A 72,089-nucleotide genomic window follows, 5' to 3' on the forward strand; every position below is an offset into this window, starting at 1 on the left:
CAAAAATGACGGTAACTTTAAAACTACCCACAGACATTCTTGAGTACATCCAGGGTGTCATCCGCGAATAATAGAGGACCGCAAAATAAAAATCTATGAATTATCCAGGCGTAGTGAATTATAATTACTATAACTATAAAACAAAAGAAAGTAAGAATATAATTGATGTATTAAATCAATGCCCAGGTTATTATTTTCCTAATTATATTTTACTTTAATATTTGCAGGATAATTCTCCCGTCCACACAGCCAGAATCGTCAGACATAAAACTTCTGGAGTGGCTGAGCAAAGGGTGCGTATGGGTAGTCATCGTTAGGTTGTGGGAGACGGACAATAACCAAACACCACAACAACTCCAACACACGAAGGAGTGGGGTCGTTTTCGCATACCAGTAAATCGGCAACAAATTCTGTATAATAGTGTAGCCTCTTTCCCAAACAGATTGCGAAAGGTAATTGCTAAGAATGGTGGATGGACAAAGCACAGTCTCTCCTCGACTTACGACGGGGTTCCGTCCCGAAGACCAGGTCATAAGTCGATTTGGTCGTAAGTCGAAAAGGCTAAAATAATACATAGAAATTCTAAAATGAGTGTCTCTTTTTCTTCTCAGCACCACGAGAACTCTCACTTTTACGCTTGCCAGCAACTTTAAAGGGAATTACAAAAAAAATTTTGTCAGTACACAGCGCGATCACTAATGTCGGAACTCGAAAATACTTAATGTGAAAAATATTTTATACGACCATGGCCGTCGTATGTCCAGGTTGTCGTAAGTCGGACATGCCATAAGTCAAGGAGAGACTGTACTAACGTTGTAACTGGCTGTTCAACCACCCACCTCCCTCACGCACCCAAGATTCATGTAAGACGGTACTTCGCTCCTTCCACTTATGACCTGGTTAGTATTGTGACACTAAATAAAGCATAACATAAATAATTGTTGTCTTTTGTAATTTATTTTATCCTATTACATCTTAATAGATTAATTTATTTAAGTATTAACTATAAAACCTGAAATGTTTAATATATGAACTTGATAAATCTAATAAAATCGACACGATACAGTATTACCCCGCTTTACGCGGTTTCACTTTCCGCGTTTTCTCATTTACGCGGTGCCTCGCCAGAACCGAACTTTCACTTTCCGCGGCTCATCTACCCATATACTCGCAGAGTGTCCGGCTCGACGCTATTTTTAGATTCGCCCCACCCGCCTGCTCCCGCCTCCTCCCTCCTACGCCTCCGCCTGGCGAAGCCGCGCGGTAAGGTTGCGCAGTGCATGTCTCTGTTGCGTTATCACTGACGTCATATGACGTATCGGACTGTGATTGGCCATGCATCCCTACCTCCCTCCGCTGCTAGCTATAATTGGTTTAAAGTAATATGACGTGTCCACCTGGAGGAGGGAGGGAGGGAGGGAGGGAGGGAGGGAGGGAGGAAATACAACGCTTGACCTAGCCGCGGCAGTTTCATCCCTCCAGGCCACATCGTGTATACGTGCATCCATTGTTCTGTGAAATGGCTTCCGCCGGACCACCGCCACCAGAGAGAAACCTTTCCTTACCTGGACCCAGGCGCCCTAAGCCAAAGAAGATACGACGTTCCCTAAGCTACGAAGTGAAATACCAGATAATTCAAGATTTGGAGAAAGGAACACGTCAAGCTGATCTCGCACGCAAGCATGGAGTCAACGAATCTATGATTCGTACTATTAAGAAGGATGCAGCCAAGATCAAAGCGCACATGAGAATCACAAAGTCTGCAGGTGCTTCAATGATCAAGTATTGCCAGAACAAGGTGCTGCTAAAGGTGGAAAATTTGCTGGTGAGTTATTTGATTCGTCAGGCGCGACGCAACATGGCGGTGGACACGCGATCCGTTCAAAAGTACGCACGTGAACTGTACGCAGCAGTGTCACGTAAGATGGGAATTGCAGAGCCCAAACCCTTCAATGCTTCCTCTGGTTGACTGCATAGGTTTAAGATGAGGAACAATATCACCAACATCAACATTGGTGGTGAAGAAGCGAGTGCTGACCGTGTGGCGGCAAGAGATTTTCCTCCGTTCTTAAGTGAGGTTATGGAGGAAGGGCAGTACACTGACGACCAGGTGTTCAACATGGACGAATCCGGCCTATTTTGGAAAAAGCTGCCTACCAAGACCTTTGTTGTCCAGTCTGCCAGCAAGGTTCGGGGTCGGAAGTTGCAGAAGGAGCGCATCACCGTCCTCTTTACCACCAATGCCTCCGGTACCTGTAAACCAAAGTTATCGGTGATTCACACAGCCCGCAAGCCGCACGCCTACAAGAACGTGGACATGAGCAAGATTAATGTCCACTGGCTGACCGCACGCAAGGCGTGGATGTTCTCTGCTCTGTCACTCTCCTGGTTTGATGACTGTTTCATTCCTGACGTGAAGAAATTCTGCGAGCAAAAAAATGTTCCATTCAAGATTTTGTTGCTCCTTGACAACGCACCAGGACACTCGCCCCAACTTATGGATCATCACCCCAACGTAAAAGTGGTCTTCCTTCCTCCCAACACTGCGTCATTAATCCAGCCCATGGACCAGGAGTTGATCTGCAATGTTAAAGCTGCATACTCGGCAAAGAAATTCAAGATCCTGAAAGACTGTACCAACACCAAGGATGAGTTGCGTAAGCTGGGTGACACCGACAGCGAGAGTAAAAGCGACGAGGACAAGGAACAAGAGGTGGTGACTCAAGAAGTTCTCGTCAAACAGTTTTGGAAGAAATTTAACGTCAAACAAGCTGTAGACTTCTTGGTGGAGGCATGGGATCAGCTGTCTATAGCTACGATTTGTCACGCATGGAGGCATGTGTTGCATGGCATACCAGGTGAGAGGCGGAGTCAACCTGTGACTGGTTTGGTTCAGTCTGTGACAGTGGCATTGGACCTTGCAAGAGAAGCTGCGCACAGTATTACAGCTGAAGGCTTCTCCGAGACCACCAACGAAGACATCCTGGAGGTGATCAGAGATCCTGAAATGACTGCCGACGAGATGTTGGAAGATGATAATGTCAGTGAAGAGGAAGGTGGTGCGTCAATCCCAGAAGAACACAAATTAACGCATAGTAATATTAAGGGTGCCATCGAGTGTGCAGATAAATTACAGCTCTTCCTTTCCAACGACTATGACGATGACCGCTACGAAGTCTTCCATACCCGGCTGGTGCAGGCTATGGAGCCGTACATCACGGTGTATCAAGATAACATCAACACTAGCCGTCAAAAAAGCATTACCGAGATCTTCGCCCGCAACCCACCACAGCCAGCCAGAGCCAGTGATAGTGACATTGAAGGTGAAGGTGACTTTGAGGGATTTGTCAGGGAGGCCCTGACAACTATAACGGATAGTGATGGTGATTCACCTGGTGATGGTGATTCACCTGAGGGCCAGTAATCTGCCCTCTGTCTCAGAACCAGCCTCCATCCCCGTACGCCGACCCATCTCTTCTACTAACGTAAGTGTTCAACCTAACTTTTAGTTTTCCTAACCTAACCTTTATTTTTCCTAACTTAACCTTTATTTTTCCTAACCTAACCTCTTCTATATTACTTGTTTGTTCATACCATCATAAAGTTAAGATAAAATTTTTACTACAACATAGTTGTGTGTTGTCAAAAAGTGGAGTTTGGGGGTCGGGCCAGTCTGTATTGGAATTAATCCCATACGTTCTGTTGTTCACTTAACGCGGTACCCTGTGGGTTCAATTGACCGCGTAAAGCGGGGTACAACTGTAATAGGAAACAACCCTATCATTCAGTTCCCTAGCCACACAAGAGTGTGATGTTGCCACATGAGCAAGGAAGGCTTGGTAGGAGGTAACATTACACCTGAAGACGACTGTACAATGTCATGGTCCCGATTTGACTTATTTCGTTTATTTCTTATGGGATTAATTCCTCATTTTAAGTGGATTCATTCTCAGAGGCATTTTTCCGGTCCCAATTAGGAGAGGATAATGAGGACCCCCTGTATATACTAATGAATGCAACTTTGTTGAGGAGTCATGGTGTAATTTACGTTATTTGTGGAGGTGAGAGTATGCTATGACCGAGCGGGTCGGTTGTAAACAAACACATGACATGCGGTGACTCAGCAGATTTTATTAGGAGTATTTACGGCAAATAATATTTTTTTTATTAATGGACCAAACTGGGCAATCCTGTTTACACCCAACCCCTATCCCACATATATCCATCCAACCTATATTTGAAGCTATCCAGCGTGTTCGAGTTAATGATTATGTTTGGTAACTTGTTACACTCATCTACTACTCTATTTCCAATCCAATGTTTACCTTTCTCTTGTATGAATCTAAATTTGTCTAATTTAAAACCATTGCTACGCGTTTGCAATTAACCCTTCACTCCCAAGTTTGTTAGAGGAGAGGGGGATGAGGTGATAACTCAAAAATGACTCATTTCTGAAGGAAATGAAGGTCAAATTCAAATGAATCATACCAAATACAATGGGGGAAAACCTAGATTTTTGGTGAAAAACCAATTGGTAGTGAAACTGCAATTTTCAAAAAATTTGCTCTCTTTGGTATACAGTCAGTCCTCGACTTAAGACAGGGCTAGGGACCGACGACCAGGTCGTAAGTCGAATTGGTCGTAAGTCAGAAATGCGAAAAAAATACAAAGAAAATCTAAAATGAGTGTCTCTTTTTTTCTTCTCAGCACCACGAGAACTTTCACTTTTACACATGCCAGCCATTTTAAAGGGAATTACAAATGAAAATTTTGTCAGTGCACAGCGCGATCACTAACATCGAGACTCGAAAATAAGTAATTTGAAAAATATTTTATACGACTGTGGCGGTCGTATGCCCGGGTGGTCGTAAGTCGAGGAGTACCTGTAGTTGCAGAAATGTGTCACTAAACGGCCAACCTATATGACCTACAGCAAACCTATCCACCAATCACGTCCATTTTACAAGACCAATACCCATTCATTCATAAATCATAAATAGTGATACTACTACTACTACTGCGAAGCTGCCATTTGGAGACACGGGTTACCACATGGGGTGTAAGAACACATTTCTGCAACTGAACCAGATCTAAAAAAAGTACTTTGTTTAATATGGCCAAGGGGTCTGCCCTTCGACAGGGAAGTTAAATAAGGTAAGGTAGGTTTCTTTGGTTGGTAAGGTGGTATCATTGCAGTTTCACTCCCAACTTTGTTGGATGGGAAGGGGGGTGGAGTGATAACTCAAAAAGACTCATTTCTGAAGAAAATTAAGGTCAAAATCGAATGAATCACACCAACTACCACTGGAAAACCTAGATTCTGATCAAAAACCAATCATAGTGAAACTGCAATTTTACCATTAATTTTTTCATGTCCAAAGCATGTAGAAACATAATTTTTTGTGTCATTTAATCAGTTTTTCACTGTGTTTTACCCAGCCCACTACAGGTTATTTATGATCGTAGAAAGAGAAAAACAAAATAAATAAATCACAATTAAAATATTGTCGCCTCTTTTAAAATACTTACTATAATGATAAGAAGATCTGTGAAAAAAATAAAGTAAATACAGTGGTCCCTCAGAGTCCACAGAGTCGTTCGTTAACCAAAAATTCCGTTAACCGAATCTATTATTTCAATGGGATATTGGGTAATTGGTTCCAACTCACAGAAAAAGTAAACATACAAAGTACTGTACACCAGTAGTGTACAGTTAACCCTCACTTTACGCGGTCCCGCATTCCGCATTTTCACGTTAACGCGGTGCCTTGCCAGAACCTCACGTGCTCACATTACGCGGTACGTGAACCCCATTACGTGGAGCGTGTCCGGCGCGACGCTATTTTTAGATTCGCCCCACCCGCCTGCCTGCCTGCCTCTCCCTCCTCCTCCCTCCGCTTGGGCAAGCGGCGCGGTAAGGTTGCGCAGTGTGTGTCTTTGTTGCGTTATCACTGACGTCATATGACGTATCAGACCTGTGATTGGCCATGCATCCCTACCCCCCTCTGCTGCTAGCTGTAATTGGCTTAAAGTAGTATGACGTGTCCACCCGGGGGAGGGAGGGAGGAAAGACGACGCTTGACCTAGCCGCGGCAGTTTCATCCCTCAAGGCCACTCCGTGTAAACGCGCATCCATTGTTCCGTAAAATGGCTTCCGCCGGACCACCACCCCCAGGGAAGCCCTGACAACTGTAAGTGACAGTGATGGTGATTCACCTAGTAATGGTGATTCACCTGAGGGCCAGTAATCTGCCCTCTGCCTCGGAACCAGCCTCCATCCCCGTATGCCGACCCATCTCTTTTACTACCGTAAGTGTTACACCTAATTTTTAGTTTTCTAACCTAACCTTTATTTTTCCTATGTTAACCTTTATCTTTCCTAACTTAACCTCTTCTATATTACTTGTTTTTTCATACCATCATAAAGTTAAGATAAAATTTTTACTACAACATAGTTGTGTGTCGTCAAAAAGTGGAGTTTGGGGATCGGCCCGGACTCCATTTCAATTAATCCCATATGTTATGTTATTCACTTTACGCGGGACCCTCCGGGTTACATTAACCGCGTAAAGTGAGGGTTAACTGTAATAGAATTAACAAAACATTAAATATAAACTAAACACAGCACTGTACTGTACAGTATACTGTACAATAATAAATAAAAAACAATAGAATACTGTATTGTATTTTAACTTACTTTGAGGTGTGTATGTCGTATTACCAGCAGCTTTGTTTATACAGGTTGTACCTCTCTAGTCCGGCAACCTCGGGACCTGACCGGTGCCGGACCATGGAAATTGCCGGACCATGGAAATTCACCCTTTTCCTGGATAGATAGTGACTTGTGCTTATGCCTGGAAGCACCAGCACCACTTTCTCTTCGTCATGGTCTCTTTGGAGACATATTGAAGGGTTAAATGTCGTATAGTAGCTTCTCAAATTTCGCGAGTTTTTAATTCTTAACGTATTTTATTGGAACACACACAAAAATAAATAAATAAAAATTTTGACGGCGGAAACTTGAATTTCGATGGGTTTGAACGGCCCGCCAACGTGCAGACGACGTGCATAATCGTGTAAACAGCGTCATTTCTCTTATGTACAAAAGATTCATTATTGTTTATTACTGAATGTCTTTTTTATTGAATTAATGTTTATGTGTGCAAAATGAGCAATACAATTCATTAATAATACGTAGAATATTAAAACACACAAGGAAATGACACAGCATTGTTTTTGTTGATTACAAAACCAGTGACTGACTGGTTCTACATATAAAACTGAAGAAAATAAGACCTTGGTTGTAGCTGTAGTAAAATTAATATGGTTGTTTTAAGTAATGATATTTAATGTTAATAAATGGAACAATAGAAATAGCTAACGATAATGGTAAAGAAAAAGAGAGATCGCATATGTAAGTGCGCATGCGCACACGTGAAAACATATCGTCATTACTTTACATAAGAATATGAAAGCAACACTTATTTACTGTTCATATATATTCTAATTAATGTTTCTGAATTTGTTTTTATTGTATTAATGTTTGTGTGTGCAAAATTAACAATACAATTTATTAATAATACGTGGAATATTAGAGGAGACGAGACGGCTGCCGGCATTGTTTATGTTAAAGCTTACGAAACCAGTGACTGATTGGTTCTACATATAAAACTGAAGAAAATAAGACCCTGAGTTTAGCTGTAGTAAAATTAATGTAAAATATGAATATGGTTGCTTGAAGTACCTGTAATGTTATTTAATGTTAATAAATGGAACGATATAAGTAGCTAACCATTAATGGTAAAAAAAAAAGTGAGACTGCTCATATGTAAGTGCGCACATGTGAAAATATATCTCATTACTCTACATAAGAATATGAAAGCAACACTTATTTACTGCTCATATATATTGAAGGGTTAAATGTTGTACTCTGTATAAACAAGCAGAGAGAGAGAGGGAGTTTCCGGACCACAGAATGCCGGACTAGAGAGGTACAACCTGTATATCAAACAGCTGATTGTAGAGGTAGTTGATGATGACATGCCATATTCTTTACATAGTGCATTGGTTCTAATGCCTTCTTCATGTTTCATAATAATTTCTGCACTGTATATGATAACTAAATTTCAGAATGACCAATAATTTTAATATAAAAAATGCAGAAATATTCAAGAGACCAACTTTCTTGATATTTACTCCTCTGGAAACGTATGTAAGCATAGAACCCATTACTGTATTGGCGGACTAGCCGATCAACTGATCAGCTGATGCGCACAACAAAACGTGTTTGTCGTAAGGATTTCGTTAATCAAAGTTTTGTTCATTAATCGAACTGAAAATCCTTATGGGAGCTAATTCGTTAACAGAAATTTTGTTAATTGAACCATTCGTTAACCGAGGGACCACTGTATTTAGAAGTTGCCAACACCTACTTATATACCTTGTCTTTGTGTAAAAAAAACATAAAAAAACATAAAAAACACAATTAAAACCAACCAACCCACCAAACCAAACCTAGCCTAGCCTAACCCCCCTTTATTCATGCCCCCACATCTTACCTTTATCTGAAGAAGAATCAGGTTCATCTGGGTCATCACTGTTTGAATAAATTTGAACGTTGTTTGGTAATACACAGTGTTTTCTAAAAAAAATTAAATGGCCTCACTATTTTCTGATGAAAATGGGCGGTAGACGTAAATAATCTCTATCACAATGTCGGCACAGCTCTTCAACCTGTTCAGACATATCTGGCACTGAAAATTCAATTCTCTGCTCCCAATGCACCCACTCATTGTTCATTTGCCAAGACAAAAAACTCTTGCCCAATAATAAGTCTCCTCTCACTATAGCCAATAACGAACTCCCACACCACCCCTGCACATGCGCTGTAGACGCTTAAGAAGCGAACACGAAGGTAACGGAGCACTGGGTGGGGGGGTCAAAGTTTCTCCGCGAGACATAAACAACAAATAGCGAGATTTGTGACTGACCAAATCTAATAATATTGAAAAATTAATATCTCGGTTATCATTAATTTCCGGCGGAAATATCATAGAAGAAAAATGTCTTGGAAATGTTTAAACATTTCGAATATATATTAATAACAGCAAAAGAAGACCGGTATTTTACTATAAATTCACCGGTAATTTTAGGTCATTTACAAAGGAAACGTCATAGAACAAGTGTCTTAAAATTGTCTAAACCACCGGAAAAACAAATTAATCAACTCGAGAGTCACGGTTGGTCGAATCTACAAATTTACTTTTTGTAAATTTTTACTTTAGGACATGAGTACTTAGGGCAGTGATTTTAAACCTTTTTCATCTCACGGCACAGTGAGCCAGGCATTAAAATGGTCGAGGCACACCATCAGTATTTAAGGATAGATTTGATCATTTAAAAGAAAATGAATGATAAGAATGTGTTCATAATTTAAAAAAAAACCTAATAATATATTAATTTTAATGCCAAAAGTATATTGTTGATCATGGTTTTCAAAATAATTTGAAAGTTTTATGCATATTTGTTATTACTACACATTGAAACAAGATGTCATTGAAAAAGATGCCATTCATGAAAAAATAATATGAAACTTTCAGATATAGATTGTATTCAAATACAAACATGAGTAAAAATAAAAGGCCTTTGCTTACATAACAATATCAGTGGGAAACCTGTGCTTGGTGTTGTCTCATGTTCCTTGTCCGAGGTCGAATGGTTGACAGGCATGCCCTCAAGTCCTCCTCCAGTGTTTGAAGCAGCGACCTGTTCTTGCTTTTCATTGTGTTCATAGCAGAGAAGCCAGCTTCACACAGATACGATGTTGAAAAAGGAAGAAGTGCTTCAATTGCATTCTTTGTAATGATGGGGTATTCCTCTCGAAGGGACAACCAGAATGAAGTCATATCTGTTGATAGGTGCTTCAGTTTCAGTCCTCTGTCGTTTCTGATTTCCATCAGCTCATCCTCTTCGGCAACAGTTAATCCTGCTGACTGCCGCGGCACACCTACAGATGCTTCGCGGCACATTGGTTGAAAATCGCTGCCCTAGGGGTTGACCAATACGCTTTTCCGTGTATTTTAAACGAACCTGACCTTCATTTTTGTCGGAAATTGCTAGTTTTTGCCCCCCCACCTAAAAAAAAAAACAATAATGAGGGAGAGCCTGGGAAATCGAGATTTTTGGGTGGGGGAGAAAATGAAAACGAGTCATCTGACCCAACAAAACCTAACGTAACTCCTAGACAGGGGCTCTGCCCCCGGACCCCGGAACGCCTAGCTTAAACTAACCTAAATGTTTCAGTAGTAAAAACTTTGGGGCGCGCCATATCCAAAAGTACAATACCTTAGTTAGAAGTGGAAGAACCAAGGATACGTAAGAATTGGAGAGAATGATCGTCTTTCTCGTAAAACTCGGCAATAAACTTAAAATAATCGTAGGAGAGTAAATGGCAACCAACCTCCACCACGGCCATTGTGAGACTGGTCAATATATTACTCAGGCTGCTTCCTTTGAAAAAATAAAATGTGATTGGTCGAAAAATAATTTGCGTGGTGATATCGATACCTCATTGGTTCACGACTGGATGATGTCAGTCAACATTGAGCATGCGTGAAGTGCAGATATCATCTCCTCACAGAGACGAAGACTGAAAACTACTTAAAATCCACTAAATTCAAATGTGTCGCTATTATCCATTTAAGCCATGTATAAATGGGGTTCAAAATTCTCAGAAAAGCGAGATCTAAATGTTTCAGTACTTAATAACTTTCGAGACGCTATGTCCGAAAGTAAAATAATACCTTACTTTTTTATTATTTTACCCCACATTTTCCCTCTACTTCAAAGCTCTGCCCACTTTGAGCAACCAATATTGTGGGTAATTTTATTGGTTCCTGGCTGAAAATAATATAATACCGGCAACTTCTAAATATTAACCAAAAGAAAGGAAAGGAACACCCCCCTCTGTAGTAGTGATTTCCCCATAAATTACCCAAAATTGTGTGCGACTTCTAAATAAGGCAGATATAGTAAATACAGTATATGGTTATGTCCGAGCAGTAAACCCGGCAACCTGTCACCATACACAATTTCATATTCTGCTTCATCTTGGTCTAAGTTTTACACGGCTGAATGACTAAATTTAATAAGTACATAGGTAATACATTACTTACGTTGTGCAGCTGAGTAACCAGCGTGAAACAGTGACAGAATTCCTGCCATGAAAGCCAATCTAACCCACATCACCGCCATCTTTGTTTGGTCGCTTAGTGAGGCAACACTGACTAACGAGTTTATTGATATATCCTAGTGAGTACAATAATTATTCTCATACCGTATGTTTAATGTAATGTATATCTAGCACATTATATATATATATATATATATATATATATATATATATATATATATATATATATATATTCTCATCTATTTCACTCTTGTTATCAGAGTAGAATAAATGTAATTGTACTCGATTTGGTAAAAATTTATACGCATATACGTAGGCTATAAGCGAAGTATTAAAACTATTAAAAAAAATATATGCCTACTTTGTCTACTCCCACTTAATTTTTTGCCACAAATTCCATTTCCTCTACACCTGGGTTCCTAGTTCGTCTACAGTGAATATATGGCATATATTCCCAGAATGACTACTGTCAGTTAATGACCCCACGAGAGGCTGAAAATTAAACTGGAAGGGTACGAGATTCGGAAAAGTGTCCAAGCGAGGATCGGAGACTCCGTGACCGCAAGCAGTGTGTGGTGATTAATGGCACGAAATGGTCCTGTGTACCCGTCACAAGCTGGGGTACCACAGGGCCCGCTGTTGTTTGTTGCTTCATAAATGATATGCCAGAAGCTGTACATTCGTCCATACAAATGTTTGTGGATGATTACAAGTTATTTCTGGAAATTAAGAGCCAAATAGACTGTGAAGAGCTGCAGAAGGATCTTTGTGAGCTTAAAAATTATCGAAACAAAAATGGTTGCTAAGATTCAATGTCACGAGTGTAAGAGGTTGCACCTGGGACGTACCAACTGTAAGGAGGCGTATCATATGTCCCAACAGGATGAAGAAACTGCATTAATTGAGACTGAATGCGAAAAGGACCTGGGTGTGTATGTTGACAATGAACTGAGGTTCTCGGGCCATTGTGAGAAGGTGAATCAATCAACTAAATTATTTGGTCTTATAAGAAAGTCGCTCAGATATCTAAATGGTCCGTCCCTCGTAACGATCTTCAAGAGTGAGGTGCTTCCCCGTCTGGAGTAATTTTACTTTTATTCTCTTCACCACTGATCGGCTCGTTAACCGCTTGGGCGATCGGTTACGTCTCTGTTACGCACTGTTGGCAAGAACTGGGCATGCACTGGCTCCTGAATGTACCTGAACCAGCTCCAGTACTTGTCAGTCTGGTCTTGAAAGAGCTTGTGGGGTATGGGTTGTTTGGGTTCACACTCAGGATGGGATGGAGAAAGGAAACTCACAATGTGCTCTCTATATACATGTTGTATTGGATGTACAATGCAGCTTGGTGCTGGGAAGTGGCAGCGTGGTTACAAGCGTGATGTAGAGAGAGCTGGTTGGTGAGGGTGCTCAGAGGAGGACCAGCTTGTGGGTCGCCATGCTCGCCGGCGGGAGCGAGGGCCGCCAGGCAGCGGCGGAGGAGGTGGTGTAGCTTGCTGCGGCTGTAGCTAGAAGAGAGTGGTCACCACGAGGTCAGGTCTTTTATAGCAGAGGTAGGCGTGGGTAGATAGTTGACCCCCGCTCCGTGGGCGGCGCTGGTTGACCTAGACCACGAGGCATACAATGTGGAATTCGCAGGGTCGGCTACTCAGCGACAAACAGCGTTTGTAGGGGAGAAATCCACTACAAGCTCACACTCGGCGCCGTCACAACAGTCTGGCAGATTGTTCCATGAGTTCACAACTCTCACTCGGAAAAAGATACCTCTCACAGTTTTCTGGGCTCGAGGCTTCTTTAACCTAGAGTTGTAACCCCTTGTGTGTCCAGCATCCGTCAGCTCCAGGTAAGGGCACTCGATTGAGTAGTGCCCTTTGAGTGCTTGTACACCTCAATTAGATCTCCCCTCGCCCGTCTGTAGTATAAGCTAAGCAATTTGAGGTGCTCTAATCTCTCAGCCATCACCTACCCCCACAAACAATCACAGCCACCACCTACTCCCACAAACTGTGCGTGTGCGTGTGTGTGTGTGTGTGTTTTGTGGTCTCTTCTGACGATTAAGTAGTAGTTTTTCCTGGTCGAGCAGTGGCCCAGGATCCACACTTGTTCACTCAAGAGTCGAGATGCATTTCCACTCTGCTACTGGTGTGTCTTCTACTATCATGCAATAAGTACTGTATCTCTAGAAATTTTGGTTCTATTCCATAAGTTTTTTGTACTGCTAGCATAACCTGGAATTGGAATTTACTAAGGCAACTTCAAGGATAGAGCCAGCGAACTATAACCCTGGCTGTTGCGGTGCTAAGATGATATTCATAACCACGATAAGGTGGTTCCCAGTTGAGGGGGGTTGAAGTCCAATGATCTGGTGAGCTGGTCCAAGGAGGGGGGTTCCCCCCATCCCCTGTTGAGGGTCAGGGCTGGGCTGAGAAATGCAGAGACCTGATAGTTGTATTAAAGAGAAATCTAATTAAACTATTGCAAGGATCTTCATTGTTATTTTATTGGGTAAAATTGCATTTTCAACCACACACCTCTTTCAGCATGGATTTTGTGTGTGTTTTTATGGGTATCAAACGATTTTGACCTTCATTGCATTGGCCCCAAATCATAACGTTATTAAAAACTAGTTTTTAGTACTATAACCGTGTTTACGTAAATAAATTATTTAATTTCCGACGCTATTATGCATTTGCAACGGAAATGGTATAGATTACAAGTTTCTTATAATAGCCTTTTAAGTATGTTACACAAATAAAAAATTTCGATTCTATGGTTGTGAAGAACTGCAATAATACCATTCACCTTATTTTGGGCCAAGAATATGAAAGAACACACAAAAAGGTCTGTGATTAGGGGCAAACTCTCTAATAATACCCATTTCTGGTGTAAATCATGATCCTACACCCTTCTAAATAAGCTAACTCACTGGGGCTATCCGCTATGGAACTATTTCTCGACCACATAATTTACTAAACTAAACTAAACCTAACCTTGTCCTAATGGTTGGTAGGGTTAGGCCCTAACCTTACCTCATATGAGTGATGCATAAGATAAAAATAATGTGGTTCAAAACGCAATAATACCGTTTATTTTCCTCATTTCACTTACCTCTGTTGCTCCTTTGGGAAGGCTAAAAAATGTTGAAAGGGATCCTATATCGAAATAATTATACATTTAATTATTTCACCCTACAAACATTTTATTCGTGGATAACATATCTTTAGTTCATGTTTACTAAAAACAAAATATAATTCCTATATTTAACATTAAAAGTTTTCTCAGGGATATGCCATTTAAGATAAACGATGGTGCTGCCCTCTGTTGAGTGAGAAGATTACTAAAATGGTCGAGTAATCAAACGCCAAATAAGGCCTTCATTATTCCCTTCCACTCATTCTTAAACCCTCATTGTTCAGGGCACAGGCGCTACCACAGTAGTTAAATAAACTAACCTAGCTAAACTAATATAGACGTTAAAAATAAGACATGATAAAAAAAATGTATGATTAGATTATCTAAATTGAATGTACTATGGATCTACTGTAAGGCGTGGCTGGAGGGTAACATATAAAAAGGGGTATACAGGTAATGCAAGGTGTACGGATTCTAAGCTGAACCCCGTTTTGATGAAACGCGCAAACAAGCTAACGAACCAATCCCCTAAAACCCGCTACTCAGACAGGAAAATATAAGTTACGATTATTTCTTCCAGCGCCTACATCAAAATGCTACATAATCATAACAATGCAATAAACGGACAAAGGGCAATGTCTATGATTTAAAAAGAGGATTAACACCAATAACACATCATATGACAGTTGGAATTGAAACATTACAGGTGCTAGATAGCGAACATAAAAACCAACAGAATTAGTCCATGAAAGTTAGTGAAATAATCAGGAAAAATCATGTACACGTGTCAACAGAAACCTCTTGAGGACTGTCATCATCCTCCACAAAGTACATTACTTGCCATACGTTACCGAACACGACGCGATAACAATGCTATTGAAAAACATCCAATTATACTCCCAAGAAATTGGAAATATACCCAAACCCTAAATATGGGAATCTAATCCAACCAGTGGCGTATATGGGGTTGGGGCATGTGGCCATTGCCATCGACCCCCCCCCCTTTTGCTACTGCCCTAAAGCCAATCAACCCAACGCAACCAGTTCTCAAGAACGTATATACTTAGAAATTAATTCATACCCATAATCAGGGGAAAAAAAGCCTCCAACAGAAGTTCTAATATACCTGTATGTATTGGCCATAAACTATGTCCTATTATTCATTGCAGATGGCCTCAAATAGTCCATGAAATTGGCAATTTTTTAAAATTTCCTGGGGGGGGGGGCGGCTCTCCAGCTGTATGGGCTCGCTACGCTCGCCCCCTGCTTACACCATTCGATGGAAATAGAATAATCTCCCTATCTTCAGGACTTGTAACCCCCTTTCCAGAAACTTATATACGCCACTGAATCCAACTACAGCATATGATTCTCATCCTTTATACGAAGAATAGGTTTTAGAACCTATTGCGCCAAAAAGGGGGTTTGTGCAAACCAATAGACTCACAAACTGGATAATAAAGCCTGTAACATTAAAAAAGAATAGAGCCTGTAGGGGTATCGAGATATTAATGTTGTCTAGCACTCAGGATGGAAGGAAACTCTAATGTGGTTTTCTTGTATAATATATAAGTTATATGATAGACAGTCTGGTGCTGGAGATGCCGTGTGGTGGGGAGCTGCTCAGTAGAAGACGTTCGGTGAGTAGCGTGTTGAAGGAGGTAGATGTGCAGGAGCTTCGTTAGAGAAGATGTTGCCTGTTGCTGGCCTCCTGGTTGAAATAAATGTTAACAGCGTGGAGCTTGCTGGAGGAGGTGTTGCTTGTTCAGGAAGATGGGCAGAATGAGAGTTGGTTGGTGAGGAAGCTCAGAGAGGACAGCTGGTGGGTCGCCATGCTCGCTGGCGGGAGCGAGGACCGCCAGGCAGGCGAGGAGGAGCTAAGGCAGCCAGGCAGCGGCGGAGGAGGAGGTGTTGCTTGTTCAAGAAGAATGGTCTGAATGAATCTCAATGGAGAGACAGAGCTTATATACCCAGCAGCAGCCGCCAGTCCTCTATGAATCATGTTGGGAAAACCCAGAAAGTTGCCGGTGACTAGTTTCGTTGCTAAGCAACGGTAACATCTGGTTGGTTGCTAGGGAAGGCGGTAGCAGCTTGGTGACGCCGCTACGCAGTTGTAGGCAGTTGTAGGGGAGACGTCCACTACAATACTCCCCCTTCCCTCCAGGCGGTGTAGGAGACTTGTTGTCGGTAGAGTTGCTTAGCACATGTGAGGCAGACCGGGCGGTGCATGCCTCATGTGAGACAACGGCGATGGCGTGATGAGCCGATCGCTGAAATACAACTGTCTAGATACACACTATCTGTGGGAGAAGGGAGAAAAAGGGTGTATGGAGGCGATGATTGGTGTGCTTCCCTCACGACAGGTACAGGGTAGTCAGATGCGCCTGCTGGGGTGTGTGGGCCTGGGTCAGGAGCAGGGGCTGCGTCAGCAGAAGCAGATTCGGGCTCGTGACAGCAGCTGGGTCCACGACAGCAGCAGGGTGCAGGACATTAGCAGGGAGTACCTGAGGGAGAAAAGAGGGGGTGTGGAGGCGATGGATGTTGTGTGCTTCCCTCACGGCAGGTACTGAGTCGTCAGATGCGCCTGCTGGGGTGTGTGGGCCTGGGTCAGCGTCTGAGGCAGGACGGGTGTGCTGGGGTCGTAGGATGTGGTGCTTGGGGCAGGAAGAGGAGCCGGTGTCTGCTTGAAGACTGGGAGCGTGATCAGTGTCTCCTCCATCCTGTGTGAGTGCTAATCTCCGGGAGTCACCATTGTAGGGGTATCGAGATATTAATGTTGTCTAGCACTCAGGATGGAAGGAAACTCTAATGTGGTTTTCTTGTATAATATATAAGTTATATGATAGACAGTCTGGTGCTGGAGATGCCGTGTGGTGGGGAGCTGCTCAGTAGAAGACGTTCGGTGAGTAGCGTGTTGAAGGAGGTAGATGTGCAGGAGCTTCGTTAGAGAAGATGTTGCCTGTTGCTGGCCTCCTGGTTGAAATAAATGTTAACAGCGTGGAGCTTGCTGGAGGAGGTGTTGCTTGTTCAGGAAGATGGGCAGAATGAGAGTTGGTTGGTGAGGAAGCTCAGAGAAGGACAGCTGGTGGGTCGCCATGCTCGCTGGCGGGAGCGAGGACGCCAGGCAGGCGAGGAGGAGCTAAGGCAGCCAGGCAGCGGCGGAGGAGGAGGTGTTGCTTGTTCAAGAAGAATGGTCTGAATGAATCTCAATGGAGAGACAGAGCTTATATACCCAGCAGCAGCCGCCAGTCCTCTATGAATCATGTTGGGAAAACCCAGAAAGTTGCCGGTGACTAGTTTCGTTGCTAAGCAACGGTAACATCTGGTTGGTTGCTAGGGAAGGCGGTAGCAGCTTGGTGACGCCGCTACACAGTTGTAGGCAGTTGTTGGGGAGACGTCCACTACAGAGTCTTCAGTTATGAGGTGAAAGAAGATTATTAGGGGTTGAAGGAAAAGTGGTGAAACTGAAATACAGTAGGAGTAGAAAGAATCTGGGCTCAACCAGATCGCTTCATCTTTCCTATTGGTGTTTTATCTTTGTTTTGCTCCCTTGGGTCGTCAGACCTTTGTATTAATATTGGTTTATTTATATAGTGCTGCTTATTATTATTATTTTTTATTTATTGTTGGAGTTAGTGAGCCCGCCCAGGTCGACTGACTCCACTAGGCAGAACGCGGCCGCTTATATATAGTTCGTCAGCCGCCAAGAGCATTCCAGGGATGTCAAGACGCGGGAGGTCGGCTAGCGACACGCCTGGAGAATTCTAAAATGATCTAAGCTTACAATAAGCAGTAAATCATAAAAAAAACATGCAATACATTCCAGAACATTCTTACATAATTAATACATCAATATATACACGGAAATTTCACAAAATTTGCCAAAATAACTGCTGCATAGGACAGAAAACAATCAAAACATCTAGTTTACAAAATTATAATACGAAATTATGCCTAGGCATAACAGGTAGTTATCTCTCTCTCATCTTGAACATTAAGTCGTTGAGCGTCATGGAAGAAAAATCACACAGCTTATTCGATGTGGTTGACTGCCGGCGCCGGAGTTACTGACCTCAATGTATACACACCCAGCCGATGGTGGCGCCTGGTGGATTGCGGAGGCACCAGTCGAACAACATCTACCACACTCCCTTGTTTCACCTATCGAGTATTTCTTCAAACTATTAAGAGGAATGAGCATGCATCTGAACACTTGCAGCTGTTATAATCGTCTCGGGTGGTTCGTTATTTGTGGTGATAAGATGACAGCTGAGGAGAGGAGGAAGACTTCGCAAGTCAGTATCTGAACGAGCTGTGGTGAATGTTGTTTTGTCATGTTTTATGAGTTGTAAGTTTAACAATAATGATACAACCACTATTACTACTATTATCATGATATCATTATCATTTGTCACTACTACTACTATTACTTACTACTAATACTACTACTAATAATAATGGTTGCCCCTCGTGTAACAAGGATGGCGAACCCAAGGGCCACAGAGGCGTGAATTTGTTTAAAGTGTAGAAGCTGTCGCCAACACAACAGCCACACCCTGAGTTAACGAGTTGCGTGATCCAGTGTCAAGGAATAGTCCGAGAAGACCGGACAACTCACTAACTGCACTGGCTAACCACTACCCAGAAACACGATCCGCAAATTGATTAACATCCAGGTCCTCAAAAACTGCTGGGTAGACAGAGGCAAATGGCGTAAAGAAACTTACCCATGGTTTCTCCCTGCCCGGAGATCGAACCCGGGGCCACTCTCTTGCGAGGCGAGCATGCTGACCATTACACCACAGGTCTACTACTGCTACTACTTTTTTTTTTAAACGTGGCCTCCAGCCTCTCCCAAGAGCCACACCTTCGCCGCCATTTTATAACCTTAAAATTAACTATCCTAATACATAAGTAAGCTACCCTGGCTATGTTGAGTTAGTTAAGCAGCAGATCTCTGCGGCATTCAGTGACTGAGCCTCAAAGTCGATATCTGCGACTGTTGTCGACTTTGGAGCTGATGCTCTCGTTCCCCTGAGGAAAAGCAATACAGAACTAAGCAGAGAGAAGGACAGTCGACATCTCAACCAAGCTGTAACATAACTTCTGGGCTGCTGCTTCCGTTCAGATAACACCTCCGCGAGTCTAGCTTAGAAGCATCTTGCACTTGGTCCCATCCCACCAGAGGTTGTGAACACCAGAGGAGTGAAGCTGCCTTGATCAATGTTCTGAATTCTCTCCCCATATGCCCTAATCTTGTCGTTCTCATTCCTCCTGTGTGCAGCATCGAGAGCTAAGTTGCGGTGACATGCAGCCATGGGATAAAAAATCCTTATGTCAAAAAAGGCTCGCTGTCCCTGCGTCCAGAATCCTCGACCACTGACGTCTGCAGGGCCGGATTTACCTACTTGTGGGCCCCAGGCCAAACTCATCAGTGGGCCCCCAAATTTGTCAATGATACTGTTTGTGTCAAGGGATTGTAGGAGGCCAGATTCAATGCATAATAATGAAAGTGAGTTTAATCTGGATTGTCCCATGGTAGACCTCAGGTGATTTTTCACCCTAGATAGAGTAGAGAAAGGCCTCTCTCCTTCACAATTTGTAATGGGGATGGTAAGGAAAATTCTTACCAAGATATTAATGTTTGGAAAGGCAGTTGTCAAAATACCATCTTTGGACCTCAGCAAAGTGGAGATGTTTGTCACTGACCTGTCAGATTCAGAAGACAAAATGTCTTTAAATTGCAAAAACTCCTCTAGAACAGATGCTTCCACGTCAATGGAATAGGTACTGACAACCAATTCCAGTTGGGCTTTGAGATCATCATATTTCATACTATCATACTCCGTTAAGAAGCTAAACAGCTTCTTTATTTCTGAGTAGGCATTCACTGTGCTCTAATTCATCCCTAAGGCAATCTAATATGGTGTAGAAATTATCCACCTTGAACTTCTCACGTGGATCAAGTTGAGTTTCAGTGCCAACTGATTCATCAAAGAAATTTTTTCACTTTTTTGTTCTTTTTTTTGTCTCTGTGTAGACAGGCTCAGCAAAAGCCCTAGCCTGATAACTTCTATTTCATCAAACTGACCCCGTCTCATTTCTGAGACGAAGGAGATCAAACTCTCATACAGTTTCACAACTGACAGAAGGTCGGTCTCAACTTTTTGAAGTGATAAGCTGGTTGCATTAAACCTTGTCAAGATTTTATACCATATTACAGTAAGAAGTGGTTTCAAATGCTTCCATTTGTCTTATGAGGCCTTCACCTTCAAGCTTTGTAGCCACAGTTTGTCTACTGTCAGAACATATGTTCTCCAGTGCTGACTTTATCTCAAGGTAATGTAAAAACACTGCTTTAACAGCATCAGCCCTCGCACTCCAGCGAGTTTCTGAAAGGGATTTCACTACAATCCCTTCAGCAGGTAGTGCAGCTTTCAAGTGATCTCATCTATATGTGGAGGCTGAGAAGAAGTTGTATGAGGCCTTCACCTTCAAGCTTTGTAGCCACAGTTTGTCTACTGTCAGAACATATGTTCTCCAGTGCTGACTTTATCTCAAGGTAATGTAAAAACACTGCTTTAACAGCATCAGCCCTCGCACTCCAGCGAGTTTCTGAAAGGGATTTCACTACAATCCCTTCAGCAGGTAGTGCAGCTTTCAAGTGATCTCATCTATATGTGGAGGCTGAGAAGAAGTTGTATAAGGCTTGCAAAAATCTGGAATAAGAAACAGACCCAAGGCAACTGCTGGCAGCTGATGTTTCTACAAGGTTCAAGGAGTGACCTGCACAAGGGACATAATATGCCAGGGGATTCATAGCCTTTATTCTGTCTTGGAGAGCAGTGTAAATGCCTGACATATTGGCAGCATTGTCATAACTCTGCCCTCTCATGTCACTCAAATCAAGACCAACATCTTTAATTAACTGTACAACAGTTGAGGCTATGCTCTCTGCACCATGGTTATGTATGTCTATGAACTTTAGAAATCGCTCAACAGGTTTGCCATCAGGTTTGACATAACGAACTATGAATGTAAGTTGGTCAGTATGACTAACATCCGGTGTGGAATCTACACTAACTGAATAATATTTGGCTTGTTTCACTTCACTTATGATAATTGAGTGAATTTCGTCAGCCATCAGATTGACCATTTCCTCACAAATCGTTTTTGAGAGATATGAAGTCTTCTACTACCTACAGCACCATACTTCTCCAGATGCTGTGCAAGAAAAGGATCAAATTTTGCCAGGAGTTCCAGTACTCCAAGGTAATTCCCATTGTTGCTAGAGCCTATTCTTTCATCACTACCTCTGAGAGAAAGACTTCTTGATGTTAAAAATAATAGTGATTCAACTATGCGCAATAGAACTTCTTTCCAGTATTTTCTCTCCAATTCTACTTGCAAAGCCAAAGTGGAATCAATTCGCCTTGCTGTAATTGCCCTCACACCCCAAGTAGTATCTGAGATTTTATGCTCTTTGCTACTTTCATGTTCAGCAACTCTACGCTGGCAGTTTTTCCAGTCGCTAAACCCACTAGTAAGCAACGAGACTTGCTTGCTGAATACCACCCCATGGCCCACCAGTTGAAGACCACTGCGGGCCTATACTTATTGTACAGGGGCCCCATACTCCGGGCCCTATACCTATTCTACAGGGGCCCTTATGGTTGTGAATATATTATATAATGAAATACTCGGTGTACACTTGAAACAAGGTTATACGCTGGCATGCTGCGCGACAAATTAGTTTCAGTGGGCCCCCAGATACCGGTGGGCTTCGTTGGATGTGTTTGAAGTCCTGTGACGGAGGTTCTCACCGTCTAATGGAAGGAGGGGCGGTTCCACCATGACGTCGTGGCAGATTTCCCTCATTAGATTTGCTGTTAGATCCCTTACTTTGTCATGCCTCATGCATACAAAGCCCCCCTTCTTGCACACCATGGCGTGGTCGATGTCATAAGATGAGCCACACACGCATTGGGAGGTTAAACCTTTTACTGGCCTACCGTACCTTAGAGCAATGGCATCTGTGAATTCTTGTTTATTAAGGATGAAACCTTTTTGCCCTTATTGGTAACGTTGTTAACCAGTTTGAGGCTCCCACCTCCTGTGCTATAGCTACTTTTCTTTTCACGTTCGCTGGCACTTGTTGCAATAGTTGTTGCAGTTTATCACTTTGGGTTTGCTGCCGCTCTGTCGTAAGGGACAGTCGAATCTTGTTTAATTCGTTGGTATTCACCTGACTTGCGGCATTCTGATTTCTTATGTGCTCAGTGAGAGCTGCCGTGAGCTTGACAGAGTTCTGATGTTCTGTACGGGCAAGCTCCACTGGATTAGTCAATCCCATTCCTCCTAGTCTCCGTGGTAGTGCAAGGAGTGACCTTTCTGCTGGGGTTAAGTAAGGGTTTCTCACTAGTTGGGATAAAAGCGACATTGATGGCTTCTTCCAAAGGGAGGGGGAGGGGTCCAGCATCAGGGATAATGCGCATCAGGTAATTCCAGCGATGCTTGACTCCACGGGTGAATGCCGCAAAAGCCGCATGTGGCTCTGTTTTAGCAATATCAAACAGAGCTTGGATTTCCTTCACCCACTCATTCACATTTCCCGTTACATACTCGGTCTTGAAGTCATTCGTGCCAATTACCGCACCAAGATGTCTTTGGCCATCTTTTGTTATTTTGACCTCACTTCCACCGAACACCTCCATTGCCCGTTCATAGTGTTCTGGCTTCACAACACAGTGAGGAAGGACTTACTGGCGTTTGGGTGGTACCCTATTTGTGGACCTCGTGATGTTACCAGGTCCCACCACTTTTTGGTTGTCCTCCACTTTTCCTGCTCCTGTTAGGTCATCAGCGTATGCCACTTGCTTGACCTCGGTTGTTTCATATTTTATTGTATGTTAGACTACTACTACTACTACTACTACTACTTTTTTTTACTACTACTACTACGTGGCCTCAAGGCCTCCCCCAATAACCACACCTTCGCCACCATTTAATTACCTTAATATTAAATATCCTAATACATAAGTAGCTATCCTATCTGTGTTAAATTAGTTGAGCCGCAGGTCTATGCGGCATTCAGTGACAGTAGCCTCATTGTCAATATCTGCAGCAGTTGTCGGAGTTGGGGCAGAAGCTCTCGTTCCCCTGAGGCAGAGCAAAGCCGACCGGAGGAGAGAGAAAGACAGTCGACATCTCATCCAGGCTGTAACATAACTTCTGGGCTGCTGCTTCTGTTCGGAGATCAACTCCGCGAGTCTGGCGTAGAAACATCTTGCACTTGGACTACTACTACTACTACTACTACTACTACTACTACTACTACTTTTTATTTATTTTTTATTAACGTGGCCTCCAGCCTCCCCCAATAGCCACACCTTCGCCACCATTTATTTACCTTAATATTAAATATCCTAATACATAATAAGCTATCCTATCTGTGTTAAATTAGTTGAGCCGCAGATCTATGCGGCATTCAGTGACTGTAGCCTCATAGTCAATATCTGCAGCAGTTGTCGGAGTAGGGGCAGAAGCTCTCGTTCCCCTGAGGCAGAGCAAAGCCGACCGAAGGAGAGAGAAAGGACAGTCGACATCTCATCCAGGCTGTAACATAACTTCTGGGCTGCTGCTTCTGTTCGGAGATCAACTCCGCGAGTCTGGCGTAGAAACATCTTGCACTTGGGCCCATCCCACCAGAGGTTGTGAACACTAGAGGAGTGAAGCTGCCTTGATCAACGTTTTGAATTCTCTCCCCATATGCCCTTCTCTTGTCGTTCTCGTTCCTCCTATGTGCAGCATCGAGAGCTAGGTTACGGTGACAAGCGGCCATGGGATCAAAAATCCTGATGTCGAAGAAAGCTCGCTGTCCCCGCGTCCAGAATCCTCGAGCACTGACGTCCACACGGGCTTCGTTAGATGTGTTTGAAGTCCTGTGTTGGAAGATCTCGCCATCCAGTGGAAGGAGGGTCGGTTCTACCATGACGTCCCGGCAGATTTCCTTCAACATATTTGCTGTGAGATCCCTTACCTCGTCATGCCTCATGCATATGAAGCCCCCCTTCTTGCAGACCATGGCGTGATCGCCATCATAGGAAGAGCCACACACGCATTGGGAGGGCAAACCATCTACTGGCCAACCGTACCTTAGAGCAATGGCATCTGTAAATTCTTGTTTGTTAAGGCTGAAACCATTTGCCCTTATCGGTAACGTAGTTAACCAGTTCGAGGCGCCCACCTCCTGCGCTATAGCTACTTTTTTTGTCAAATTTTCTGGAACCTGCAGCAATAGTTGCTGCAACATGTCATTTTGGCAGTGCTGCCGATCTGTTGTAATGGACCTACGGATCTTATTTACTTCGCTGGTGTCCACTTCCCCTGTTGCATTCTGGGCTATTATGTGGTCAGTGAGGGCTGCCGTGAGCTTAAGTGAATTTTGATGTTCAGTGTCAGCAATCTCCTCTGGATTAGTTAGTCCCATCCCTCCCAGTCTTGGTGGAAGTGCAAGAAGTGTTCTTTCTGCTGGGGTTAAGTCAGGGTGTTTCACTAGTTTGGGAATGAACTTGACACTGATAGCTTCTTCCAGAGGGTGGAGGAGGGGTCCGATCTCAGGGATGGTACGCATCAGGTAGTTCCAGCGATGCTTGACTCCATGGGTGAATGCTGCAAAGGCCGCATGTGGCTCTGTGTTAGCAATCTCAGACAGAGCTTGGATTTCGCTAACCCACTCATTCACCTTTCCCGCTACGTACTCGGTCTTGAAGTCCGTAGTGCCAATTACTGCGCCTAGATGTCTTTGGCCGTCCTTAGTTATTTTGACCTCACTTCCGCCAAAAACCTCCAATGCCCGTTCATAATGTTCTGGCTTCACGATGAGGAAGGACTTGCTGGCGTTTGGGTGGTACCCTATTTGTGGACCTCGCGATGTTACCAAGTCCCACCACTTTTTGATGCACTCCACTTTTCCTGCTCCTGTAAGGTCATCAGCATATGCCACTTGTTTGACCCCAGTTGTTTCAAATTTTATTTCTTGTTGGAGCACTGATAGGCCAATTGCATACATTGCCATTGCAACGGGGTCCCCCTGTGTTGTTCCCTCGGTCGACTGTAGGATGGTATCACCTCGTAGAGCCTTGTTGTTTACTATGTAGAGGTCTGAAGGATTCCTATACGAATTTTCAACATACATCGCAAAGCTTGGACACTTGATCTTGATGTTGTGCAGTGCAGCCTTGCGGTTAAGTATGTTGAATGCGTTTGAAGCATCCACCAGAAGAACGGCCTCACAATCACGCTGCTCAAATATCAATCTCATGGCGTGAATGGCCGCCTCCCCACCAGCCTGGTGGCCAGCACACACTTGTAGGTTCCCTGCTGCTGCCCTGACATCGTCCTTTACCACCTCCATTATGCACTTTCCGATGATCCGCCTCAGCACTTCCCCCACCCCTATAGGTCTACATCCTGGTTTCTTTTCCAGAGGAATAAGGCGGCAGGCCGTCAGGGCCTGGAGGTGATGGCAGCGAGAGGATGCAAGCTTTCTTGCAAGGGCGGCAATGGCAGTGCAGAGATCGCTTGCTACAGGGCCAAACTTGTTTGTGCTGAGGATGACTCTCCAACCGTTTGCATCCAGACCTCTACTACTACTACTACTACTACTACTAATAATAATAATAATAATAATAATAATAATAATAATAATAATACATGAATAGTAAGATAATAATATATCCACTACTTAAGCGTTTTTGGCATTATGACAAACGGAAGCAAAACCATCATTGAAATTAGTTATGACTTCAGCTTGAACAAAACCTAAACCAAGTCACTTTTGCCATTTAATTAAAACGGGTCATATCCTGGCTGTATTATTCAGTAACTTAGATATAGGATACAAAAAGATTTCAAAGCGTAAATATGAATAAAGACGAGAGAAAAAAATAGGTAACAGACCTGAACAAAATTAAGAGGAAACTAAAAACGCCGACATTGTACCGAAGAATATTACTAAGTGAATAGGTAGAGGGAATGAGAGAGTGGAGAGAAAATATACCATTAGGGTGAACTGCCGACAGAAAAACATTATTGCTATTATTAAAAGTTAGAGAAAGTAAGCAGAAGAAATAATGGCAAGTGGGGGTAGTGGAACCGTGAGTGATGGAAGACTGAGGGGGAGTGAAAAACAGAAGGAATACGAGATTAACGGATAGATATAAAGATATAAACAACTAGACAGAAAAGGAGAAAATGACAACTAAATAAATAAGGTATTTATTATTATTTGTAGCAGCAATAATAATAATAATAATAATAATAATAATAATAATAATAATAATAATAATAATAATAATAATAATTATTATTATTGTTAATATTATTATTATTATTATTATTATTATTATTATTATTATTATTATTATTATTATTATTATTATTATTATTATTATTATTATTATTACTTTTGTTATCGTTGTTGTTCTGAGTTACGTTATTGTCATCATTTCACCGTAAATAAATACATTGTTAAAAAAGAAATAGGGCACACAGGAAGTAGTGAATACAAGAATAAAAATTAAACCAGATATTAAACAATGATAGTTCCCATTATGTGTATCAACAAATAGAAAACGGATTTCTTCAGTATCCAAGGTAGTGTAGGGCAAGGACTACCTTGGGGTAGGGTACCCAGGTAGAGCATGGCGGGGCAGAGGGGCGCGCACCTCGTGGTAGAGACACACGCGCACTCTGCACGTCTCTCCTCAAACATGAACCCACACCAACTGAGACACTAACCTCACACTGCAGCTGTTCTAATGCCTTTCCTCATGAGACTATCCCTCAAAACTATTCCCTTATGCAGAGGAGATAATGAGAGAGAGGTTGAATATGTTAATGGGTGTGGTAATTGATATTTTAACGGGGTTTTTAGGCGACTCTTGAAAGAAAATTCCTGTAGAGAAGATGGACTCGCATGGGGCGGTACCTTAGCGGTGAGAGGGGAGGACAGAGTTATCGGCGCGCGCTATATTCGTCTCTATTTTCCACCAATTATCTTTATTCTTCCACAACTTTTATTATCTCTGAAGGTTTTCGGGTATAATCTAAGTCTTTTAACAGTATTTCATAAGGCGGAAGTATATAAGTGTGTGAGCTATAATGATATCATAAAGGTATAGCAGGAGCCTAGTTGGGGGAGGGGGGTGTGTCAAAATATAGGCCGGGGGGGGCTCCGAGATCTCCGCCAGAAGCGGGTATTCCACTAGCCTACATTACATCTCTCTGCCGACAACGTCCTCCTCCCATCACTGATTCGAGCACCGTTTTGTTCTTTTGGTTCTAATCAGTAGTAGGTACGTGTGCTTGTAGAAAATCGCCCAGCAAATTTGATATACATTCTCTCTCTGCGAATTAACGAACCTTACGGAAAGATGATTCGTGTGTAAGGGACGCATGGCGGAAGTGGTAGTGTGCGTTGTTGTCCGGGAAGGGCTGAGGGAATGAATGGGGACAGGTATGAAACAGATGCGGGAAAATATACTCAATAGTCCCACGCAATAGAGGCAATAATACTCTTCTCGACGTCATACTAACAGTGAAAGCAGTACATCTGAATTATAGTATAGTCAGTAGATGCATTCATTTTGCCTCTGCTAAAAGAACATTTCCAAGAAGGAAGAAAAACTTTATAAGTGCACCGTGATGGCGATGTGTGAACGTCAGCTGTGAAGGAAGATATTCACGTAGTGCTCCGTCGTTCCCACACTCCCTCCCCTGCTTCGACTGACCGTGGGTTCCCTGGGCTAGTTCCTGCTCACAATATCTCGCTGAATAGACTGTCAGTCACTCAGCTTGTCGTGTGCATTCGCAGGAACCCGTTTTGATGAGGTAAGTTACCCCATGTCTTGTTGTAAATACGTTTGAAATAGTGCTGTGTCGAGTTTGGCCGGAAATACGTCTAAATAAGAGTGAAGTAGTCGTACGTCTGGATAATAATGCATTTCCTACGTATTGTTTGATGTACGTCTAATTAAGTGACACTGCAGTGGTTTTGTGTAGGAAATGAATATACAGTAGACAAGAGTACAAGACGCAATTTTTAGGGAGAGACGTCGAAATATGAGTACAGTACACTCGCTAAGTTTTATCGCAAATATATGTAAGAAAGAAAGAAATTCACCACAAGATACCATTATAAATTATTTACAAGGGGATCTGTTACGGTAGAAAGGATCAAGTTTAGAGGATCAAGCCCTTAACTAACGTGTTTGTATTCCCTTCACACGTACAGTGAATGTGTCGGACAATAGACATTATTTATTCAAGGCAGCGCTCACGGAGAAGTCTGAACAGTGTTGCGTATTCGTTTACCGTCTTAATGAAGTGAATATTTTCCCTGTGTGCATGTTAGTGTGTCTTAAAAGTAAATTATATAATCTGTGTTTTCATTAAAGAAAATCCATGCAATTATTATATAGACAGAATATTATACATAAGTCCAATAACCCTATATTTATCAATAATTTATCATGTGTTATATAAAGAATGAAGTGATTTGGGAGATGACGTCATAGTCTAGTGAATTCTAGAAACCATTGCTTGTGCATTCTAATAATCGCTGACTGTGCAGTTTAGAAATAGCTAATCGTTTTCCATACAGTAGACTAGTGACTCCTCTATACACATTATAAAAACCAGTAAATATATAGTGTGCAATGGATTCTACAAAATAGAGGCCTCCTCTTTATTTTGTCGAAACCATTGAATATACTCGGAGCGAATTTACTTTTATTTAGATTACATTGGCTGTGCATTTTAGAAACCAATGACTACATTATGATTTAGACCAGTGATTATACATTTTAAAAACCTAATCCATGCTCACCAGAAACCAATAACTATATAGTTTAGAAACCAAATATTGCAGTTATAAAAAAGACAATGACTATTTTACAAACTGGAGACAATGGTTCTAATGCGTCTTAGAAACCAGTGACTGTTTTAGACTGACAATATTTCAGAAAACGGTGATAATATTTAAAAATAACAAATGTTTTAGAAACCAATTACTACTTTAGAAACATGAATATTGCAGTCATTGAGTTTGAAACCAACAATTGTATTTTGGAAAAAGTGACTAATTTTAGAAACCACGGATTATTTTACAAACAAATGATTATTGCGGAAAACATTTAGAAACCAACAACTGTATATTAGAAACCATTTGTTTTAGAAACCGACAAAAACCCAAAATATATTTTGTGTTTTATTGAGTATCTAGAAACTAGTGAGTTTAAAAATCAGTAGGCCTAACAGGATTTAGCAGCTGGAGATAGTTTTCGAAACCAGTGAATAGTAGTTTAGAAACCATTGCTGCGCTTTGGAATCGTGACTATATTTTAGAAAAGCCGTTATTAATCGAGTGATCTAAACACGTGTGATCTTGGTCATGTGATCTTAGAAAACGAGATCTTGACTGTGTGGTCTTAGAAAACACGTGTGATCTTGACTGTGATCTTAGAAAACACGTGTGATCTTGGTCATATGATCTTAGAAAACAGGTGTGACCTTGGCCATGTGATCTTAGAAAACACGCGGTCTTGGCCACGTGATCTTAGAAAACACGCGGTCTTGGCCATGTGATCTTAGAAAACATGTGGTCTTGGTCATGTGATCTTAGAAAACACGTGTGATCTTGGTCATGTGATCTTAGAAAACACGTGTGATCTTGGCCATGTGATTTTAGAAAACACGCAGTCTTGGCCATGTGATCTTAGAAAACATGTGGTCTTAGCCATGTGATTTAAGAAAACACGTGTGATCTTGGCCATGTGATTTTAGAAAACACGCAGTCTTGGCCATGTGATCTTAGAAAACACGTGGTCTTGGCCATGTGATCTTAGAAAAAACGTGGTCTTGGCCATGTGATCTTAGAAAACATGTGGTCTTAGCCATGTGATTTAAGAAAACACGTGTGATCTTGACCATGTGATTTTAGAAAACACGCAGTCTTAGCCATGTGATTTTAGAAAACACGTGTGATCTTGGCCATGTGATCTTAGAAAAAACGTGGTCTTGGCCATGTGATCTTAGGAAACACGTGATCTTGGCCATGTGATTTTAGAAACACGTGTGATCTTGGCCATGTGATCTTAGAAAAAACGTGGTCTTGGCCATATGATCTTAGGAAACACGTGATCTCGGCTATGTGGTTTTAGAAAACACGTGTGATCTTGGCCGAGTGATCTTAAACACGTGGTCTGACCATGTGATCTTAAACACGTGGTTTTTGGCCATGTGATTTTAGAAAAACACGCGGTCTTGGCCACGTGATCTTAGAAAACACATGATCTTGGCCATGTGAGGCTTAGAAACACGTGGTCTTGGCCATGTGATCTTAGAAAACCGCGGTCTTGGCCATGTGATCTTAGAAAACACGTGGTTTATGCATGTGATTTTAAACCGTCGTCTGGCCATGTGATCTTAGAAAACATGGTTTTTGGCCATGTGATTTTAGAAAACACGCGGTCTTAGCCACGTGATCTTAAAACACGCGGTCTTAGCCATGTGAGCTTAGAAACACGTAGTCTTGGCCATGTGAGCTTAAAACACGTGGTTTTGGCCATGTGATTTTAGAAACACACTGATCTTGGCCACGTGATCTTAGAAAACATGTAGTCTGGCCACGTGATCTTAAACACGCCCGGTCTTGGCCGTGATTTTAGAAAACGCAGTCTTGGCCATGTGAGCTTAGAAAACACGTGGTCTTGGCCATGTGATCTTAGAAAACACGCGGTCTTGGCCACGTGATCTTAGAAAACACGCGGTCTCGGCCATGTGATCTTAGAAAACACGCGGTCTTGGTCATGTGAGCTTAGAAAACACGTGGTCTTGGCCACGTGATCTTAGAAAACACGCGGTCTTGGCCATGTGATCTTAGAAAACACGCGGTCTTGGCCACGTGAGCTTAGAAAGCACGTGGTCTTGGCCATGTGATCTTAGAAAACATGTGTGATCTTGACTGTGTGATCGTAGACATCTGGTTCTGGAAGCCTCAAAACGAGAGAAAGGAGGAGAGATGAAGAGATACAGTAGACATACAAAGAGAAACAAAGAGAGAGAGAGAGAGAGAGAAAGAGAGAGAGAGAGAGAGAGAGAGAGAGAGGTTGTGTAAGCAGGAAGTGAGTTAGCCATGTTTGGACCACAACCTTAAACACACATTCTTGAGGATGGAGAGAGGGAGAGTAAGGGTGAAAAGGGAGAGAGTCGAAGAGAGAGGGAGAGTGTGAGAGAGGGCGAAGAGGAAGGGAGAGTGGGAGAGAATTCGGGAGAAGAAGGGAGGGCGACAGAGAGAAAGAGAGCAACGAGGAAGCAAGAAAAAGAGGGGAAGAGATGTAGAGAAAGTAAGAGAAAGAGGGCGAAGAGAAAGAAAAAATAGGGATGATTGGCATAAGAGAGGAATGACAAGGAAAGAGAGAGTGAGAAAGAACAAGAATGAAGAGAGAGAGAGGGGGGGGGGCGAACGTAAACAGGAAGAGATAATGAAAAGTGAGAGTGGAGGAGAGAGAGAAAATGGTAAGAGGGAGAAAAGAAGAATGTAAACAGGAAGGGAGTGAGAGAGGAGGAGGAGGAGGAGGCGGGAACGTGAGGGTAGAAGGATAAGGTTCTCTCTCTTTCACCTGGAAGGATAAGGTTCTCTCTCTCTCACCTGGAAGGATAAGGTTCTCTCTCTCTCACCTGGAAGGATAAGGTCCTCTCTCTCTCACCTGGAAGGATAAGGTTCTCTCTCTCTCACCTGGAAGGATAAGGTTCTCTCTCTCTCACCTGGAAGGATAAGGTTCTCTCTCTCTCACCTGGAAGGATAAGGTTCTCTCTCTCACCTGGAAGGATAAGGTTCTCTCTCTCTCACCTGGAAGTTATTTGTAAATATAAGAACCTTTTTTTACAACTACTAGATGTTGTTTTTACAGCTACATGATTTTTTTTACGGCTAAATGGTTTTGTTTACAGTTACAGCCACATCAAGTTGTTTACAGCAACAGGAAGTTGTTTTAATCGTAAAATTTATACAATAAGTTTTATATTACAATTTACAATTGTATAGTCCTTCATATTTACGAGTTTATTCTTTTACATTTGCAATTTGTATACTAGTTTCTTACCCTTCATATTTAAAAGTTTATTGTCTCACATTTACTATTTTATACCTTCAAATTTACAAGTTATATTTACACGTTAAATTTACAAGTTTATCAAACGTCGTCATATTTACAAGGTTCCTTCATTTAAATTTACAAGTCAATATCACAAACAATCTACAAGTTTACCCTCTTATGTTTACAAATTTCCTTACACTGAGCATCCCCGTCACATTTACATATTTACACACGTGTCAAGGCGCAAACTCACCTCATTTTAAATATATGACATAACACAAACGCTGACCTTTGTGACGGTGAGACGGGAATATGACCTTTATGTGACGGTAAGACGGTTATATGACCTTTATGTGACGGTGAGACGGGAATATGACATTTGTGTGACGATGAGACGGGAATATGACATTTGTGTGACGGTAACGCGGGAATGTGACCTTTATGTGATGGTAAGAGCAATAATATAACAAAGAGTGACGCTAACATGACCTTTGCGTGACGGTGAGACGGTAATATGACCCTTACGTGACGGTAAGGCGATAAACTGACCCTTGTGTGACGGTAAAGGCGCCAATCTATCCAAAAGTTACGAGAATACGAACTTTGTGTGACGGGTGAGGGTTACGCCGTCACGTCCACTGAGAAATCGCTCTGTTTTTTCCTGTCTTGAAGTGAAAGTAAATGATAAGTTTAATGTCACTCGGATGACTCCCAGGAACTGAACCCGAACGTTCACTTGTGTGTGTGTGCGCGCGCGCTGCGTCCATGTATGTCCTTGTGTGTGTGTGTGTGTGTGTGTGTGTGTGTGTGTGTGTGTGTGTGTGTGTGTGTGTGCGGTGCCTCCATGTCTGTCCTTGTGTGTGTATGTGTGTGTACAGTTACGGTCAAAACTCCCTGGACAATCAAGAGATAGTATTTATTGTCGGTTGTATCCTCTTCATTTTATTTACATTATGGCTTATGTTTTGTTCTTGTGTTATCCTCTTTACTTCACTTGTATAATGATAAGCAGAGATAGTTATAATAAGTAAATCAGATATACAGTACAAGTCACAGTGACATGCTAATGTTATCCAGATTACATAAGAACATAAGAAAATAAGGAGTCTGCAATACGGTTGGCCTGTGCATGGCAGCTCCTGTTGAGAGTTCCCACCACTCTCTATCATCCATGAATCTATCTAGTCTCCTTTTAAAACTTTCCAGCGTTCCAGCAATTTAATATAAGAACATAAGAGCATAAGAATGGAGGAAACTGCAGCGGGCCTATTGGCCCATACTGGGCAGTCCCATTTACACCCAACCCCTATTGCTCATATAAGCATCCAACCTATGTTTGAAGCTACCCAGCGTATTCGAGTTAATGGTGATATTTGGTAACTTGTTCCATTCATCCACTAGCAATTTCGCCCCTAAATCTAAATTTGTCTAATTTAAAACCATTGTTACGAGTTCGCTCCTGGTTGGATAGTTTGAGTACCTTTGTAATGTCCCCTTTGTTTAGCCCTGACTGCCATTTATACACCTCTATCATGTCGCCCCTCGCTTCACGTCTCTCGAGGGAGTGCAAATTGAGATGCTTTAACCTGTCTCTGTACTCAAGGTTCCCAATGCCTGGGATTAGTCTTGTCATTCTCCTCTGGATTCTTTCCAAGGATTCTATATCCATTCTGTAATACGTGCGACCAGAACTGCACTGAGTAACCCAGGTGAGGTCTCATGCGCAAGATATAATCTTAAGATGACCTCGCTAGTCTTGTAACTAACACCTTTGTATGAACCCAAGTACTTTATTAGCCTTGTTATGAGCAAAAACACATTGTTTACTTGGCTAAGATTCCTACTTATCATTACTCCTAAATTTCTCGCGGTCGGATTTCTCAATGGCATCGTTGTTCATCTGGTAACTGGTTTCCCTTGCTTACGCCTCCTATACTGAGTACTTTTACATTTGTCCACATTGAATTTCATCTGCCATTTTTCAGACCATTCGAAAATTTTTTAGATCTTCCTGTAGTTTTGCTGAGTCCTCGCCAGATTTAATTACACGTTCCCGGATTTTAGGAAGGTTACGTGGCTTAAGGAGAGACCTGCGGGATAACTTTATGGTCAAAAGATTAATCCCCACCTCCGAAACTTTAAGTCAACTTATGAATGTGATAACCTTTAATTTAATTTGAAGGGTGCTACTTATGAACAATTTATTGCTAGCAATCAATAATGCCCAAAAATAAACACATATCCCCAAAAGAAAATCAGATCGATACGGAACCAACCAAAATGGATGAATAATAGACTTTCAGATCTTCTAGGAAAAAGAAAGGAGTATATAGAAAAGTTAAGAAAGGCGAAAAATCACTTTTACTTGGTTACTAACAGAACTCAACAAGACAGGTAAAAACAGAAACAGGAAAGCAAAGAGAAATTATGAACTGTAACGAAAGCAAACTTAATCGAAAAAATAACCCCAAAGCTTTTTATCAACTGTATAAATCAAAAGGTTAGAGATACAATAGGTCCCCTTAAACCAATATAGGAAATGACTGATGATGAGTTAGGAAATAGTAGCACGCAATAGTCATTAGCCCAGATTCTCACAAATGAAAACTTAGCACAGTTTCAGTTCATAAGGTATATAACGACAGTAGAAAGTGTTGATGAATATTACTAGTAACGATGTTAAAGTAATTAACAAACTGGCTCTCATAAATCGCCTGGTCCAGACGAGGTATAAGTAGACGGTTAAAAGAATGTAGAGATGAGTTGGTAATCCATTAGCAGTTTTTGGCTGCATTAAGTCATTAGAATCGCCTAGTGCCAGAAGCTTGGAAACTTGCAAATGTAGTTCCGATTTTCAAAAAGGGTGATAAATCAATAGCATCAAATTACCGTCCCATTAGTCTTCACGTCAACTTCGCAAGTTGCTAGAGTCAATTATTGCTACAAAAATCAGAAGCCACCTTGAAACATTCAACTTAATTCATTCTTCTAGCACGGGTTCACCCAGGACGCCCTTGTCTCTACAAATTTGCTTTAGCTTTTTCTCAGAAGTAAATGAAGGGTAGATAATGATAAGTCATATGATATAATTTATTTAGATTTCAGTAAAGCATCGATGCAGAGTCCTCATGAGAGATTGATATGGAAGGTAGAAGCACATGGAATAGTATCTTCTGCATAAAATGGATTAGGTCATGGTTAACTGGTAGGAAACAAAGAGTCAGCATAAATGGATTAAAAGCCAGACTGGGGTGTGGTCAAAAGCGAGTTCCCAGGGATCTGTATTAGGCCTCTGCTGTTTGTTATATTCATTAATGATCTTGATTTAGGCATAACTAGTAGGATTAGTGAATTTGCAGAGATGATACCAAAATGGGAGAGGATAACTAGACAGTGACTTTGAACACCTTCAAGAGATTCTAGATACCTTACATGAGTGTCAGTAGACTGGCAATGAATTTTTAATACTGATAAATGCAAGGTACTACAGATAGGAAATATTTGTAAATTGCCAAACGTTAAGTATAAACTAGGTAACACGGAAATAGAAAACTCAGTTTGTGAAAAAGATCTAGGTGTATTTGTTAGCAACGACTTGAAACCTAGAAAACAATGTATTAGCGTTCGCAAATAAGGCAAACAGATTCTTGTTCATATCTAGGTCTGTGAGTAACAGAATCAAGGACGTTATCTTGAACTTTACTAGCATTAGTGAGGCTCACATGGATTATATGTTCAGTTCTGGTGTCCTTATTATAGAATGGACATAGATTCTTGAGAGAGTACAAAGAAGAATGACAAAATGATCCATAATATTAGAAACCTTCATATGAAGAAAGCACTGAAAAGCTTAGGCTTACATTCATTAGAGAGGCGTAGAGTTAGGGGAGATATGATAGAGGTGTACAAATGGGTAAGTGGGATTAACAAGGGTAAAATGGAAGATGTTCTGAAGCTCAGTAATAACGAAATAACTAGAACAAATGGCTTTAAATTAGATAAATTCCGATTCAAAAAGGATATAGGCAAGCACTGGTTTGGTAATAGGGTTGTGGATATGTGGAATAGGCTACCGAGTGCTATAGTAGGATCGGGGACGCTAGGGAGCTTCAAGACGAAGTTGGATAGGCACATGGAAGTGTTGGGATGGGTGTGAAAGGGATCTGCCCTGTATGGGCCAGTCGGCCTCCTGCAGTATCCCACTTTCTTATGTTCTTATGTTCTTATGTATTTTAGTGTCATCAGCAAATTTACTTATGTTGCTGTCTATGCCGATATCTATGTCGTTTATGTATATAATAAATAATAATGGTCCAAGTACTGAGCCCTGGGAAACTCCACTAGTGCCGTTGCTCCAACGGGATTTAGTGCTGTTAATGCTCACTCGCTGTTTTCTGTCCTGTAACCACGCCCTAATCCATTTTAGAATATTACCTTTAATGCCATGTGCTTCTACCTTTCTTATATGTCTTTCGTGGTGGACTCTGTCGAAAGCTTTGCTAAAGTCGAGATATACCACATCATAATTCTGCCCGTCGTCCACCGATTCGAAAACTGATGAAAAGAATGTTAATAGATTAGTTAGACATGAACGCCCACTTGTGAAGCCATGCTGGGAATCATTGATCAATTTGTGCAACTACAAAGTTGCTAAGCTTGTGTTCGAGGAATTTAGGCCCACAGCTGGACACACGCGTATGTAAACAACACACATACAGTATATATTTATACGTACCTGTACATATATAAATAAATATATCCATGAATATGTATGTTCATATAAACATCCCACACACTCAACACACATTGGAGAGCCATACATACAGTACATATATACTTGGACACCGAAGGGTCAAGACGTACCTGGCGCTCCTCTGGGAGCAGCCAGGACAACTGTTATGTTGGCCCATACCAACTCCCCCCCCTGAACCCTCCTCCCCACCGGAATATCAACAAGTTCTCGCCAGAAGTTACTATTTCGTTTAGGAAAGGAATGGAACCAGTGTAGAATAGTGCTTAAGTCAGTGAAAAACAACTCAACAGTAACAGCTGAGTCGTACCCAAGTTAACCTTCACACAGTGAAGTCCCAGGTACCCAATGATAACATACGAATGAGTGTAGGACAAAAGCCCCCGAGGACAAAGGCCCCCCTAGGACAAAAGTCGCACAGGAGAAATAATAAGAAATTTTAAAATAATTATTTCATTTTTTACAGTTTATGAACACTTCTCTAACCTAACCTAACCTAACCATCGGGAATTCTGTTATAGTTATAAAGAAGTACACAAGGAATGTTTATTAAATCTGCATTGACGAATATTTTGTCTATTGGAGTAATTACTCCCCTGACATTCAATGACCTCACTGGGCCCTAGGGTCACCTCAGTAAATACAGAATGAACATGAAGGTAAAATATGTCGTCTTTTTTCTTTTCTATTTATTTAATAATGTTCTATATCAAAATTGAAAGAGTTACAATATTCTAATTATTTGGATTGTAATAATTTCATATTTAAATCAATATATTTTTAATATTTATAATGACCCTCTCTTTAACATAAAAACAGGGGGCTTCTGTCCTATTTTGCACTTTTGCTGAGGGGCTTTTGTCCTAGGGGGCTTTTGTCCGGGCCGCCATACGAACATAAGAATGGAGGAAACTGCAGCGGGCCTATTGGCCCATACTGGGCAGTCCCATTTACACGCAACCCCTATTGCTCATATATCCATCCAACCTATGTTTGAAGCTATCCAGTGTATTCAAGTTAATGAAGATATTTGGTTACTTGTTCCACTCGTTCACAACTCTATTTCCAAACCAATGTTTACCTATTTTGCGCCTAAATGTAAATTTGTCTAATTTAACCATTGTTACGAGTTCGCTCCTGGTTGGATAGTTTGAGTACCTGTGCAATGTCCCCCTTGTTCAGCCCTGACTTCCATTTATACACATCTATCATATCGCCACTCACTCTACGTCTCTCGAGGGAGAGCAAATTAAGATGCTTTAACCTGTCTCCGTACTCAATGCCCGGGATTAGCCTTGTCATTCTCCTCTGAATTCTTTCCAAGGATTTTATATCCATTGTGTAATACGGTGACCAGAATTGAAGTGTGTAATCCAAGTGAGGTCTCACAAGCACAAGATATAGTTTCAGGATGACCTCGCTAGTCTTGTAACTAACACTCCTTTGTATGAACCTGTATGATATGGATACGAAGTAGTACCTTAAGCTGTGTATTATTATATTACTCTTATATTACTGTATTAATTATGTATAGTAAAGTATTGCAGAACATGTATTAATTCTATGTAATATTCCCATTTATTGTGCACCATGTTATGTATATAAATTATCATATTTATACTTTATGTATTCAGCTTGTGAATGCTGGCATCTGTACATGCAGCGCTCAGTAATACATAGAGAGAGTGAAGACTGCCAGTCCTTGTGGTGCGGAAGTGAGCTTTTTGGTCCCTCTGTATATATATCTCCCGTACGAGAATAGAACCTACTTTTAAGAGAACAAGTGTTTGTGTATACCTTCAGTAGTATAGAACATTTTGTGGGTATCAAGACGAACACAGAGAACCCAAGTACTTTATTAGCCTTGTTTCGAGCAAAAACACATTGTTTACTTGGCTTAAGATTCCTACTTATCATTATTCCTAAATCTTTCTCGCAGTCGGATTTTTCAATAACATCGTTGTTCATCTGGTATCTGGTATCCCTGTTTACATCTCCTATACTGCCCATGAGACTAAACAACACCAGCTATGTGTTAATCCGTCTACGATAGGGAGGCCTGGGACCACACCTCACTCACTTGAGTGAGTGAGGTCCTGTGACACCAGACCACGTGGTGTCCCCATGATGCTACAACACCAAGTAGTGAATGAGTTGCTACAACATCATGTGAGATTCCTCATAACACCGTGTGTGAGGGAATTACTACACCACATCAGGCCCTTCATAACACTATCTGTGAAGGAATTACTACACCACGTCAAACCCCTCATAACACCATCTGTGAGGGAATTACTACACCACGTGATGCCCTTCATAACACCATATGTGAGGGAATTACTCCACCTCGTGAGGCCCCTCATAACACCATCTGTGAGGGAATTACTACACCACGTGATGCCCTTCATAACACCATCTGTGAGGGAATTACTCCACCTCGTGATGCCCTGCATAACACCATCTGTGAGGGAATTACTACACCTCGTGAGGCCCCTCATAACATAAGAACATAAGAAGAACATAAGAAAATAAGGAGTCTGCAATAGGCCGGTTGGCCTGTGCATGGCAGCTCCTGTCGAGAGTTACTACCACTCTCTATCATCCATGAATCTATCCAGTCTCCTTTTGAAACTTTCCAGCGTTCCAGCACTTACTACATAGTTGCTAAGCTTGTTCCACTCGTCCACCACCCTATTTGTGAACCAGTTCCTTCCTATCTCCCTCCTAAACCTAAACTTATCCAACTTAAATCCGTTGCTTCGAGTCCTATCCTGCTCGGATATTATAAGAACTTTATCTATATCCCCTTTATTGATTCCTTTTACCCACTTGAATACTTCTATCATATCTCCCCGCACTCTTCGTCTTTCTAGGGAATGCAAGTTTAGTTTCTTTAACCTATCCTGATATGGAAGGTTTCTAAGTCCCGGAATCATTTTCGTCATTCTACGCTGCACCGTCTCTAGTGAAATGATGTCCATTCTATAATATGGGCACCAGAACTGAACCGCATAATTGAGGTGCGGCCTGACTAGCGCAAGATATAGTTGCAATAAGACCTCTGCACTCTTATTACTTACACTTCTAGATATAAAACCCAATACTCTGTTTGCCTTATTTCGAACATTAACGCACTGTTTTCTAGGCTGTAGGTCCGGGCTTACAAGTACCCCTAGGTCTCTTTTACAAGTCGACTTCTGTAGGTTGATGTTGTTAAGGCTGTATACATTGACAGTATTTGTTCTTCCAATATTAAGTACGCTGCACTTGCTGGTGTTGAATTTCATTTGCCATTTTTCAGACCAACCCTGCAGTTTATTTAGATCCTCCTGTAATGCATTTGCATCCTGCCCTGAATTTATCTGCCACCCTATTTTGGTGTCATCCGCAAACTTGCTTATGTCACTGCTGATCCCAGTATCTAGATAGTTTATGTAGATTATGAACAAGAGTGGGCCTAGTACTGACCCCTGGGGAACCACACTGGTTACACGGCCCCACTCTGATTTAACACCATCTACGCTGACCCTCTGCATTCTATCAGTGAGCCATGATTTTATCCAATTTAAAACTTTCCCCTCGATACCATGAGCCTTAATTTTTCTCAGAAGCCTCTGATGCGGTACTCTGTCAAATGCTTTGCTAAAGTCTAAGTAAATATCATCATAATCTTCGTCATTATCTACTACCTCGAAGACTTTCCTAAAAAACGTCAGCAGATTTGTTAGACAAGATTTTCCCTTTGTAAACCCATGTTGAGAGTCGTAGATTAATTTGCTTTTCTCTAAATGCGATCGGATGCTATCTGCTATAATTGATTCAAGAAATTTCCCCACTACTGACGTTAAACTGATCGGCCGGTAATTTGACGCTGATGCTCTGTCTCCCTTTTTGAATATGGGTACTACATTTGCCTGTTTCCACAAGTCTGGCACAACTCCAGTGTCTAATGATTGTGTAAATAAATTTACAAGGGGTCCGCTAATCTGTTCCCTACACTCTTTCAAGACTCGAGGGAAAATTTCATCCGGCCCTGGGGATTTTGTCTTCTTTAGTTTATTTATCCTCCTAAGAACATCCTCTTTTCTGATAGTGATATTCTTTAATTTCTCTTCTTCCTTTCCCCTAAATATCAGTTCCACCTCTGGAATTTCCTCGTGAATTTCTTCTGTGAAAACTGATAAGAAGTCGTTGTTCAATGCTTTGCTTATTTCTTCACTGCCATTTATCACTTCTCTACTCCCAGACTTTAAAGGCCCAACTTTGTCCTTGACTTTTGTTCTATATACCTGGAAAAATCCCTTGGGATTCGCCTTGGATTCTCTTGCTATTTTGACTTCATAGTCTCTCTTTGCTCTCCTTACATTTTTCTTAACATTCCTAGATAGTTCATTATACCTATTTCTGAGCTGCTCCTCCCCTCCCTTTAATTTCTTATAAATTCCTTTCTTTATTCCTATGTCATGTTTAAGTTTTCTGGTCATCCACCTTGGCTCATTCTTATTTGACCTAATTTTTCTCTTTGGTATGTTTTGTTCTTGTGCTTTATGTAGTATACTAGTGAATATATTATAGTCATGATCAATTGTTGTGTCATCTATGACCTCACCCCTTCCTACTGGGGACTGACGTGACTGTTCCCAGGTGACCTCACCTAGGTACCTTCTTAATCCCTGATAATCCGCCAACCGAAAGTTTGGGACTCTGACCATATTCTCATTGTTTTTTGTTTCCCAATTTAGGGTGAACCTGATTTCTCTGTGATCACTGTTACCTGTGAGGGAATTACTATACCATGTGAGGCCCCTCATAACACCAGGGGCCCAGGGGTCAGTACTGGGCCCACTCTTGTTCATAATCTACATAAACAATCTAGATACTGGGATCAGCAGTGACATAAGAAAGTTTGCGGATGACACCAAAATAGGGCGGCAGATTAATTCAGGGCAGGATGCAAATCCAGTACAGAAGGTTTCAAATAAACTGCAGGCGTGGTCAGAAAAATGGCAAATGAAATTCAACACCAGCAAGTGCAGCGTATTTAATATTGGAAGATCAAATGCTGTCAATGTATACAGCCTTAACAACATCAACCTAGAGAAGTCGACTTGTGAAAGAGACCTAGGGGTACTTGTAAGGCCGGACCTACGGCCTAGAAAACAGTGCGTTTATGTTCGAAATAAGGCAAACAGAGTATTGGGTTTTATATCTAGAAGTGTAAGTAATAAAAGTGCGGAAGTCTTAGTGTAACTATATCTTGCACTAGTCAGGCTGCACCTCGATTATGCTGTTCAGTTCTGGTGCTCTTATTATAGAATGGATATCAATTCACTAGAGTCGGTGCAGCAAAGAATGACGAAAATGATTCCGAGACTTAGAAACCTTCCATATCAAGATAGGTTAAAGAAACTAAACTTGCATTCCCTAGAAAGAAGAAGAGTGCGGGGAGATATTATAGAAATATTTAAGTGGGTGAAAGGAATCAATAAAGGAGATATAGATAAAATTCTTATAATATCCGAGCAGGATAGGACTCGGAGCAACGGATTTAAGTTGGATAAGTTTAGGTTTAGGAAGGAGATAGGAAGGAACTGGTTCACAAATAGGGTGGTGGACGAGTGGAACAAGCTTAGCAACTTTGTAGTAAGTGCTGGAACGCTGGAAAGTTTCAAAAGGAGGCTAGATAGATTCATGGATGATAGAGAGTGGTGGTAACTCTCGACAGGAGCTGCCATGCACCAGCCAACCGGCCTATTGCAGACTCCTTATTTTCTTATGTTCTTATGTTCGAATCTGTGAGGGAATTACTACACCATGTGAGGCCCCTCATAACACCAGCTGTGAGGGAATTACTACACCACATCAGGCCCCTCATAACACCATCTGTGAGGGAATTACTACACCACGTCAAGCCCCTCATAACACCATCTGTGAGGGAATTACTACACCACGTCAAGCCCCTCATAACACCATCTGTGAGGGAATTACTACACCACGTCATCATAACACCATCTGTGAGGGAATTACCACGTCAATTCTGTGAGGAATTACTACACCACGTCAAGCCCTCATAACACCATCTGTGAGGGAATACTACACCCCCCATAACACCATCTGTACTACACCACGTCACCCATAACACCATCTGTGAGGGAATTACTACACCACGTCAAGCCCCTCATAACACCATCTGTGAGGGAATTACTACACCACGTCAAGCCCCTCATAACACCACGTCAAGCCCCCATAACACCATCTGTGAGGGAATTACTACACCACGTCAAGCCCCTCATAACACCATCTGTGAGGGAATTACTACACCACGTCAAGCCCCTCATAACACCATCCTTGAGGGAATTACTACACCACGTCAAGCCCCCCATAACACCATCTGTGAGGGAATTACTACACCACGTGTCTGCTGTACAACACCTCATCGCACAAGATCTACGTGACCTCCACTGAAAACATTAATCTGTATGTTCACAGTCATTCATGTACACATTTAATCTTTCTCTATCTCTCTCTGTCTATCACACACGCACACACACACACACACACACACACACACACACACACACACAAAAGACACATACGCACACACACAAGACACACACACACACACAAGACACACACATGAATAACCATAAGAGTCAGATGCGGGCGGAACTAGTCATTACGAGGTATTGATAAGACTAAGGGAGCCATCCAAGGTTGTAGTGGTAGTTGTGGTGATGGTGGTGGTAGTGATGGTGGTAATTATGGTGGTGGTAGTTGTGATGATGGTGGTAAAGATGATAGTAGTGATGGTGGTAATTGTGGTGATGGTGGTAAAGATGATAGTACTGATGGTGGTAGTTGTTGGTGATGGTGGTTGTGGTAAAGGTGCTAATAGAGATGGTGGTATGGATGGTGGTGATAAGTTACGCTAAATTACCGTACTTATGAACGACTTCTAAAGCTCCACCTCTTTACTACCCACTAATCTGGTCGACTCATTGAAGCTTCAGTCTACTGGTTCACTGTATCATTCAATAGCTTCGAACCTTGGACTCTGAACCACCAAGATTTGTATGTTATTTCAATTTCCTGACTGAAGTTAAGGGCATTTTTGTATCTGTACTTATGAGGAAAATTCATGGTACGAACCTTTGAGCATTCGACCCCTGCAGCCCTCAAGGTGTTCACATAAACAAAGCGCTTCACTCACCAACCAAAACAAGTGCATCTGACTTACCGACTTCCCCAATTTTCCTAAAGTCAAATGATAAATAGATGACGTGATGTTATGTAGTGATGATGATGATGATGATGATGATTGCAGTATTAGTTATGGTGACTGGTAATGGTGAAGGGATGTTTTTACTAGTGATGATGAAAGAGATTGGTTAATAATAATAATAATAGCAAGTAAGTAAGAATGTAAATAATAAAAGTAATGGTGATTCAAGAAAGCAATAGTGATTCATGGTAGTGAGGCGGTGGTGATGATGATAAATGGCGGTGTTATGGTGGAACAATGACGGGTAATGGCAAAAATGGTGGTGACGATGTGTGCGGTTAGGGAGAGGAGGGGAGCTAATTACAAGATTGGTAATTAATTAATGGCAGTTGTGTAGTTTATACCCTGCTGAGCTTACAGGACCATAAAGACGCTAACCATGACGTATACCATAATATCGAGGACCAGGTGTACTCAGGTGTTATCTTCCACGAGCGAGATCTTAAGTAACGTATTCACTTTAATATGTATAGTCCAAAACAGATCCGGTATGCTAAGAGAAAAAAAAAATGAGTCTAAGCGTTACTATTTGTCTGTCTCTATATGAAGAAGTGTGTAATTTCGACTCCTCTTTAGACCTCAAGTATGTCTCGTAAATTTGACTAAATCGGATAGAGGAGTTAAGGTGATAGGAGAGAATTAACGTATACGACGTTTTGAGAATTCATTGTTCAATCCTAGCTTACAGCATCCATGGGCCAGTTGGGCGCGTTCTCGTATCTCCTGTTAGAGGAAAAATTTATTTTACCAACTTTTGAAAATCCAACTTTGTGTCATAAGTTAGGTGAGCCAGTTGGACAGATTCACTTATCATCAGTTAGGGGAAAAAATACTTTGCAACATCTGACAGTAGAATTCCCGGCTCTGGACACCACCTGTTGGTTGACGACGTACAGTACTTTACCCTCACGTCGGGAGGCCCATTCACGACTCGCTAATTCACCCATCAGGATGAACAATGCGCTCAGTAGCCGTGACTTAAACCAACTTGTGTAAATTAGCGAAGCGAATCGAATGTAATGTGAGGTTACATAACTTTTCTCCGGGTCCTAACCACAGTTTTAATTAAAGGGTTATATCAGGGGTTCAGCATTGAGGGTATGTTGTTTTTGGAACGTGTGTGTGTGTGTGTGTGTGTGTGTGTGTGTGTTGCCAACTTGATAATGTCCTAAAGAAATTCTGATGTGTTGGGGAAATAGTTATATCTTGCCAACATTGCTAAATTATTGTACACGTGTAAGTTTATGTGGTGAAGGTTGACAGGACACACAAATTTACCTCCAACAAGTGATAATAAACGTCTCCACCCTCACCCCCACCACACAAGTTACAAAAACCTTAGCGGGTCAACTTGGAACCTATAATATGACTCCTTCACTACAACGTATTGTGAAAAAATGGGACCCATAGGCATGACAGTGTAGATACAGCATACTGTATACTAAGCTTTAGGTACACACGGAGGCAGCATAGCCGGTACTGCACTCGACCGCCTTCAATTCCCCAAGTTGTAAACTTAGGTACCCATTTACAGCTGGGATATTGGAAGCGCCCGGGAATCGAACCACCGACCCTTGGAATAGGAGGCGAGCGCTCTGAGTAGTTTAGTGGTGGCTTCCAGTGTAATGTGTGTATGTATGTGTCCTGGGAAAGTGGAATTATGCGGGTGTGTATGTGTGTGTTTCCGGGGCGTGGCAGGCGCAGGCAAGCTGGGGGCACCCGTATAAACACACGGTCTTCCCGACAACACTCAGAACTCAGCTGACGAACACCACAAGCACCTCCCTGCCTCCCTCCCTCCCCATACAGTAGATGCGGGTTCTTCCTGGGGGAAACACTGAGGGGCTATTATTGGATGGCATAATTATTTGGGGGTTTGAGGGGGACTGTTGTTCACACACGTGTTCTCGGCCGCACCAGCAGAGTACCCCGACCAGGATTCTAACTGTGCTGGAGTTATCACCTATTAGCCGTAACTGAGGGAAAGACGTATTATTTTTTTTATAATGCTATCATCCCAGCAATTACAGGTACAGGTACTTCATTTCCTTGTGTCTGGATCGATCATTTAATTTTATTTTCGTCTAGGACCCGACTGGATATACTAGGCTGTGTATCGTCAAACATATTACGGCTCCCAGTCCCCTTATGCAATAATAAAGAGGAATATTTTCAACACGACACAATAAGATAAATACTAAAATAAAATATTCTGATTTTTTTTTTTTTTACGTTTTTGCTAACGTGAACGATGTCATAGGTCAAATAACGCCACAAAATCAATTTATTAATCCCGGGCATTAGGAACCTTGAGTGCAGAGACAGGTTAAAGCATCTTAATTTGCACTCCCTCGAGACATTTCGAGTGAGGGGCGATATGATAGAGGTGTATATATGGAAGTCAGGGCTAAACAAAGGGGATATAATAAAGGTACTCAAACTATCCAACCAGAAGCGAACTCGTAACAATGGTTTTAAATTAGAGAAACTTAGATTTAAGCACGAAATAAACATTGGTTTGGAAACAGAGTAGTGGATGAAGGGAACAAGTTACCAAACATCATCATTAACTCGAATACGCTGGATATCTTCAAACATAGGTTGGATGGATATATGAGCAATAGGGGTTGGGTGTAAATGAGACAGCCCAGTATGGGCCAATAGGCCCGCTGCAGTTTCCTCCATTCTTATGTTCTTAACAGTACTCAAAGGTTATGACAAGTCCCACTGAGAGAAGAGATGTGTTATTTATTAGACAGGTTCAGGAGGACGGCGTCGGGCCAAGTCTTCACACATTATATACTCAGGCGTATTGGTGCTATTATATATACTTATGGTTAGTGGTGCTACTGTGTATACTTATGGTTAGTGGTGCTACTGTGTATACTTATGGTTAGTGGTGCTACTGTGTATACTTATGGTTAGTGGTGCTATTATGTATACTTATGGTTAGTGGTGCTACTGTGTATACTTATGGTTAGTGGTGCTATTATATATACTTATGGTTAGTGGTGCTACTGTGTATACTTATGGTTAGTGGTGCTACTGTGTATACTTATGGTTATGGTAATATGTATACTATGGTTAGTGGTGCTACTGTGTATACTTATGGTTGTGTTATTATGTATATTTATGGTTAGTGGTGCTACTGTGTACTTACTACTGTGCATACTTATGGTTAGTGGTGCCACTATAATATGGTTAGTGGTACTATTATGTATACTTATGGTTAGTGGTGCCAGTATACTTATGGTTAGTGGTGCCACTGTGTATACTTATGGTTAGGTGGTGCCACTGTGCATACTTATGGTTAGTGGTGCTATACTTATGGTTAGTATTACTTATGGTTAGTGGTGCTACTGTATACTTATGGTTAGTGGTGCTGTGTATACTTATACTGTGGGTTAGTGGTGTTACTGTGTATACTTATGGTTAGTGGTGCTACTGTGTATACTTATGGTTAGTGGTGTTACTGTGTATACTTATGGTTAGTGGTGTTACTGTGTATACTTATGGTTAGTGGTGCTACTGTGTATACTTATGGTTAGTGGTGCTATTATGTATACTTATGGTTAGTGGTGCTATTATGTATACTTATGGTTAGTGGTGCTATTATGTATACTTATGGTTAGTGGTGCTATTATGTATACTTATGGTTAGTGGTGCTATTATGTATACTTATGGTTAGTGGTGCTATTATGTATACTTATGGTTAGTGGTGTTACTGTGTATACTTATGGTTAGTGGTGCTACTGTGTATACTTATGGTTAGTGGTGTACTGTGTATACTTATGGTTAGTGGTGCTACTGTGTATACTTATGGTTAGTGGTGCTACTGTGTATACTTATGGTTAGCTGTATACTTATGGTTAGTGGTGCTATTATGTATACTTATGGTTAGTGGTGCTATTATGTATACTTATGGTTAGTGGTGCTACTGTGTATACTTATGGTTAGTGGTGCTACTGTGTATACTTATGGTTAGTGGTGCTATTATGTATACTTATGGTTAGTGGTGCTACTGTGTATACTTATGGTTAGTGGTGCTATTATGTATACTTATTAGTGGTGCTATTATGTATACTTATGGTTAGTGGTGTTACTGTGTATACTTATGGTTAGTGGTGCTACTGTGTATACTTATGGTTAGTGGTGTTACTGTGTATACTTATGGTTAGTGGTGCTACTGTGTATACTTATGGTTAGTGGTGCTACTGTGTATACTTATGATTAGAGGTGCTACTGTGTATACTTATGGTTAGTGGTGCTATTATGTATACTTATGGTTAGTGGTGCTATTATGTATACTTATGGTTAGTGGTGTTACTGTGTATACTTTTGGTTAGTGGTGCTATTATGTATACTTATGGTTAGTGGTGCTATTGTGTATACTTATGGTTAGTGGTGCTATTATGTATACTTATGGTTAGTGGTGCTATTATGTATACTTATGGTTAGTGGTGCTACTGTGTATACTTATGGTTAGTGGTGCTACTGTGTATACTTATGGTTAGTGGTGCTATTATGTATACTTATGGTTAGTGGTGCTATTATGTATACTTATGGTTAGTGGTGCTATTATGTATACTTATGGTTAGTGGTGCTATTATGTATACTTAAGGTTAGTGGTGCTATTATGTATACTTATGGTTAGTGGTGTTACTGTGTATACTTATGGTTAGTGGTGCTACTGTGTATACTTATGGTTAGTGGTGTTACTGTGTATACTTATGGTTAGTGGTGCTACTGTGTATACTTATGGTTAGTGGTGCTACTGTGTATACTTATGATTAGAGGTGCTACTGTGTATACTTATGGTTAGTGGTGCTATTATGTATACTTATGGTTAGTGGTGCTATTATGTATACTTATGGTTAGTGGTGCTACTGTGTATACTTATGATTAGAGGTGCTACTGTGTATACTTATGGTTAGTGGTGCTACTGTGTATACTTATGGTTAGTGGTGCTACTGTGTATACTTATGGTTAGTGGTGCTACTGTGTATACTTATGGTGAGTGGTGCTACTGTGTATACTTATGGTTAGTGGTGCTACTGTGTATACTTATGGTTAGTGGTGCTACTGTGTATACTTATGGTTAGTGGTGCTATTATGTATACTTATGGTTAGTGGTGCTACTGTGTATACTTATGGTTAGTGGTGCTACTGTGTATACTTATGTTAGAGGTGCTACTGTGTATACTTATGGTTAGTGGTACTTTCATACTTATGGTTAGTGGTGCTACTGTGCATACTTATGGTTAGTGGTGCTACTGTGTATACTTATGGTTAGTGGTGCTACTGTGTATACTTATGGTTAGTGGTGCTATACTTATGGTTAGTGGTGTTACTGTGTATACTTTTGGTTAGTGGTGCTGTGTATACTTATGGTTAGTGGTACTGTGTATACTTATGGTTAGTGGTGCTATTATGTATACTTATGGTTAGTGGTGCTACTGTGTATACTTATGGTTAGTGGTGCTATTATGTATACTTATGGTTAGTGGTGCTACTGTGTATACTTATGGTTAGTGGTGCTACTGTGTATACTTATGGTTAGTGGTGCTACTGTGTATACTTATGGTTAGTGGTGCTATTATGTATACTTATGGTTAGTGGTGCTACTGTGTATACTTATGGTTAGTGGTGCTATTATGTATACTTATGGTTAGTGGTGCTACTGTGTATACTTATGGTTAGTGGTGCTATTATGTATACTTATGGTTAGTGGTGCTACTGTGTATACTTATGGTTAGTGGTGCTATTATGTATACTTATGGTTAGTGGTGCTATTATGTATACTTATGGTTAGTGGTGTTACTTTGTACAGTCAGTGGTACTACTACATTATCCATGGCTAGCGTCGATTATTCTAATTATTCTTCCTGTTTCTTTTCGTTTACCTGTTCACACATTTTATTCATCCCCTCCAGGTATGCAGTGGCGTTGTTGCGCCGCTCCACACAGCACCTCTAGCGAGCACAGCCACACACGCCAGTGAAACAGGTTTGATGTCTCGTCGAGGACAGCCGGATGCAGCAACGAGGACAGGCGGGTGCGAGGTGGACGTCGCTGAGGCGCGAAAACACGGTGTTGAGACGTGGGCAGGGCAGGCTGTTGTGAGGTGGGGCTGTGAGGCTGGACCTGTGAGGCAGGGCTGTGAGGCAGGACCTGTAAGGCTGGACCTGTAAGGTGAGGCTGTGAAGCAGAACATGACCCCACTGAACCTGCCATGACCACCGCTCTCTCACTCAGCAGGTCTGATAACTCACCGTGATTGCAGCCCGAGAAGAAAACCTCAAAATTCATTAAGGAACACAGAAAACATATAACTACTCACTACAGGGTTAAGCTGAGCCCATCCTCCACTACTGAAGATGCTGACACAGTTTGAGCTCCTGAATGCCTCTGACGGCCTCGGGGGAGATGATGACAGCGGGATGTCCGTTTCGCCATTAGATGGTCTGGCAGAGTACCCAATGGAGCAGGCGGAGTTCGAGTACTTTGAGAACAGCTTACCCACAGACTCCTTCTACGACACGGCGCAGTCTCAGGAGCTCCACCAGACGCTGCCTCCACCGCCTACGGGGACTTCTGTAGGATTATTTGCCAATCCAGTGTACGACCCGACTTCCTACGATGGGACTACCATCATCTACGACCAAGATGACATGGTGTCACCCTTCACCACCGAGGTCACGGCCTTCAGTGATGATCTCAAGCCTCCACAAGGCATCTCCCCTTACAAGGAGGAGATGAAGGTGGGCGAAGAAGACCTGAAATTCAATGAAGACATGTCAAGTTATGATGGGTTTTCCGGGAGCATATACCAGAGCAGCGTGGGCACATCACACACCCACGCTGATAATCTGGGCTTCAGTAACCTGTGTGATGCCTTCGACAACGAGCCTCACGTGGGCCCCAGGGAGAAGACGATTCCAAAGGCCTGGGAAGAAGGTGAGGACTGTTGTGTTAGTAACCCACCACTAAGCCTCTACCACTGTTAGGTATAAACCTGTTGTTTATTGTTAGGTGTGTTGTGGTAGGAGATACCTGTCCCTGTGTAAGTGAAAAAAACTTGTTGTGGTGGCAGGACAACTTATTTTAGGGATGAGATAAGATTGTTGGTTTAATAGGATCAAGGGAACAGACAGGGGTACAACAACCACATGTTTATTAAGAAGACAATTTTCACGATGTTTGTTATAGTCACAGATACATCATCTCTTAGATCATGAAATATAATATGTCACTACCAGTAAATTGCTCAAACATCTAGTCATTATTTTGCATATCTTTATGAATAACGTGAATTAACTTTTAGACATTCTTGTGCAGTAATGTTGAGGTCGGGTGTGTTATTCGTCCCTTACTTTTTATAACCCTGAAATTACATTTCCACATATGACTTGTATTTGAATATTTCTATAGATATGTAAGTCTTGGTTATATGAGTGATGAATATGTTAGGAAAATATATATCTGTATGTTTGCACTTGTTCATCTAAACTTGTTATATAGAAACATGACATATAATACAAGAGTAGAATATGGAGATGATTAAGCCCTTTCATGTTTGTTCTTATCCAGTAAATATTACAGGCTCTGGTAAAGGTAAGATCGGTCCACTACAGAGACGAGCCCTAGACTCCATCTTTAGTGTGACTGAGAAGCCGTCGCGAGGGTTGGTGCTACACATCGCGTCCGAGCTGGGCCTCCATCACCTCACTGTCAAGAATTTCTTCTCAAATGGGAGAAGAAGGCTACGGCGAGCAGCAGCGAGACTGAGCGATCCAGAACGTACAAAGAGGGAAAATGAGCGCAGGAAGGAGAAGAGACGTCTGACCGCCCTCGCCTCTGCTCTCTCAGCTGGTGAAGGCAAGGTCGGAGCGGCCGTCACCAGCACTGTCAAGGTAATGTCGCCACAAACCCCGCCTGCCGACTCCCCACCTCCCAAAGAAACTCCAGTTGTATCACCTGAAAGAAAAGCTCTCATGGAGAAGCTGGCAGACAAGGTACAGAGGAGCGTGGCCCAGCGCTCCCTGGCCGCTGACCTCGACCTCTTGGTACCCACTTCATCACAGACTCTACTAACTCACAGCTCACAGACCTTCCTCTCACAACCCAATGACATCTTGGCTCATCCCCCAAATGATATCTTGTCGCAGGCCTCACACGACATTCTTTCACAGTCCACTCATGATCTACTCGCCCAATCACCTCACGATTTCTTGAACCAACCCACTCAGGATCTAACAGACAGCAGTTCGACTTCCCCGGCATTCCTGCAGTCACACACAGACCCGTGGAACTTATTTTGATATCTTACAAGGCTCTACCTTAAAAGCACAAATCCACATACCCAACTAAATCCTCAAGCCCCACGTTTCTTTGAACCTCTTTTCCATTGGACGCCAGGTACAAACCTCTGTATTACCACAACATAACGCCTCTCCTGCCATACTGACCCCTATCCACCTCAACTAATCCTGACAGTCACTCAATCTTTTTTCTAAATCTTCAGCATTTTATTTTAATTCCGAGCCTCTTAAGTCTTCCCCGCAGAAACAAGAACTTCCTCTATGTGCCTTACCACAACCTCGCGTCGTATTGCCATGTGTGTCGCCTGATGGGAGTGTTATACTTCAAGTGAGATGCTCCCGGCCTATGGGGGTCCTCTGACAACCCATTATGCTCCAGCATCCCGCCAGTCCCATCATCTGTCATCCACTTTACATAGGTCATATACACGAAACTTTTGAGTCATTCGGCCTGGCGGCTGAGGTGACTACACGAAGCTTCGAATCAATGGGTCTGGTGACTAAGGTGATTAAGCGAGTCTTTGAGTCAGTAGGTCTGGCGACTCAGGTGATATTGTTTAGCTAGTCAGTAAAATATGTTAAGAATTATTTATGGATAGACTCAGAGTGAGAGCCTGCGTATCCTGGTATCTAGGATCCACGCCTAGTGGCTATGTGACCTTGTCTTAACTAAGTCAAAACAGACAACTTAATTGTTCCAAAACTTGGATTATTTTATCACAATTGTAACAAACTGATACAATGTTAATAAAAATCTGAACAATGATAAACACAACTTTGTTTTATTAAGCTGTATTATGTGTGCAGTTAAAATCAAAATTTGTAAAGTTTTAAATTTGGGGGTTAAACTTCAAGACACCTGTTTAATATCTATGTGCACACAGAACATATCAAGAAAAAGTGGCGCAGGGAGAGATCAGACAAGTGCCACCTCAACTCTATTCCCCTAAGATTGAGGATATAATTATGAAGCAAATGTTTTGAACTGCAGTGACGGAGTTTCTTACTGCATTCTAGAGTAAATTTTATACACTCAACTTTTCTATATTAAAGATCATGAATTCTAGTCTGTCTCTTGTTATTTTGTTACAGGATTACGGTTCACTACAAATATATATACAGTATCTTGGGACTGGATGTAACGTGAACTATGTAAGGGATGCTTTTCTACATCCTGCTGTTCAGTTTGATCAAGTCATTGAGAGACAATTGAACAAGCTAAAAAGAAATCCCATTGAAACAAAATATTCACTTCAAGGCAGAAACAACAAGGGAAGAGGAAACTTTTCGTTAACTAGCTACTTAACAATGAAGGGTAGAGAAGGTGATTACACCCGGTTGGTGCAGCAATCAGGAAGGTCACAGTGCATAAGACGACCACTGCTAAAATAATACCAAGATGCCACATTCATCGTAACATGAATATAGTATCACTGGTAATACTACGAATAGGACCGCTAAATTTATTTTAAACAAATAATTGTTATTAGCGTAGATGGCCCGAAGCTGGCAGGACCTTCCTTGATAATCCTAGAGTAATTTTCATAAGATAAAGATTGATTTTGTTAGCTAATACACCTGAAAGTTATAATATATTATGGTCCTGTTCTATTTATTTTTCAGCATTAAATAATAATAATAATAATCAGTCCAATTCTCATACAAGTTTACTGTACTGTACTATACTGCAATGTACTGTTCTGTAAATAGATTCTATATGATAGACACTACACATGTACAGGTCAGCATTTGTGTAGACAATGCAAGTGTACGGTGTAAAGTCGGGGTCAAGAGTTCTCTCCCTCCCAGAATGAAGCAGTATCGACCCCACTCTAAATAAAACAGTACACCTGCACCTGATGACAGTCAAGGTAAGTCAGTTCGAAGACTTATTTATTTCCGTGACTCAGTTTCACCACGAGGAGCGAACTTTTGTCCACGACAGTACATAGACCGTAGTGGTATACAATTTCTTATATGTACCTAAATAGTGCAGATGTACAACGATAGTAAACAGTGAGGCAATTAGACCAAGAACTGCCGACGAAATCATCAGCTGCTTATTTCTAGTTGGGTCCTTTTTGTTTACAGGTGACATAACAACATAAGAATGGAGGAAACTGCAGCGGGCCTCTTGGCCCATACTGGGCAGTCCCGTTTACACCCAACCCATATCGCTCATATATACATCCAACCTATGTTTGAAGCTATCCAGCGTATTCGAGTTAATAATGATGTTTGGTAACTTGTTCCAATCATCCACTACTCTATTTCCAAACCACTGCTTATCTATCTCTCGCCTGAATCTAAATTTGTCTAATTTAAGCTTCAGTGAGCTTCAGCTAATGTACACAGTTGATAGGACCTTTAACTTCCTCAGATATTTCTTAGTTATAAGTAAAGTCTATCACTTGATTGCGAGGATGTCATATTGTCGTCGTACCCTTAAGCATGATTACACCCCGACTTTGTATATTAATCATCTGATGTTTCCTTCATCTACAGTATAGGTGGGTGGATGATAACCAGGAGAGGCTCAACATATAATTCATCTTTTTTAATTGTTGTGATCTTCAAACATCAACTTACACTCTGTCAACTATTACTCATAGGTCCTTCACCCTGTCTGCCATCTTTAATTCATGTCGTTATGTTCATCCATCTTGAAATATGTACTGCGCCCCCGTACAGCCAAGTAGTCATTAACTTTATATCTATTACGTACAAGACACTGTTGCCACCGTGTGTGAAGCTCTTTGTGGAGGTTGTCTATCTACCTGGAGTTGTTCTTGATTATTTCATACTGAATTTGTCTGAACTTAAGCTAAGCTAACCTAGCGTAGCCTAATCTAATTTAGCATAGCCTACACTTCCTAGCCTAACCTACACTTCATAACCTAACCTGCACTTCCTAACCTAACCTAGTCTAATCTAGCCTAACCGATACTTCCTAAACTAACCCAACCTAATCAAATCTACACTTCCTAACCTGACTTGCCGGAACGTCTTGGTATCACCCTAAGACGTATACCTAAGAGAGGACTCACAGACTGGTAAGTCATTGTGAGTGATGAGGAAATTAAATTAAGTGGTGGGAATCATCTCTGCTGATCACACCTGGCGAACATCTGCCGTTCTTATGACGCCTCTTTCTTCCTTTCCTTCCCCTTTCTTTCCTACATATACTTCTTTCCTTTTTCTTCCTTATCTCTGTTTCCTTTCCTTCCTCTTTCTTTCCTACCTATACTTCTTTCCTTCTTCTTCCTTATCTCTGCTTCCTTTCCTTCTTTTTTTTCCTTTACTTTACTCCCTTCCTTCTTTGTCTCTTCTTCCTTGCCTCTGCTTCCTTTCCTTCCTCTGTCTTCCCTACCTATACTTCCTTCCTCCTTTGCCTCTCCCTGCTTCCTTACGTCTGCCTTCTTCCTTACCTCTTCCTCTTTCTTCCCTACCTACACTTCCTTCCTTATTTACCTCTTCCTCTTTCTTCTTTACCGCTTCCTTACCTCTGCCTCCTTCTTTCCTACCATCACTTCTTACTTTAGTTCTCCACCTCCTCGTTAGCTCTCTCTCTCTCTCTCTTCAATTCCCCACTTCCGCCTTCCCACCTCCCTCCTACTCCCCCCTCCCGTCCTCCTCCGGCCCCTGTCGCCACTTCCTGCAGGTGTTGTGGTGGTGGGCAGGTGATACGTCATTAAGCTGTGGCCCTGTGAGATGTTTGGTGAGAAGTCGACTATTGTGGCATTATCCGGTGAGATTATTTAGTCCAGTGGGAAAGTGTCCGTCCGGTGGGGTTTGTTTCGTCCAATAGGAAATGATGGACTGACTGATGGCAGAATATTTTGTCCCTTGACCGTATTCACAACACGGGCTGGTTGATGGTCGCTCTCTACCTTCCTTTGTTCTGCTATAATGACCGCCTTCCCCTCCCTCCCTCTCGCCTTTCCTTCCTACGCCCATCCCTCCTTCTATCCTCCCTCCACTCCTTTCTCCTTTCCTTCACCTCTCTTTCCCTTCCTCTACCCTTCCCTCCATCCCTTTCTCAGATAATCGCCTCTCCCTTCTTTCACCCATCCCTCCCGCTTTTCTTCCACCCATCCCTCCTTTCTTCTACCCTTCCTTCCCTTCCTCCACCCTCTCTCCTTTTCTCCATCCTCCTTCAAATCCCTCAGTCTCCTTCCCTTTCTCCACCCACCCCCCTTCCCTTTCTCCACCCATCCCTCCTACCCTTCCTACACCCCCCATAACCCCCTTCCCTCGCGAGATCCACCTTAACACCTGATGATAGCACCAACTTCCGCCCTTTTGTTTACATCTCATGGCAGTGTTTTTTGTTTTTGTTTTCGCGTTATCCGGATTGTCTTGTTTGTGTTTTATATTCCAAGCACTTTGTTTGTTATCTGTTTGTGTTTTATGTCAGGTACTTTGTCATATTGTTTGTGTTTTACTATAATATATTCGTCGTTGACTTAGTTTTGTGTGTGTGTGTGTGTGTGTTTCGTTTAAAGGAGTAACCCCAAGCTGGTATCACATTCTCTCAGGGTGTTGGCCGTATAGAAAAGTCTTAACTCCTTAAGTACGATGACTTAACTCCCTTGAGTTTACTGATAGGGGTAAAGTCGCCGTATTCAAGGGGTTAAGTCATTGTATTAAGGAGTTAAATCATCGTATTCAAGGGGTTAAGTCAGTGTATTAAGGAGTTAAATCATCGTATTCAAGGAGTTAAGTCAGTGTATTAAGGAGTTAAATCATCGTATTCAAGGAGTTAAGTCAGTGTATTAAGGAGTTAAACACGTCAACATTTCCAATCTGACAAACAAGAGGCGTCGTAGTGACGATGGAGATAATTAAACTTAAAAAAAAGAACAGAAAATCCAAATAAAGAAGCCTGAATATTTTCCACAATAAAGCAACACACACACATACATACACATTAATACACGCAAATATATATATATATATATATATATATATATATATATATATATATATATATATATATATATATATATATACGCAAGAATACGCTCCAAAATACGCATACAAGACCATAAGAATGGAGGAAACTGCAGCGAGCCTGTAGTGGATTTCTCCCCTACAAACGCTGTTTGTCGCTGAGTAGCCGATCCCACCAATTCCCCAGTGTATGCCTCGTGGTCTAGGACAACCAGCGCCGCCATACATTACGGAGCGGGGGTCAACTACTAAGCCACGCCTACCCCCGCTATTTAAGACCTGACCTCGTAGTGACCTGTCTCTTTCTACCTACACCAACCAGCCAGCAACACCTCCTCCTCCTCCGCCTGCCTGGCGGTCCTCGCTCCCGCCGGCGAGCATGGCGACCCACAAGCTGGTCCTCCTGTGAGCATCCTCACCAACCAGCTCTCTCCCTACATCACGCTTGTAACTATGCTGCCTTCCCAGCACCAAGCTGCATTGTACATCCAATACAACATGTATATAGAGAGCACATTGTGAGTTTCCTTTCTCCATCCCATCCTGAGTGTGAACACAAACATCTCATAACCCCACAAGCCTATTGGCCCTTACTGGGCAGTCCCGTTTACACCCAACCCCTATTGCCCATATATCCATCCAACCTATGTTTGAAGCTATCCAGCGTGTTCGAGTTTATGATGATGTTTGGTAACTTGTTCCACTCATCCACTACTCTATTTCCATTCCAGTATTTACCTATCTCGCGCCTAAATCTATTTTTTTCTAATTTAAAACCATTGCTACTAGTTTGTTCCTGGTTGGATAGTTTAAGTACCTTTGTTAAATAAAAATAAAATAATGGTTGCCCCTTGTGTGCCGGATGGCCGTGAATTTGTTTAATGTGTAGAAGCTGTCTCCAACGCAACAACCACACCCTAAGTTAATGAGCTGCATGACCCAGTGTCAAGGAATAGTCAGAGAAGACCGGACAACTCGCCAACTGCACTGCTAACCATTACCCCCGGAGGACGATCCTCAAAGCCATTAACATCCAGGTTCCCAATTACTGCTGGGTAGACAGAGGGAAATGGCGTAAAGAAACTTGCCCGTAGTTTCACCCTGCCCGGGGATCGAACCCGGGTCCGCTCGCTTGCGAGGCGATGATGATGAACATTATACTGTGGGGTTCAGGATGTTTGGTTCACACTCAGGATGGGATGGAGAAAGGAAACTCACAATGTGCTCTCTATATACATGTTGTATTGGATGTACAATGCAGCTTGGTGCTGGGAAGGCAGCATGGTTACAAGCGTGATGTAGAGAGAGCTGGTTGGTGAGGGTGCTCAGAGGTTGTGGGTCGCCATGCTCGCCGGCGGGAGAGGAGGCAACAGGTATTCAGGTCTTAAATAGCGGTAGGCGTGGCTTAGTAGTTGACCCCCGCTCCGTGATGTATGGCGGCGCTGGTTGACCTAGGAGGCATACACTGCGGCTAGCGACAAACAGCGTTTGTAGGGGAGAAATCCAGGCAGGAGACTTGTTGTCTGCAGGAGCACATGTGAGGCAGAACGGGCGGTGCATGCCTCATGCAACGGCGATGGCGTGGATTGCCGGTCGCTGGACACAACTGTCTAGTACACAATATCTGTGGGAGTAAGAGACGATGAATGTTGTGCTTCCCTCACCAGGTACAGAGGTCAGATGTCTTGTGTGGGCCTGGGTCAGGAGCAGGGGCTGCGTCAGCAGGGGATGAGGGCTACAGCAGCTGTGGACTGCAGGACATTAGTAGAGGGAGAAAAGAGGGGTTGACTCAGGAACCCGCTCAGGAGAAGCGTGATGTAGGAGCAGGGGCCGCATCAGGGGCGGCGCTGCTGTTGGCGTCTGAGGCAGGACTGTGCTGGGGTCGGTAGACGACGAGGCAGTGCTGCTCTACTAACCTGCGGTGTAAGACAGTAGTTGGTGAGGCTGCTTCTGGCCAGTACGCAGCGATCAGTTTCTCCTCCATCCTGTGTGACAGCGTTTCAGGATGTTTGGTTCACACTCAGGATGGATGGAGAAAGGAAACTCACACTACATGTTGTATTGGATGTACAATGCAGCTTGGTGCTGGGAAGGCAGCATGGTTACAAGCGTGATGTAGAGAGAGCTGGTTGGTGAGGGTGCTCAGAGGAGGAACAGCTTGTGGGTCGCCATGCTCGCCGGCGGGAGCGAGGACCGCCAGGCAGGCGGAGGAGGAGGAGGTGTTGCTGGCTGGTTGGTGTAGGTAGAAAGAGACAGGTTACCGCGAGGTCAGGTCTTAAATAGCGGGGGGTAGGCGTGGCTTAGTAGTTGACCCCCGCTCCGTGATGTATGGCGGCGCTGGTTGACCTAGACGACGAGGCATACACTGGGGAATTGGTGGGGTCGGCTACGCAGCGACAAACAGCGTTTGTAGGGGAGAAATCCACTACAATACCACACACACACACACACACATAACAGGAGCGCATCCAGGAATATCAAAAGGGGGGTCCAAGAAGTTGTGGGTGAGGGAACACGGCGAGCACAGCGAGCCCACCCAGTTGTGGGGTTTTGTGGGGTGGCGCTGTTGGCCAATATCATGGGCATTTTGAGGCCATTTTGAACTCATGTGCACTTAATATTAAGAGATATTCTGAGGTCAATAGTAATTACTTTTTACTATACAAAAACGCCTGAGTACAATACTGCATTAAAGAAAAGTATTGGAATTTTCTGATGAAAATGGGGATGACCCCCAAGACCCCCCCCTGCATCTGCCACTGCACACACACACACACACACACACACACATTTCATCCTTGATGCTTGATCACCGAAGGGTCAAGACGTATCTGGCGCAGCTCTGGCAGCTGCCAGGTCAACTGTAATGTTGGCCCACGCGGTCATACCCTAACCCCGTCCCCTAAACCCATCCTCCCCACCGGAATATCAGCAAGTTCTCGCCAGAAATTATAATTATATTTCGGAAAGGAGCGGAAGTTTTGGAAACAGTGTTGAACAGCGGTGAACAGTGCTTAAGCCAATGAAAACAACGCAACAGTAACAGCTGAGAGTCGTACCTGAGTTAACCTTCACACAGTGAAGTCCCAGGTACCCAGTGATAACTGCCTAAGAGACCCAACAACAAGCACCGATGTGTTAATCCGTCCACGATGGAGAGGCCTGGGACCACACATGACTGTGAGTATAGGACAAAAAGCCCCCTAGGACAAAAGCCCCTAGGACAAAAGCCCCTAGGACAAAAGCCCCCTAGGACAAAAGCCCCTAGGACAAAAGCCCCAAGGACAAAAATCCCCCAGGAGAAATGATAAGAATTTTTAAAATAATTATTTTATTTTTTACAGTTTATGAACACTTCTCTAACCTAACCTAACCTAACCATCGGGAACTCTGTTATAGTTATAAAGAAGTATACAAGGAATGTTTATTAAATCTGCATTGACGAATATTTTGTCTACTGGAGTAATTACTCCCCTGACATTCAATGACCTCACTGGGCCCTAGGGTCGCCTCAGTAAATACAGAATGAACACGAAGGTAAAATATGTCGTCTTTTTTCTTTTCTATTTATTTAATAATGTTCTATATCAAAATTGAAAGAGTTACAATATTCTAATTATTTAGATTGTAATAATTTCATATTTAAATCTATATATTTTTAATGTTTATAATGACCCTCTCTTTAACATAAAAACAGGGGGCTTCTGTCCTATTTTGCACTTTTGCTGAGGGGCTTTTGTCCTAGGGGCTTTTGTCCTAGGGGCTTTTGTCCTAGGAGTTTTTGTCCTGGGGGGGGCTTTTGTCCACCACTTGAGTGAGTGAGGTCCTGTGACACCAGACCACGTGGTGTCCCCATGACGCTACGGCACCACGTAGTGAATGAGTTCCTACAGCATCAAGTGAGGTCTCTTATAGGTGAACAGAAATAAAGTGATAGGAAAAAAGTCACATTTTATTTAAATATCGTTAACAATTAAGAAAATAAATTAGGTTAGGTTAGGTTCAATTTTTTTTCTTGTGACTTTTTTTCCTGCATTCAGTAACTCCCTCACATGGTGTTATGAGGGACCTCACGTGGTGTAGTGACTCCTTCACAGATGGTATTATGAGGGACCCCATAACACCATCTATGAGGGAGTCACAATACCACGTGTTTGTTCAACACCTCAGCGCACGTGATCTACGTGACCTTCACTGTAAACATTAATTTGTATGCTCACTGTCATTTATGTCCAATGTATATTTTCAGCCTTCGGGCTGCTGAAACTTCTCAATACGCCGTTAATTAATAATAATAATAATAATAATAATAATAGTAATAATAAATTATAAGTATTATTAATATTATTAACCACACAAATACATACACACGCACACACACACACACAAATAAACACACAAGGACACGCTCCCACGCACACAAGTCTTGAAAAAAGGCACAAATGTATGTTTATCGATCCACAAAGTGAAACTGGTTTGGTGGCAGCAGCTGACACACATGTACTCCAGCCTTCACTCTCACACGTGTGTGTTATAACTCACCTTAAAATCTAACCAAATATAGCCTAACCTGAACAAACCTAAGCTAACCTAACCTGAACAAACCTAAGCTAACCTAACCTAACAACCAAACCTTAGCTAACCTAACTATAATCCAACCTCATAAATGTCGGGTTGAGAGATGGATCACCTGAAGATTAGGCACCCTAGCTTATTTAATTTGATGATTAAACACATTACCGCTACCTTGGGTTTTAGGTTAGGTTTCACTAGGTTAGGTTAGGTTGGCGTTAGGGTGTTTAATTATCAAGTGAAATAAACTCAGGTGTCCAATCTTCAGGTGACCCGGAGAAACTATAGTTATGGTTAGTCTCAGAGCAAGTTAGACGACACTAGAGAGAACCCGGATCACGTGAAGATTAACCACCCTAACCTAACCTCCCCAAGCAACGTCAAGATGTTCAATTATCAGGTGAAATAAGCTGGGGTGGGTCTATTCTTCAGGTGATCCGAGAATCCATCAACTGTTAACGGTAGATTCTCAATGATATTTCGACGATATTAAGGAAGTTAACTTTAGTGTATCTTAAGCTAATGTAGTGGACTAAAGGTCAATTGGGCCCCAGTTCTAATAGGCCCCAACCTTTAACCATTTCAACTGGGCATCAGAAATAAAAAAAAAAACTAGTATATACAGTAGAATAGATAGAGGCTTGGTGCTTCCTTTTCGTGGGACATTTCCAGCATTGCACATATTGTTGTGTGTCCGGGAGGTAACAATAAACTGGTTCTCGACTGTACAAAGAACAACAGGTATAGATCAGGGGAACGATGGCAATTGATCCAGTGAGCCGCTGACAAGAGACGCGGGTAAGATATCATGCGGGCGTACATATCATTTTCATTTCAATCAATACGAAATAAATGGAAGATTATGTAGTCATCAAGAGATATAATTACGTGAGTATTCAATATATGCACGATATAGTTACGTTCTTATGGCAATATTTCGTGTAATGAATCTAAATTTATCAATTGTTTTATATCAAGGATTCTTTATTTTCTGATCTTATATATTATTCTTAGATATATAGTGGTCAAAACACATTTATATTCAACTGTTGAATCTATTTTCCATCAAACTAATAATACCTCTTCTTACACCGAGGAAACACGTTAACGTAGAACAGTGAATTAAGAAAGTTTCCCTATTTGTTTTTACGTCTTCTGGCTGAAGTTTCAAAATTTCACATAAATTTCCTTGATTTGGAGGACTTTGTTTTCTAAATTTGGGGATAATATTCGTTTAATGGGCTGAGGCAAGATTTTCGGATTTGATTTGGTTAGGTTAGATTAGAGTAGGTTAGGTTAGGTTAGGTTTCAAGTGAGTTGAAAGTTAAAAAAAAAATCTCATATTAAAAAAAAGGAGCCACAGCCTTTAAACGAATATTTGGATATGTTTTTTTTTTTCTTCAAATCAGTAATGTTTTCTAGAGATAAATTATATCATTGCCGCACTTTGAGGTCATGTAAGGTGTCTCAGAAAAAAATAAAGGAAGAAACACAAGGATGAATAAACATAGATAAAAGAATGAGGAAATTACGTTTAAAAAAATCAATAAACGGAAATAGTGGAAAAAGGAGAAATAATGATGTATGATAAAGGAAAGAGTTAAGAGGAACACAAAAGGGAAAACAAAAACAGTAATTGTGGAGAACAGAAAATGTGCAATAAAGGGAAAACAAGAAGAAGCGAAAAACAGTAAAAGAAAAGAGAATAAAAACAAGGAGAAAGCAATGGAAATACGATAAAGAATGTGGAAGAATAAAGGAAAATATTCAAATGGAAAACAGCAAGAAAATGGGAGGAAAACGAAATAAAGGAAATATGAGAAAGAGGAGAGCAAAGGAGAATCTGTGGAAAACGGTGAAAGAATAAAGAAATAAATATAAAAGGGAAACAATCAGGGATAAAAACTAATGGTTGTGGGGCATAAGAGGGGAAAGGAGAGGGTGAGAAGGGGAGAGGAGGTGTGAGGGAAGATGGGGAGGAGAGGTGAAGGAGGAAGAGGATAAGGAGAAGAAGGAAGATGAGGAGGAGAGGTGAGGGAGGGAGAAGGGGATAAGGAGAGGGGAAAAGGAGGAGAGGGGAGAAGGGGGTAGAAGAGGGGAGAGGAAGGGACAGAGGCCAAATATAGAATGACAGGAAGGAAGTGGGTCACGTGCCTGGTGAGGGTTTAGGGAGATGGCGTAGGGAGAGGGTGGAGTGTAGGCAGAGGGTGGGGTGTATGGAGAGGGTGGAGTGTAGGGAGAGGGGTGAGGTAGGGTGAAGGGAGAGGATGGGGTGAGGGTAGGTTGAAGGGAGAGGAGTGAGGGTGTGTTGGAGGGAGAGGGGTGGGGGTGGGTGGAGGGACAAGGAATTGAGGTGAAGTGGGAGAGGGGGATTGAAGAGATGTTTGGAAAAACAGGATGGGGCAGAAAAAAGAGAGGGTGGGGAGAAGAGAATTAGAGGGATTGGATAGAAAAATTAAGTGACAAGAGGAGAAAAGAAGAGGAGGAAGAGTAGGTGTTGAAGGACTAGTTTGGGAGAAGTGATGGAGTAAGATAGAGGTGTGTGGAGAAAGGTGTATGACAAGGGTACATATTAAGAGGACTGTGTGGTAGGATTGTGTGGGAGTGGCACATGGTAGGATTGTGTGGGAGGGGCACATGGGAGGATTGTGTGAGAGGGGGATGTTGGAAGACTGTGGGGGAAGGGCACGTGGGATGAGCAATGTGAAAGTTTTAATGGGTAGGGTTTTGTGGGTACCAGTGATGAATGTGTGTGGGGTGGGGGAGAGGGTGTGGGAAGGACAATGGAATAAAGGTGAGAGAAGGATGTGGTAGGGACCTAAGGAGTGAAGTGGGGTGTGTGAGGGAGAGATGAGAGTGTGTGTGTGGGGGGTAGGGGGAGGGAGAGGGATAAGTATGTGTGTGTGTGGGAGGGAGAGGGAGAGGTTGTGTACACTCACAGTTTCTAGTGAAACTGCTCTTGTTACATTGTGTCTGGAGTAATCGTCCCTTCCTTTCCATCACATCCATTTGCCTCAATTGTGAGAGATTAAATGCAAAATAAATCCACCAATTGATTAAGTCAAAGAAAAAGTAAACAAATATTTACCAACTAACATACATGGAGATGGTGACAACAGATTCTTACACAGTATTTGCCTTAACATTTAAGTTCCAGTAATATGCTTCACAGAGAAGGAGTGTAAAAGTCTTGATGTGACAACACGACTCGAGAAACTTTCCACATGAAAAGGACTGAGAAGACCCGCTTCTTAAAACAGGTGACTGCAGGTGTTAACAGTAAACAAAATATTTATCTTGTGAAGGGACAACCCTCGAAGAAGAAGAAAGAAAAATAGACCAAATATTCCAGCAGGTTTAAAAAAAGAGGCACTTAAGAGAGGGAAAGATCCCATCTTGCTCTCAGATCCATCAGAACAAACTAAAACCCAACCTATTGTAGATCTGACACATCTATCCTAAGGCTAGACAGGTAAGGGACAACATTGTCCCGATTGCTACCTTCATACACTGATCAGGTGTATCAGTCATAACAGTCACAGAAACACAAATCTCAGCTCCACAATAACCAACTTACAATCATTTCACTTAATCTATGAGAGGGGAATGATGAATTCATTGTTTAAAAAACTGGAAATCACAAACATACAAAAATAAAGAATTCACTTGGAAACCATAGTATTGTACTGTATCGGGAATATTATAGGCAGTGTGTTAGCAATCACCTCATGGCTTTCCTGACACACTATGCTAACTCACACCAAGATCAACCTGCATGGAACTAGGCACAACTTTAGCCAAATAAAACCACAGAAATGTTGGAAGGTAGGGTAATCCTCTACAGTATCTGTAAGATGATGGCAGAACCACCCTTTTGTGGACTAGTACTGTATTCCACCAAGGGGTAGGGGACCTACTAGCTGTCATATGCTAATAATTAGGGGATCAGCACTTACAGTACCAGGCCACCATGCATCATGGGAGGAAATGATTTGCAAAACAAATTAAAATATAAACATTTAAAAATTACACTATGCAAGAACAATAATAGTGGAAATGAAATCTTCAACTTACATACAGTACAGTAGTAAGTAGATTGTAATTACAATACAGACACTACGTGGGTTACAAATGGGTTCCCTTCCTGGAAGCTATCCGTAAACAGAATTATCTATAAGCTGTAAGTGACCCTTACAGGTAATCATTGAACATGTAGTTTACATAATGTACTATACATGTACAGGTATATGCAATTACTATATCTACATGATACAATACTTTTTATGAATTAAAAAGTAGCAATAGAGGCATTGGAAAGAAAGATAAGTACAGTACACAAATACATTTAAATACTGAAACTACAAAACTAGTGTATGTACAGTCATTCAATTTACCATAAAATCCCGGTGTTGATTTGCTCATCCACAATGTAAGTAAGTTTCCCATCTCACAAACAACACATGGTCACTGCTTCACAATCGTGTGTATGGTTGAGGTAGTGAGACCGAGTTCACATGAGATCGTGGCAATAGCTTTTCCACCTTTATATTGTTTAATTACTGTACTGTATTTATATTTTTTGGGATGCCTCGCCCAGCCGCCATACACCTTGTGGGAGTATGAGATGTTTGGTGTTCACTCAGGATGGGATGGAGGAAGGAAACTCACAATGTGCTCTCTATATACATGTTGTATTGGATGTACAATGCAGCTTGGTGCTGGGAAGGCAGCATGGTTACAAGCGTGATGTAGGGAGAGAGCTGGTTGGTGAGGGTGCTCAGAGGAGGACCAGCCTGTGGGTCGCCATGCTCGCCGGCAGGAGCGAGGACCGCCAGGCAGGCGGAGGAGGAATGAGGGCCGCCAGGCAGCGGCGGAGGAGGAGGAGGTGTGGTGTTGCTGGCTGGTTGGTGTAGGTAGAAAGAGGCAGGTCACTACGAAGTCAGGTCTTAAATAGCGGGGGGTAGGCGTGGCTTAGTAGTTGACCCCCGCTCCGTGATGTATGGCGGCGCTGGTTGACCTAGACCACGAGGCATACACTGGGGAATTGGTGGGGTCGGCTACTCAGCGACAAACAGCGTTTGTAGGGCAGAAATCCACTACAACCTTCTCTGCAGTTCTCTTCCGAACTATTGAACCCTCGAAGATCCGGACCCTGTAAATCCGGATTTCGGAAGATTTGGACAAAATTTTGGGGTTCCAGAGCAAAGATCATCTTAGGTCCGTGTAACCAAAAGAAAGTATCAGCATGCGGTTTATAATTTGTTTATCACTGTTTTCAAATTTAAACTACAAGATATGTATTTCTCCCATGCTTATTTTGATTGTTACGCCTGGAAACAGGAGTGAGTGGGTGACCACTAGTTAGAGCGTCGTCTGCTCTTGTAGCTCTGGGTTTACTGTTGTTATTAGTTTTTACTGATATATTAGTGCTTAATAGTGATTAATCATGGCATTATAGCCAGGTTTGACTCATCACTGTAACCACCAGGCTACTGGACCAAGCTGTGAAGTGTTACGGTTGTTTTTCAACTCGTATTTTTGGATAGATATGCATAACTTTCTTCATTTTTATTTCCTCAGTTACACGCACACACCATCCTACATAAATATTGTGAAAAAAGGAAAAGAAATATTTGTCTTAAGGGCAAACACATACTGGGAGGAGAGCGCAGAGTGTAGGGGGTGGGGAGCGTTGCTAGGGGATCATCATCCTAGCTGGTCTTCTTTCCTATGGTGGGGCACGGAGTGTATGCAAGTGGCTACTGTGTTAAACTTTCATTTGGCTTTTATTTACTAATTTGGCAATACAGTGTTTTTGTTGTAACTTATTTATTGGTATTATTTTTTTATTTATTCCTCACATTTCCTGGTACAGTAACTGTATATATTATTTTAAGGAAACTATGGCCACAGGAGGGAAATACAAACAAAAGTTTTTTCTTAAATACTTCCTGCTAAAATAGGGGGTGCGTCTTATATGCCGTAAAATACAGTACTGTATTTTTGGCGTTTTTATATAATTATTTATCGTTTTTATACATTTAGTACATTTGTCGGAAGATATGGACAATTGGCTTTTTCGGACTGGTGGTCCTGTAGTGGAGTCCTCCCCTACAAACGCCGTTTGTCGCTGACGAGCCGACCCACGAATCCAGCCGCACCTCGTGTCTAGGTCAGCAACCAGCGCCGCCATACATCACGGAGGTCAACTATTAAGCCACGCCTACCTCCGCTATATAAGACCTGACCTTGTGGTGACCTACCTCTTTCTACCTACAGCCAGTCTTCAAGCAACACCTCCTCCTCCACTCCTGCCAGGCGGCCCTCGCTCCCGCCGGCGACCATGGCGACCCACAAGCTAGTCCTGTAGCGTACTGTCGTGGCAGGTTGTCAGGGTCTCTTATTTGGCCTCACAACGTACGTACATGAAATATATCCAACACTCAGGATTGAGGTAGAAATAGAAAATCACAGTGTTTCTCGTATATATATTGTTGCACAGCACAGTGTTAAAGATATACTAAGTCGGGCGAAGCTTGCTCAGAGTTCCTGTAGGGTGAGGAGCTTTCTGAGGGAGCGTGTGTATGGAGCTGTTGAGAGATGTTGCTTGCTGGTGGCGGTAAGTAGAAAGAGAGCGATGAAGGCCAGGTGAAGTCTTATATAACCACGGTAGGCGTGGCTTGATGGTAGGCCCCCGCTTTGTTCGGCGTCGCTGGTTACCTGACCTTGATCACGAGGGATACGCCGGTAGATTCGCGGGGGGTCGGCCAGTAAGCGACACACGGCGTTTGTAGGGGAGGACTCCACTTCAGTCCTCCTCTGAGCACCCTCACCAACCAACTCTCTCTACATCACGCTTGTAACCACGCTGCCACTTCCCAGCACCAAGCTGCACTGAACATCCAATACAATATGTATACAGAGAGCACATTGTGAGTTTCCTTTCTCCATCCCATCCTGAGTGTGAACCAAACAACCCGTACCCCACAGTCCTCCCTTTTAGTCTCGATCTTCGAGGGTTCACTGTACTTGACTTCCATAACCCGAAAATGGGCTTAGGAGAGAGTATCTGTAAAGCTGGAAATCCCTAACCTTGGGATTGTTTAAAGAGATGTAAATTTATGAAGCATTTATGTGTTTCAGTGAAACTTAACTTGGAAATTTTCTCTGAATGTTGTATTACTGTATGTCCATTTTCATCTGTCAACAGCTTTTCTTTTTAATGTTTGTCAGCCATGATTAGGGTCCATTTTTAGCTCATCTAATATCAGTGAACATATTCATCTGATAGGGAAGGCAACAAACAAGTAATTGACATACAGTACTGTACTGCCGTACATCCACACCAGAGGATGCTGTCCAGGCCTCACTGTTTGGATCATGTGTACTGGCCAAATGGTATTTTTTTCGTATTTTCAGGTGTTTACAAGCCGGACATTTATAACTCTTGAGATTCCTTGTACAGTACTATACAGTAGTACAGGTATCCCCTTTGGCTGGAATCTTTGATCCCAGGAACTTTCCAATACCAGGAAATCAAAAATAAAATTCAGAGAAATTCCAAAAACATATCTCCATTCTGGGAATTCAAATGAATTTCCATGCAATTGCATCATGCAATGAGCATATGCCAAGTGCATGGGGTGGGCTAGTGTATTGCATACATCATTTTCACCCCTAAAAACTCTTTAATTCACATTACGCTACAAAACATTCAAATCCACCTCGCTTGTAGAATCTCAGAAAACGGGAAACGTTGATAAAGCATAACTCATCTACTGAATGTTACTGAATTATTTGATGAATTGTACCTAGGTACAGGTATATAATATTAAGTGTATGTACTCATAGCATTAAGGAGAACTCAAGGTATCTATAAGATGGTTGGGAGAGTCCAATCAATACGGGCTAGTGTACTATAAGGGCTAAGTGTAGATCGTGTTTGAAGGTCATTCTAATGACGTCTGTGAACGATTAGTGTACATAGCTACCGCAGGTAGCAGATGAAACTATAAAAGAACATTGATTTGGAAAAAGGATACATGTATTAGACCTATGTGAAGTGTTGGAAGTGATCCAGAAACTATACTTCAAAGGAAATATCTTGTATGCATCGGTGTGGACTTAATACACCTCGTTATCTCGTGTGACGTATACCCACGAATTATACAGTGATCAGAGAATCTTATGACTGTGTTCAACGAGCGCAATGTGTGAGGGGAGGATTCCTAATTACAGTTTTAAGTGAAGTGGATATACCCACGCTATGAACATTCGACGCGCGGCTTTTGTTTCAGAGTTAGCGTCCTGTGTACCCGGACTACAGTTTTGAGTTAATGATATGGCCCAATTAATTTCCCCAGGAACTGTCAAACCTGAGCTGTACTTTAGTATGTAATTTAGGAATAAGATATATATTTATAAGGCATAAGGTCACAAAAATAGGAAAGTGTTCATGTGAGAACCATAAGAAATCAAAGTGAAAATTAAAGATTGGAAAGTGTAGGCCTAGTCGGTGAGAGGCAGGGGGGCATTATCCTCAGTATCGATCGTCTTTTCACTAAAATAGGTCAGTGAACTTCATCGTGCTATATTCAGCCCTAAAAGAGACTTATCTAGCAGTTTTTACATCTTAAAACCTTGCCTGATGTTAAAAAGTGAAGTAGTAATGTGTTAGGGTGGGTGATAATGGCCCATCAGGCATTATTTCTCAGTATCGCCCGTCTTTTCACCGAAACAGGCTCCCACGCGTTCTGAGCGTCTTCAGAATGTCGGCCATTACTCCTGTGAGGTGACTGTACGACGTTATGCTCCTCCACTGTGAACCTGTGGATTCCCGGCATATCACCACCCAGGAATAGCACATAATAGTATGGCATGTTTGAGAAGATTCGCGGTTGTCGCTTGGAGCGATCTAGAATACCAGGCGTAGAAACAGTACTGGTATGTTTACTTGTGGAGTACCCCTCTCTACCCACCAAGAGCGGTGTGCGAACGAGGTGCCTGATATGTGTACCTAGATATAGCGAGGAGTTCCATACTTATAGGTGTGGAGTGTAACCGGGGTGTGGTGAGATGGTGCTATAATGTGGTGAGATGGTGCTATAATGTGGTGAGGTGTTGCTATAATGTGGTGAGGTGGTGCTATAATGTGGTGAGGTGGTGCTATAATGTGGTGAGGTGGTGCTATAATGTGGTGAGGTGGTGCTATAATGTGGTGAGGTGGTGCTATACAATAACCTAGGGTGCTATATTCCAACAGGTGAAGCAGTCTGATGTGTTGGGTGTCATTGTAAGAAGGGATGACCGAGGTAAGGAGGTCAGTGATCGTTATGAAGTATGGGTGTTAATGACACACAGTTGATGTAAGACGTGTGTTGTTGGGCAGTGTAACTAAAATCATAGTTGTTCTTCTGAGGAAGGCCAACTCTTCTTGTATTCTGACGGGATGCAATATGTTTTATAAGGAATAAATTAGTTAAGACATGTTGTTGCTTCACCCTTCTTCCCACTATCGATTTGGTCAATGAAAAACCCAACCCAATGCCTAGCTTACTCTGCCTGATACCTAACGAGCTACATACTGTCCAGAGGGGGTCTGGTGGCAGCGACCTCAAAAGTAAGAATAGAGTTAGGTTATCCCCTTAGAATTAGTGACCCCAGAATCTGGCAGTATACTAGCTGCATAGAGAACTTAGGTCATAGGCTCAGAGTGCGCATGAACTG

The 72,089-nt window shown here is 42.1% G+C and overlaps 1 protein-coding gene across 3 annotated transcripts; it reads left to right on the plus strand.

Moving 5' to 3' along the window:
* Positions 1–27,560: 27,560 nt before the first annotated feature.
* Positions 27,561–53,610, plus strand: LOC121874109. 3 transcript variants are annotated; one of them, XM_042378056.1, is made up of 3 exons: positions 27,561–27,682; positions 50,451–51,474; positions 52,108–53,610. In XM_042378056.1, the coding sequence occupies exons 2-3, from the start codon at positions 50,895–50,897 to the stop codon at positions 52,836–52,838; spliced, it is 1,311 nt and encodes a 436-aa protein (XP_042233990.1). In that variant the 5' UTR covers positions 27,561–27,682; positions 50,451–50,894; the 3' UTR covers positions 52,839–53,610. The 3 variants fall into 3 exon arrangements, with proteins under 3 accessions (XP_042233990.1, XP_042233991.1, XP_042233992.1); XM_042378057.1 differs by having other exon boundaries at positions 27,569–28,217; XM_042378058.1 differs by having other exon boundaries at positions 27,570–28,217; positions 52,120–53,610.
* Positions 53,611–72,089: the final 18,479 nt, after the last annotated feature.

This window comes from Homarus americanus, unplaced genomic scaffold (genome assembly GCF_018991925.1).
Source record: "Homarus americanus isolate GMGI-L3 unplaced genomic scaffold, GMGI_Hamer_2.0 scaffold49667, whole genome shotgun sequence".
NCBI classification, from domain to species: Eukaryota; Metazoa; Arthropoda; class Malacostraca; order Decapoda; family Nephropidae; genus Homarus; species Homarus americanus.

Bases quoted from the DNA above. Each gene is read 5' to 3' on its own strand.
- LOC121874109 (XM_042378056.1), top strand. From the start codon at position 50,895: ATGCTGACACAGTTTGAGCTCCTGAATGCCTCTGACGGCCTCGGGGGA. The intron at 51,475-52,107 runs GTGAGGACTGTT...GTTCTTATCCAG, and splicing joins TCCAAAGGCCTGGGAAGAAG to TAAATATTACAGGCTCTGGT.